This window comes from Ceratotherium simum, chromosome 31 (genome assembly GCF_057802395.1).
Source record: "Ceratotherium simum simum isolate JZ-2026a chromosome 31, ASM5780239v1, whole genome shotgun sequence".
Classification (NCBI taxonomy): domain Eukaryota; kingdom Metazoa; phylum Chordata; class Mammalia; order Perissodactyla; family Rhinocerotidae; genus Ceratotherium; species Ceratotherium simum.
The window spans coordinates 6,460,238-6,531,968 of NC_141930.1; the positions used below are offsets into that span (position 1 = coordinate 6,460,238).

At 38.5% G+C, this 71,731-nt stretch overlaps 3 protein-coding genes across 4 annotated transcripts; all 3 read left to right on the top strand.

Moving 5' to 3' along the window:
• Positions 1-8,746: 8,746 nt before the first annotated feature.
• On the top strand, positions 8,747-30,282 carry ZFAND1 (zinc finger AN1-type containing 1). Its single transcript, XM_004427150.3, has 9 exons — positions 8,747-8,827; positions 11,991-12,033; positions 12,973-13,012; positions 15,644-15,771; positions 15,859-15,950; positions 16,736-16,857; positions 27,422-27,577; positions 27,674-27,882; positions 29,842-30,282. The coding sequence occupies exons 1-8, from the start codon at positions 8,773-8,775 to the stop codon at positions 27,842-27,844; spliced, it is 807 nt and encodes a 268-aa protein (XP_004427207.1). The 5' UTR covers positions 8,747-8,772; the 3' UTR covers positions 27,845-27,882; positions 29,842-30,282.
• A 125-nt stretch (positions 30,283-30,407) lies between these two features.
• SLC10A5 (solute carrier family 10 member 5) lies at positions 30,408-38,817 on the top strand. Its single transcript, XM_087420394.1, has one exon. It carries the CDS (start codon positions 31,581-31,583, stop codon positions 32,892-32,894), a length of 1,314 nt encoding a protein of 437 aa, XP_087276520.1. The 5' UTR covers positions 30,408-31,580; the 3' UTR covers positions 32,895-38,817.
• An 87-nt stretch (positions 38,818-38,904) lies between these two features.
• IMPA1 (inositol monophosphatase 1) lies at positions 38,905-58,252 on the top strand. Of its 2 annotated transcripts, none has more exons than XM_014784989.2 (9): positions 38,905-38,999; positions 41,898-42,015; positions 42,397-42,530; positions 44,327-44,431; positions 46,225-46,270; positions 48,567-48,675; positions 50,074-50,182; positions 55,401-55,552; positions 56,403-58,252. In XM_014784989.2, exons 2-9 carry the CDS (start codon positions 41,953-41,955, stop codon positions 56,516-56,518), a joined length of 834 nt encoding a protein of 277 aa, XP_014640475.2. In that variant the 5' UTR covers positions 38,905-38,999; positions 41,898-41,952; the 3' UTR covers positions 56,519-58,252. The 2 variants fall into 2 exon arrangements, with proteins under 2 accessions (XP_014640475.2, XP_087276522.1); XM_087420396.1 differs by lacking the exon at positions 38,905-38,999 and adding an exon at positions 39,213-39,484.
• Positions 58,253-71,731: the final 13,479 nt, after the last annotated feature.

Genomic DNA, 71,731 nt, shown 5'->3' on the forward strand with positions numbered 1-71,731 from the left:
AAAACCCATGCATTTTTGGAGTCTTCTTTCTAGTTAGGGGAAGACAGACAATTAGTTAATTAAGTAATGTACTATACGGTTATATGGAGAAAATAAAGCAGGTAGTTTTAGAGAATTGAAATTGTAGACAATATGTGCAAAACTCTTAAGTCTGAAGTATTCGAGTTTGAAAGAAGACCAGGGTGGCTGGAATTGGAGACAGAAGAGGAGAGAGCTGAGAGATTGCCTTTAAAGGTAGGCAGAGTCCAGATTGCACATGGTCCACATGATGTGCTAAGGATCTTGTATTTTATCCGAAGAGAGAATGAAAATCAACCAGAAATTAAAACAGAGGATTTAGCCATTAATTTATAATTCAGTGGAAGAAAATCAATTTTACCCAATTTAATGTGTAGCACTTTTGGAAGCACATGCGGCGTGCAAAGCAAGATACATTTGAATTAAAAATCATTTCCTTCCATTAATACATAACCTCAACAGGGGAAAGATAATACTTGCAAGCAAGAAAACCATCCAAATATATATCAGTGTTTAATCCAGCAATGGGATATAGAGAATAAAGTTTTAAATCAATGATGTAGAAGCTGAAAATAACACATTAATCTTCATTCAATACTCATCCTACAAATGTGGTTTCATAAAGAGTTCTCAGCATCTAGTGTATTTTTCATTTTCTAATCTCGATTGATCTCAGCTAATAAGGAGGCTGTTGTTCAAAAGAATGATCTTGTTCAGGATGATTTACCGTGGTTAAGATGGCAAAGGAAATTGGAAATTTATAGATCTGTTAAAAAGACCTAGATGTCAGCCTAATTGATACATTTTGGCCACCCCTTGAAATTACATCCATTTTCAGAATGCCAAATGAACTCTCTAAAGCAACAGAAGAAGAATTACCCTTTAAACATACTGCAGAATCATCATCGAATAGTTATTTATTAAGCAGCTCAACAAGCATGTGCACATTCTTTTCATCAGCAGTTCTTTTTGTTTCTTAGAGCCGAATACTCATTGTATATAACACTCAATCACCATAATGAGTATGAAAGTAGCCATTATGAAAAATAATAATTTGGCAAAAATAAGTTTTATTGCCCTAATTTGTAATGAAGATATATGGTGCCTGTGACTGAGTTTTGCCTGCTTAGCTCTTTATCCATGTTTTCTCATATCTCTGTCCCTCCCTAATCAGAAAGAACTTAAAGAATCTAAGGGTTATCAGATTTGGCTGTAAAATGTTTTCTACACCAATCACTTACTGGATATAAAGTGGGATGTACCTCAATATCTACCTCAATATCATTCCTACTGCATAACTTACCCAAAGTTGATTCTTACACCTTCCTTTACCTCCAGAATTTTGTTATACCTGAGTACAATCACATGAAATTTTGTACCTAAGCGAGGAACACACAAATTGTCTCCAGTCCAGCTCCCTCTCTTCTCAGTTGATGATAATTATAAAATTCCTTTTACTCAGGCCAAAAACCTGACACCTTGACACCTCTCTTTCTCACCCCACATCCAACCCATCAGCAAGCCCCATGTGCTCTGATTACACTCGCCACCACCAACACTGCTAATACCCTGCTCCAAGCCACTGTCATCTCTCATGGGTCAAAACCCACCATTGACTCCCCACATCACTCCAATAAAAAGCCAAGGTCTTCACAAATGTCTTCAAGCCCCTACATGAAGTGCTACCGACCCGCACCCTCACTTCACTGGTACTTTCCTGTCCGCATTGCCTCCATTCCCCCCGGTCCACTCTGCTCCAGCCACGCTGGCCTTCCCACTCTAGCTAGGATGCCCCAGCACACTCACCGCACAGCATTTGCACTGGCTGCTCTTCTGTCTAGAAACCTGTCCCCAGACATCCATTTTATTCACTCCTTCACCTTCTTAGGTCTTTATTTAAGTGTCACTTTCTCATCCTATTTAAAATTGCATCCCTCTCTCCTCATCCGCTTTCCCCCACAGAACTCCTATTCCCTTTCCCAGCTTTATTGTTCTTCTTAGCACTTACCGCCATCTATCATATGCTGTTTGGGTTTGTTATTCTGTTTGTTTTCCATGCCCCTTCCGCACTAGAATGCTTCCCATGAGAGCAGGGATTTTTTGTTTGTCGTGTTCACCAGTGTATTCCCAGGTCCTAGAACAGACCCTGGCACATCATAGGCACTCTGTCAATATTTGTTGAATAAACAAATGAATGAATGAAGAAATACACATAAGTGATAAAATATTCAAATGATGGTATAAAATATGAAAATACTGGGAAACAGATCCAGCAATCTGTGTCATCATTCTGACACAGAAGAGACATCTATGCTTCTAAATCTCTGAGACCAGTATGCAAATATTCTCACAAAATTTCTGGTCATCTTAACTGGGGCAAAGGATAAAACTCTGGACAAATGTTGCACCCAGCACCTGAGAAGGATGTGATCTAATCATTTTCTCATATTAAAAATGTACTCTCTAGAAACTAATTCGTATTTTAAAATACTTGATTCTTTTTCACTGGTGGGAATTTCAAGGAGTAAAGTTAATAGTATCTGTTATTGCACCATCAAAACAATCCTATAGTTAATTAATTATATATGATTCTCCAATTGGTGCCAAAACACAATTTAAGCCATCATTTCAAAATAATTTTGTGTATGCTTATCAGGACAACAAAAATTACCACTCTAAAGAATAATTACCTGTGAAAATGTTACAAAGTTTCCTTCTGTAGCAAACTGTTGCTAAAAAAGATGCTGCTTTCCAAAACACACATATGCAGTGCACACGCACACACACACATGCACACACACACTGGCTGCTATGATAATAGTGGTGATGGTAGTCTTGATGATGGGTTTTTCTTTGCTTCACACCCTTCCTCAACTCTACAGATTAAGCCCTAAACATTATAAATGCTGTGGGTTTTTCATTCTTATCCATCCTGTTGCCTTCCTTTAAATATGTCCCAATTTGCCTCTTTCACGCTTGAAGTGTGGTACTCAGAACTAAGCACGTAATTCCAGATGTTTGTGACCAGTTAAGCAGAGTGAAACAAGCTACCATGTTCATGTTCCTTGTTCTAAAGATTCCATTTGTATTAATGCCAATTAAGATTATAAAGCTGTAGGGGCAGCTGTATGTCAATGTTGACTTGTTCATTTATTGATTCAGTGGACAGATATTTTTTTAGGCCTTACCATGTGCGAAGCACTGAACAGTGAGCTGGTGATATAATGAATAAGACACAGTCTGTTTCCTCTAATGATAAAGAAGAAACATATACTAATTAATATACACAAATATAAACTTGGAAATTTTATAAATGTTACAAAGGAACAATTCTGGAAAATATGAGAATGTATACTGGGGTAGGTAAAATAATGCCCCCCCCAGCTAAGTTGTCTACATTCTAATCCCTGAAACCTGGGACTGTGTAACCTTACATGGCAAAAGGGACTTTGCTGTGATTAAGTTACAGGTCTTGAGATGGGGAGAGCGTCCTGAAATATCCAGGCAGCCAATGTAATCACAAGGGTCCTTAAAAGAGGAATGGAAAAGGCCCAGAACCAGGGGAGGAGATTGGTGGAAGGTGGAGAGGTGGAGAAGGACAGGAAAAGGCAGATGTTTGAGGACGTCACTTTGCTGGCCTTGAAGATGGAGGAAGGGGTCATAAGACAAGGAATGCAGGTAGCCTTTAGAAGGTGGAAAAGACTAGAGCCTTCAGAAGGAACACAAACACATTGGTTTTAGGACTTCTGACCTCCAGTACTGTAAGATAATAGATTTGTGTTGTTTTAAGCCACTAAATGTGTGGTAATGGTTACAGCGACAATAGGAAACCAGTACGTATAACAAAGGACCTGATCCAATCTGGGGCAGGTCCTAGAAGCCTCTTTTGAGAGTTGAAAGATGAGGAGAAAATAACCGGGCAAGTCTGAGAAAAGGAGAAAGTATTCCAGACTAAGGGACTAGTCCTTGAGGTTGGGCAGGAGGATAGCTGGTAAGTACTGTTAGTTAAGAGGTCAATGGGGTGACAAAGGGGGACAGAGGTTTTAGATGCCGGGGACAGAGAGACAGAAGTTGCGTCATTTTTGTAAATCATTTTATGAAATGGAGATAGTATCTATCTTAAAGTGTTTTGTGAAGTTTAAATGAAATGATCCATTTATGTGCCTGGTACATAATAATCAAAGAATTTTAGCTGTTATATTGTTACAGTTTGAATTTACAATGTTCAAGATTTTATTTAGAACATAGCATGCAAGATAAACCAATATCCAGAGACATAAATCTATAGAGAAGTGCATAAACATATAGAGGCAGATTAACAAAGAGTCACACGGTGAACATCTCTATAACCACAACCCAGGCCCCTGTCCTCATGAAGCTTACAGCTGAGAGGAGGAGACAGACATTGACCAAATAATCATACAAACAAATACAAAAGTGAGTCTGGGACAAATGCTTTGAAGGAGATACAAAGAGTGAATGTAACAACAAATATGCTAGTAACAAAAAAGAATTTCCTAAGGAAAAGATACTTGAGGTGATAGCTAAAGGAAATGCAGAAACGAACCAGATCAAATGGGTGAGGGGAGAGCAGTCTAAGTAGAAGGAACAGCACCTGTAAGGGGCCTGAGGCTATGGGGAGAGTGAAGAGGCCTTTGAGAGATGAGTGAGGGACAGACAAGTTGGGCCAAGATTTGAAAGACTTTCAATGAGAAGCAGAGACATTCCTCCACAGACTATGTGAGCTCCTTGAGATCTGGGATCGCATCTTATTCAATTCTGTGTCAAACCTAGAATAGTATCTGATATGTAATAGATGCTCAAAACACTTTTTGAATTGACTTGAGTGCACACTTTATTTTGTAGCTAATAGAAACCACTGCAGATTTGTTCAGTCAGGTAAATTATAATACTGCCAGGTTAGTGCTGGTAAGAAAAGATGTAGCAAGTGGTACTAGAAGCTAATGTCCCGGAGGACTGAATTATGCCTTCCCAGATGAAAGGATAACAGAATTACATTCTGAAGGTGAAGTAAGAGAGAAACTTGTTTCCTAAACTGATCTGATGATCAGAATGAATGTGAAGGCACTTGTTAAAAATATAGCTTCCTAGGACCCCACCCCAGACCCTCCAAATCAGACCCAGAGAGGAGTATAGGCGGCCCTACTTATTAACAAGCACTCTACCTGAATCTTATTCCCAAGAAAGTTTGGGAAACCCTGGAATAGAGAACATTCAAGGGAAAAGGAAAGGCATGTGCAAAACTATGAACATATGAAAGAGCCAGAAGGTATGTTCAAAAAATGGTTGGAGAGTGGGCAGCCTGAGGGGGAGTGGTTATTGTTGAGGCTGGAGATTGTGAAAAGCTTTACCAACAAAGCTTTTCCTTACTAAGCTAAGGAAACGTGTGAATAATGGAGAACCAATGCAAGATCTTAGGCAAGGAAGTGAGTTTTGGGGGATGAATTAACCAGGAAAACTGAAGAGTACAGGTTTGAGAGACATTTCTGAGGCATAATTGATAGCGTTTAATAGCTTCTTCCATGAGAGAAGTGAGAAAGGAGAGGTGGGGGATGAATCCAAGGTTCCTAATGCGGTAGACTGCCTTACTCAGGGAAGGGGTGATATGGTAAGAAAGCATTTCAGTTTGGACTTAAGTTTTACATGACAAATGACACCACGTGAATATGTCTAACCGATAGTTGGAAATAGAGACCTGCAGTTTGGGAGAAAGTTCTCAGGGCTGAGAATATGAATATGGGAGTCATTGGAACCGTTGGAATTTCCCTTGTATGAGGATGTAAATTAATAAATAGACCAAAGACAAAATTATGGGGAAACAGGCATCTTTAAGTAGCACCTAGAGGAAAAGTCAGCCAAGGAGACTAAATAGAGATGGAGGAGCTAGTGACTACAATCCTGACTACTCTAATTATCTAACACCTATACCCCCAGGCTAACGGAACTGAAAAAATAAAAACATTTCCATTATGATTGGACTGCTAAAATATATATTTGCCACCTGTCTAAAACACTCAAACACTTAGTAAAATTCTAGAAAACCTGCTATTGACTTACCCAATCAGCCAAAATAAACATACAAAATCCAGGTAAGCCACCGATTCTTAGGTTCAAGAATAAACAAGTCTTTGATATGTGGATTTTAGTCCTGGTTCTTCCACTAATTTGGGCAAATCATTTAAGTTCTGTGAACCTGTTTCCTCATCTTAAAGAAAGAAAAGCTAAGGAGGCTGGGGTAGCCAGAGGATATCTTAGGTTGCTTCCAGCTTTAGAAGTCTAAATTTTCTCCAGAGACCCAAGGGAGTCTCAGATGGAAATCTTAAATAGGGCGATCTTATTCAAGGGCAAATCCTGAAGGAATGACACCTGTTCCCCAGTCCACCCTTCCCCCTTCCTCATTGCATATCAATCTGGGGATATCCAGAGTCGTACACGAGGTGTTACTTCTCCTGTTCCTGTTGTCGCTGGCCCAGTACCCTGCCCAGGGCCCCGGGCCAGAGAAAGTGGGTCCTTGGGCACCCGCAGGAAGGAATTCAAGCAGGAGCCACAGAATAAGACAAAGACAGTTTTATTAAGCAATTAAGCAAGACTTGGGTAAGGGAAAGGGACAGGCTATGGGGAGCCTGGGCTGTCTTGGAAAGCAGAGAGAGCAGACTTGAGTTGGGTCATGGGGGATTCTTTATGGGACCTCAAAGGGAAGTGCTCACAGCAGTTGGGGCTTGGACCTCAGGACGCGTGACGAATTGGCTGATTGGTTCTGGAGCTCCATGCTCAGTTTGTGGTCCCTCTGCAAACTGTGTGGTTTGCGGCAGGCCCGGACGGGCTGCTGACTTGCTCCATGTTATAGGAGGTGTGGCCAACTTTGGATGTGGCTTCTTGTCTGTGCAGACTTGTTTTAACCTAGGGCCCCACCTAGCCCACGAAGATGCCTGTCTCACTGTCATGAGGACAGGTTTGTCATCCATCCACCCTGAGTCGTGTCTGTGTGGCATCAGTGGGGTGGCCTCCATCTGTACCCCATCTGGAAGCTCTCTCCTTCCTCAGTCCGTTTGCATCGGCTCATCCCACACATGAGCCACCCCCACACCCCACGAGACCCACTGCACGCTCTTCTCAGGTGGTCATGTTCTGTGAGCTTGATACTGGTTCAACACAAGGTTGACATGAGGGGAGCCATATTGTAGAAAAGAAACCCTGTTGTAACTTTGAATGACCTCTGATTAACTAACCCAGACATGCTCTGTAGATTTTATGGCACCTCCCAGCTGCTATAAGTTGATAACTTTGTTCTTTTGAGTTCCTTAGGAATGTGATGACCCCCAGGCAGAGAGTCTATGCAGATAGCCATCATCAATGACAACTGAAAGATCAGGGTATAACCGCGTTGCTCCAGTCCCTGATGCATATCCAGTAAAACGAAAGACTATCAGGAACTAAGACCAGATGTCTGCCCCCACCTGGATATCACATGGATGCCCCCACCCAGAGTGTAGATACCTCCCCCACCTGGAGACCAGCCCTCTATATCACTGGCCTGTAGTCTTTGTTATATAAGATGGTTCTTTCAGACATTAGTTGGCCATCATCCTTCTTGCTGGCAAGCTGTAATAACAAGTCGTTTCTCTCCTGCCTCCCTGCCTATTTGATACCGAACCTAGTGGGCTCACCTCCTGGTGAGTTAAATAAGACTCCACACCAGTGGAACTTGTCTCACAAAGTAAAGTGTATTTGCAGCAAATAGGAAGCCATGAGGACTCATTTCCAAAGTCATGGCATCCCTGAGGGAAGGGAAGCAGGAACTTTTATTTGGTTGGGGAATGAATATTCAAAAGGGATTGGCGGGTATTCGCTTGCACGGGCTCAGTTGGAAAACATGCTTCTGCATACACTGCAGATTATGGTAGAGGCTTAATCTCCTCCTGAAGAGATCTTCGTATTAAAATTAAGGCAAGGTCATGGGTGTAGCCCTTGTAGGGAGGCTTGGTTAGCTTCAGGGTGGTAGCTTGTGTCTTATAAAAACAGTTAAATGCTTCCAAACCCACCCTTGAGTTCCTCTGGGCACTAGTCAGTGACATCTTGACTATTGGCACGTCTTATGGCAGGCAGGTAACAAGTCTGGGCTCTCTAAACTGAAGGTTCCCTACACATCGGACCTCAAGAGCTAGAGACTTTTTTTCTACTGGAATTAAAAAAAAAAACAAAACAAGAAAACTTCGCATTTTAAAAAGCCTAATGACTCCCTTGCAAGGGGCATTTAAACTATATGATCAAGTAACACTGGTGTGGCATGAATCAGGAGTTAACAATCCGTGTCCATCCCCTTCCCTCGATTCTTGCCCATACTTGTGCCAGGCCCAGCGCTGGGTCCCCAAGTTAGTTAATTAAGAAAAAAAAAAAAGGCAATCCTTGTGAGACCGTCCCTGATTCCATCTGCAGCACGGAGGGAACCTCAGCACGCACTCTTCCAAAAAGGCAGTTGAGCACTTCCTTAAGGACTAGGCAGAGGCCTCTGGGCCGGGGAAAAGACAAACAGACCAACTCCCCTTTCTGTGGGACGCCTGCCTGGAAACCTGCAGCACCGCCCGGGCCTCCTGGCAGCCCCTGCCGCTTCCGGCCGGAGCCCCGCCCCCACCTGCAGGCCCCGCCCCTGGGCCCGCCCCATTCCCGGCAGGCGCCGCGCATGAGACGTCGCCCCGCCCCTCCGGCACGCCCCGCCCCTGGCGGCGCCGGGAGATGGCGGAGCTGGACGTGGGGCGGCACTGCCAGGTGGAGCACTGCCGGCAGCGAGGTGATCGAGGAGGCCCGCACCCGCTCGTCCTCCGCAGAGCGGGGCGGCGAGTGAGGGCAGGCCGCGGGGCCGGGCGGAGTGTGAGGAGGCGGGGCGGGCGCGGCCCTGGTGGAAGAGACGTGCGGTCTGCTTGGAAGGACCCGCGCGGTTCCTCAAGATGTGTCGTGCCGCGCTCGCTTGGGTTTGCGCGTGCGCCTCGCCGAGCAGAGGCGCCCTCTCCTCTCACAGGGGCGCGGGGAGCGGGACGCTGAGGTCCCGAGCGCCAGTCTCGTCCCGCCGCTGCCACGTTGGGCCAAACGTTTCTCAAACGTTTTCTTTGTTTGTCCGTTACTAGTCTGTCAGGCGAAGGAGTTGGGCGAGGCCAGTTTTTCACCTGGTTTTCCCGGGCTCCTCGGGAGAGGAGCTTCTGGTGAGAAGGCCCTGAGCTTTAATCAGAAGGGTGTTGATCCTCAGGCTGGTTCTCGGGATCATCTTTACCCTCTCCAGCTCTGTCATTCTTTGATTCTCGTCATCGTCGGTTTGACGAGTATTTAGCGAGCATCTGTTTTGGTGCCGGGACTACTTCAGGGTATAAATACGGTGTTTTCCACAGAAAAGCTGTCAGCCTAGGACGCTGCGTTTTAGAGCGTTAGTAATAAGGTGACGTTTTCTCTCCACTGAACTGAGAGGCCTTGTGGTCCACACAGCCCGATCTGACAGCCAGTGGTGGTGTGGCCCAGGCGTTAGGATGTCACAGATCTGGAACGGGCACGTTCTAAGCGGTAGAGCCGCACGGAATGCTCTGTCTTTGTTACCTGGGTTTCCCTCCAGTGTGTCCTGTTACGTCTGGCTCATACCACGTGGAGTGACAGGTTTCATCTCCCGTTGCAGCTTCAGTCACTGGGGGCAGGTCCCTGAATCACTGTGGTGAAGGAATCTGAGGTTTAGCCCCGAGACGGTGGGAGTGGCACCGTCGATTTGTGACACCCGCAGTGGGCCTGGGCAGAGGACACTAAGCTAAGCTCTTGTTCCTTCTGGCACTCTGTATATGTATCTTTTCCTGCTGGCCATAATCGCTAACCATTCAGCTAAGAACCTGTTTCCTTGACGATCTTTCATGCAGAAGCTTAGCCAGTTGGGTTTTGACTGTAAGTTATGTATATCTGGTGTGTCTATCTGATTACCCCTAATAAGTCCGCGGTATTTACCGTTTGTGACGAAGTTCATCTTCCTTTCCATTTCAAGTGTCTCTTAAAGTGTAAGTGTCTGAAAAGAGGCGAGGGTCTAGATCTTTTGGACTTCTGGAGAGGGGTTAAGCTTTAGGGTACTATGTTAGGGGAGTATCCTAAGTTTCATTTAGCTTCTGGATGGATAGAAGGATGGTGTCAGGTGTCAGGAAATTATCCTAATCTTAAATCTTTCCCCTGGGCCCTCCTGGTTTGCATCTAATATTTAGTTGGTCGCCAAAAGCCTCAAAATAGCAAGCATGTACAATTTTTCCAATTTGAAGGAGACATAAAAGGTTTGGGGGTATTATATACTTCAGTTGCCTTCTCTTGTTGACAAATATCTGCATACTTTCTTGGTGTGAAACATGCTCACAGTATCACGCTTTCAAAACAACAGTGACCATTCGTTAAGCCCACTTCTCAGGTAGAACTGTATTCGGGCCCTTGTGTCCCACAAGCAGAATTATCCAGGGGTTTCTCTGGGTAATAATAGGGCCTCTTCTTTCTGTTTCAGGTTAAGATACCCTGTAAGATGAGATATTTTGGGGACAATTTTAGCTTTCTCCAAAGTGCTGTGCGTTTTGTTTGCACCTGGTGACGGTGTGATTGGCTATATCCAGCCTCACTTGGCTATATCCTGTAATTTCATATGAGGTACCTTGAAAACCGTTCAGAGAGTGACTGACTGTATCTGATGATTAATGGTCAGTTGCCGCATCTGAGGATGGATACTGGCATGTGCTTTCCAAAATCTCAGTTCCTGACTTAGTTGTTACTTAGTCCTACCTTAGTTGTTCCCAACAACAAGGAGGGAAACAATTCAGGACTAGATTTTGCGGTATCAGTCAATGCATCTATTGAATTTCTTTGAAAACATCTCCACTTAGTGACCACAGGATTTTTCTGAGTTGAGTATATTCAAAATAAGTCAACTGTAGTTATTTTTATTATAGTCACCATCTTACTATTCTTATTTTTCACATATATCTTATTTGGTTTTTTTGTGTGTGTGTGAGGAAGGTCAGGCCTGAGCTAACATCCATGCTAATCCTCCTCTTTTTGCTGAGGAAGACTGGCTCTGAGCTAACATCTATTGCCAATCCTCCTTTTTTTTTTCCCCAAAGCCCCAGTAGATAGTTGTATGTCATAGCTGCACATCCTTCTAGTTGCTGTATGTGGGACGTGGCCTCAGCATGGCCGGAGAAGCGGTGCGTCGGTGCGCGCCCTGGGTCCGAACCCGGGCCACCAGTAGCGGAGCGCGCGCACTTAACCACTAAGCCACAGGGCCGGCCCTCTTATTTGGTTTTTAAAATTACCCTGTGAAGTAGATGTAGCATATAGCATAGCTATAGATATATATACACATACATATGCACACACATATACATACAGACATTATATGCTTGTATCTATTTATTTCTATATTACCTAATAATAGAACTTTGGTTTTGTGTGCATATAAGTGGATATATGCATTACATACTATATCAAATAAATAATAAGTAGATAAATAGATAGATAAATATACATATATATAGATAGTCTCCAAAGTTCTACCATTAAGTAACTTGCCTAGCATTGCTAGGTTAATTAGCAATGAAATCAGTATTGAAACCCAGGTTTTTCACTTCAAATGCAGGATTTTTACAATATACAGTCCTCAAAAACAATACCTAGTAAATCTGGGAAACAAACAAACAAAAAAAACAAAAAAACAAGTTTTTTTTTTTTTCTGATTTAGCATGTACATTTACTTCCTGATAATCTAGTTACTTTCTTTCAGAGTGCTGGAGGTTGCGATGGCTTTTGTATAACCACTACTTGCTGCACTAGGATATTGCACTAGGATATTCCCCTTTAGAGGTGGTTCAGTAGTTTAAGATTGTTTTTACTTAAGAAAACTAAATCAAAATCAGATACTGACCAGTGCATATAACATTTTCCCTCAATTTTAGATTTTCTTCCGTTTGTATGTGATGGTTGTTCGGGAATATTTTGGTAAGTTAAGTTTTTATGCAGGATTTGGGAGTAATTTTAGTGTTTGTAACATGAGGTTTATTTCTGGAAAGCAGAATGATTTAAAATAGTTCTTACTTGAGCCATTGATATTTGATATTATGGTAGTTACTTGGGAGAAGAAAATAGACTAGTCATAGGCTCTGTTTACTTATACATATATGTGCCTAATCTTTAAACTTCCAGAAATGGGGTTCTGTGTGTGACTTTCATGTAAAGGTTATATTTGTGTCTTTTAATCACAAGGAGAGAACATATCCACCATATAAAGAACCAGTTACGATTATTACTCTCATTTGAATTAATAAAGTGAAAAGAGCCCCACCTATACATTTCTTCAACTGGATCCATGTGTCCTCTGCAAACACATCACATGCAAAGTGAAACTTGAGAACTAATCAAGGATTTTGGAAAATGTATTTTCTTTGCAATTGAACTTTCATATATCTGCCATTTAATTTATTAAATAGAGCGCTGAAAGAACAAATTCTTTTCAGAATATAATTCAGAAAGATTTATTAGAAGTAAATAAAAGTAATGCCTATTTTTAAATCATTCAGAACTAGAGTGCTCCTTTGATGTTTTTTTACTGATGGTCTTTGAAAAATAAAAGGAATCAAAAGCTTCTTCATATTCTCTCACACCTTAAAGCACTCCAAGTAAAGGTGTTTTAGAATAGTGAATTGTTTTTACTTATATTGAAGTTGAACAGCTGTGTTTTAAAACTTTTGAGACTGTAGATGCTCCATCTTTAATTTATCTGACGTTTCAGTTTATTCTTATATGCAGAGTTCTTAATGTAGTGTGATTGTAATTAATCTTAAGGGTACTAACCTTTAAAATGTCTCAAATTACTGCACTTATCTGTAAGTTCTTTATTTGATCTCATTTAAATAAACACTTTTTTTTAAATCATTTAAGCCTTGAACACAGAAGCAGGGAGTCACATGGCTGTCCTGAGGTATGTTAATAATTCTCCTGTCTAATAAAACATGTTTGTATTTATGTACTTTCGTTCAGCATTTGATTAGATTTAAAACCAGTCAGTGTGCCATAGATTAAAATTTGGCGTACTAAACTGATTATGTAAAGAGGCTCTTACTGCATTTATATTATTTTTCTCAGTTTGTTTTAAAGCAAAATTAGTCTACTTGGTATTTATAAATTTTTATTCTTATAATTCTTATTCTTTTACATTTCACTTCTGTTTAGTTAGGTAGCCCACTTACAGCTTTAGGCTCTGTATTTGTAAATCTACAATGGAATTAACGTCCTCATCATATACTCCTCCCAGTTTTCCTTCATTGTTGTGTTCGTTTTGCCTGGTGCCTGGTGTTAGGATTCTGTGGTATTAAATTGTTCTGACTCAATCAGCCTTGGACCACCGGGAACAAACCTGTAATCCAATAAAATCCCCACCCTAAATCTGACCAAATTGAGAGATTAAAAAAGACTAGCAGGTAGAAGCCAAAATATGATATTTATTACTGATAAAGGATAAATTGAATGATAGAGCTTAATGTAGAACCAAATGGGTCTGCAAAGGAAATCCAGAATTTGGCAGATTTGCCCACCAGTCGCAGCAGTGCCGGACCAGGTTAGGCCTCCTGCTTGAGGGAGTTTCAGTTCCAAGAGGGAAAAAGAGAAAGCTGAGCCCGCCATGCCTCATGTAATTTTCTCAAATTGAACAATTAGATAAGTTGCTCCACCTCCCTTGGGTCAGAGAGAGGCGGGAAGTTAAACTGAATTTGCTCTATGTGGAAAGAAGCATTTGCCTCACACTTTTCAGTTGGTATTTATTCCTGCCCACCATTTACCAAGCGCTTTACCAAGGATTTTTACGTCTGTCTTCTCAGTTATGGAAAATTAAAGTTAAATGAGTTTCAGTCAAAATCTGGCCCCTTGAAGTTTACGGGATTTATTTGAGGAAAATAAAAATTAACTAACATGTTGGTATTTTGCAGAATTAATTAGAAGGAAATACTCATTTAGAGTTATATAGTAAACATTCTGATGTTTCTTTTTTTTTCTTTTTTTTCTTTTCTTTTTTATTTAATTTTTTGTTTATTGCAGTAACATTGGTTTAAAACATTGTAAAAATTTCAGGTGTACATCATTGTACTTCTATTTCTGCATAGATTACATCATGTTCACCACCAAAATACTAATTACAACCACCCCTCACCACACACATGTACCGAATTATCCCTTTCACCCTCCTCCCTCCCCCCTTCCCCTCTGGTAACCACCAATCCAATCTCTGTCCCTATGTGTTTGTTTATTGTTGTTATTATCTACTACTTAATGAAGGAAATCATACGGTATTTGACCTTCTCCTTCTGACTTATTTCACTTTGCATTATACCCTCAATGTCCATCCATGTTGTCACAAATGGCTGGATTTCATCGTTTCTTATGGCTGAGTAGTATTCCATTGTGTATATATACCACATCTTCTTTATCCATTCGTCCCTTGATGGGCACTTAGGTTGCTTCCAAGTCTTGGCTATTGTGAATAACGCTGCAATGAACACAGGGGTGCATGTACCTTTACAAATTGGTGTTTTCAAGTTCTTTGGATAAATATCCAACAGTGGAATAGCTGGATCATATGGTAGTTCTATCCTTGATTTTTTGAGGAATCTCCATACTGTTTTCCATAGTGGCTGCACCAGTTTGCACTCCCACCAGCAGTGTATGAGAGTTCCCTTCTCTCCACATCCTCTCCAACACTGATGTTTCTTATACAGCTTGTAAATCTGCCCTGTGCGTTCCTTTTTCTTATGATATAATTTGATTTCTATGAATGTCTCTCATGGAGTGTCTCTTAATTAAATCTTATTATTTAAATAGTGAGGTAAAAATTTTACTTTTAGAACATTGGAACAAATTTGGAAAAATTGTTAAGAAATTAATTCCAATAAGATGTAACTATCATTTATATAGATTATAGATTTGGTTATAGATTTCAAGAAATTATTTCCCTAAGTTCATTCAACTCTAGAAATCTAGTTACTTAATACTCAAAATATCCTGGTTGATTTGGATTTTTTTTTTAATCTTATAAAATTTTGTCTTTCTCTGGTGTAATATTTGCTGGTAATACAATATTAAATACAGCATAGAGACTAGTATATCATTATGAAAACTGTGTTTAACCCTCTGTATCATGGATAAACATAATTTTTAAGCATCCTCTTATATACAGGTAACCACCTAAAATTCGTGTAGAAAGTAGGTATGACTTGCTGTTTGAGGCTTGATGAGATGATTACCTCAGCATATTATTATGCGAGCATCTTTGTGTGGGACTGTTACAAAGTGGAAGACTAAAATTATAAAAAGTAAGTGAATAGTCATTTTAACTTGGCTTAGAAGATAAATATACAAGAGTAGGGAAACTGAAAAGGTAGAGCAGTCAGCACAGCAATCATTTCTCATGCAAGCATTTATTATAATCTGTTATGTGAGAGTCTGTAAGTTGCTCTTATAAGTTATGCAAAATGCAAAAATGATATGAATATCTAAAATAGATTTGTTGATTTGCTTTAAATGTGAAATATAATGCCATTTCCCCTTGTTACATTTTCAGGTGACTGTAATCAATGAGAGACTAAAGTCAGATAAGCGTACATCTCACCCATGCTCGTTCAAGGCCTGTGCTGAAAGAGAGCTTGTGCCAGTTACGTGTCCTTACTGTGAGAAGAATTTTTGCCTGAGGTGATCACTCAGAGGATTCAAACTCTGTATATCTGTTTAAGTCATATGCAAATACATGAACTAGTGTCACTCTTCTATTGCTTGTAGACATCGTCATCAGTCAGATCATGAATGTGAAAAACTGGAAATCCCTAAGCTTCGTATGGCTGCCACTCAGAAACTTGTTAAAGACATTATTGGCAAGTATCTAGAAAGCTTGTTTTGTTATTTCCTTACTGCTGTATACTCTGTTAGTTCCCGGGCTCCTGTTTCTTATGTCAGCTTGCCAGTTATGGACGGTCTTATTAACAGCCCTGATGGTTGTAACTTGCTATAGATTTTTATGACATTCTTGTGACATTGTTTCTCACATGGCCTACCTAATCAATGAAAATTTGGAAATCCTTTGGAAGTACCCTACCAGACGTCTTTTGCTGGGCCACTTATATCAGCTGGTTAACCATCATGGCTAGGAATGGTATTCATGAGGCCAAAGTAGTGGTTTGCATTCTTTAAAGACTCAACTTTAAGCCCAGTCAGCTGGCCTATGAATGCCGCTGATAATCTGAGGTCTGAGGAAAGAATGTATCTGTGACTTAGTCCAGTCTCTCTGCCAGCATGTTAGTTCATTAGAATTTTCATTCTGTATTAAGGATAGTACTTTTATTAAAATCTTCTATAACCAAATCCAAAAATTCTCTGTAGAAGTGTTAGTGACTGCTTTGGATTAAATAGGCTTAAATTGGAAAGCACACAACAGTGAGTTTTTGGATGTTTAGAGTACTTAGGTCAACTCAGTGGTATTTTTCCATGGATCATGTAAGTATAATACCTACAAAATGAATGTGGTCTCTGTATATCTCTATTATGTGTAATTCATGTATGTTTCAGGGCCATAATTAATAATAATAATAATAATAATAAAACTCTGAAAAATGTAATGTAAAAGTATGTATGCGTTTATACGCTTATACCTGTTTCTTAGATTCCAAGACAGGAGAAACAGCAAGTAAACGACGGAAAGGTGCAAAAAATAGTGAAACAGCTGCAAAGGTAGCACTGATGAAATTAAAGATGCATGCAGTTGGAGATAAATCATTGCCACAGGTGGGTCTTAGAGATTTTGCAAAACAAAAAACTTGCAAACATAGTTGGAGCCCCCATTTTACTCTTCCCTGCCATCAAATAACAACCAACCTGAACCTGATGTGTTTCATTCCTAATATTACATGGTATATGTCTGCCTAAACAATACATAGTTTTGTGAATTTTTTCACTTTATAGAAATGGCAGTGAACCATGTAGATCTTTGTTTAACTTGTTTGTTTTTTCACTTGGCATCATGTTTTAACATTTGTCCCTGCTGATATGTTCAGTCTAGTTCATTCATCTTGATAGCTGCACATTATTCCATAGTATGAATATACCAGTTTATCTGTTCTCTTAATGAACATAATTCAGATTTTTTTTCCCTGGTTTTTGCTATTATAAACTGTTTGACAGTGAACGTCCTTGTCTACATGTGGGAATATTTCTCTAGGGCAGTCCCTTTAAAACTCCATAATATCAATTACATTTTATATAACAACCCAGTACATATAAACATACGTGCACATTCATACCTACATATCTTAACAAGGTTTAGTAAGTAATACCTAGCCTAATAGCTATATGTCATTTACTCTGATATTTTTTATTCTATTTTATTTTAAAGATTGTTGATTTTATAACCCCTGAAGGATTGAGACCTCTAGGGAATATACCTGGAAATAGAAAAGCTGGGTCATGGGGTGTGCTCATCTTCAGCTTTACTAGATATTGTCAACTTTCTGTTGTCAGTGGTTGTACTGATCTATCTCCTTCCTGTAGCATCTGAGAGTTTCAGTGTTTCTTGCCAACATTGGGTATTATTCATTGTTACTGATCTGATGGATGTGAAATGATATCTCACTGAGATTTCAAGTTGAATTTCCCTTGTAACTAGTGAGGTTCAGCTACTTTGCATATGTTTATTGGGTATTTGACTTTCTTCCATGAATTATTTGTTCATATCCTTTGCCCATTTTTTCTGTTGGGTTGTTGGCACTTTTTTGTAGGTTTATAAGATTCTTTATATGTTCTGAATTCTAATCCTTTTTTGATTAAATATGTTGCACATATCTTCCCTCAGTCTGTGGCTTGTCTTCACTTTGTTTTTGATCTCTTTAGTGGTCCAGACTTCTTAAATTTTAATATACTCAAATTTATTAATGATTTTCTTAAGATTCATGCTTTTTAAAATAAGTTGTTTTAAGATATTTTCTTATATTTTCCTTTAAAATTTTAAAAGTTTTATTTTATTTTTTTGTTTAGCTCTTCATTCTATCTGGAATTTAATTATAAGTAAGTAGAGATAGAGATTTCTCCCCCTGCCCAAATGGGTTACCTGTTGTTATAAGATATTGAAGAGTTCATCCTTGTAATGCTACCTCTGTCATACACCAGACTGTTCTGTGGGACTAGTTTGAGAATCTCAGTTGGGTTCCTTTAGTCTATTTGTCTGTCTGTGCATCAGTATCAAACTGTCTTCATTATCGTAGCTTTATAATCAGTAGGACAAGTCTCTCCACCTTCTTCTTTTCTTTCAACTATGTCTGTTCTTAGCCATTGATGCTTTTATAAAAATGTTAGGGTCACATTGTCCTGTTCTGCGAAATCGTGATTTTGATAGGAATTGTGCTGAATTTTAGATTAGGAACAGTTGACATCTTTAGAATTTTGACTCTTCCCATCCATGTCTATGGTTTTATCTTTCCAACTTTATTTAGGTCTTTTTTTATGTTTTTAAGTAACATTCTATGATGCTTACCATATATATTTGTATATCTTAGGTTTATTCTTAGGCTCTTCATAATTTTTGCTGCCATTGTAAATGATAGCTTGTTTAAAAAAAGTGTGTTTTGGGGGCTGGCCTGGTGGTGTAGTGGTTGAGTTCGTGTGCTCCACTTCCGTGGCCCGGGTTCGCAGGTTTGGATCCCGGGTGTGGACCTACACACTAATCGTGAAGCCATGCTGTGGCAGTGACCTACATACAAAATAGAGGAGGATTGGCGTGGATGTAAGCTCAGGGCGAATCTTCCTCAAGCAAAAAGAGGAGAATTGGCAACAGATGTTAGGGCCAATAGCTCAGGGCCATTCTTCCTCACCAAAAGAAAGTATGTTTTCCTAATTGGTTATGGCTGGTTGTCATATGTTGTCCTTCTATCCAGCAAATAAACTCCTAATAGTTCCTGTAGTTTGTAGATTTTCTGGAATGTTTTCTGTATAGTCATATCTTCTGCAAATGACAGTTGTTTTGTGTTTTTTCAAATTTTCTTTCCTTATACTTCACCTCCTTCTTCTTCTTCTTCTTTTCTAAGAAAGCGCATTGGCTAAGATCTCCAAAACAATGCTGAATAATATGGGTGATGGCAGGCATCTTTGTTATGTTTCTGACTTTAATGCAAATGGTTCTAAAGTTTCATCATTAAATATTATGTTTGCTGTAGATTTTCGATAGTAGCCTTTATTGGGTTAACAATATTTCTTTCTCTTCCTAGTTTGCTAGAAATATATATCATGAATGGGTATTAAATTTTACTATAAGTTTTTTTCCTACATCTAGTAAGATGATCATGTTGTTTTTTTTCCTTATCAATGTGGTAAAGTACAGTGGTCTATTTTTCTGTTGTTGAATCACTTACATATTCCAGAATGAACCATTTGACTCTGTTATATAATTCTTTTAAAATGCACTGCTAAATTGACTTGCTAATGTATTATTTAATGTTATTTAGTGACATTCATAGCAAGATTATACTCGTAAAATTAGTTCCGTAGCTTTCCCTCTTCTGTTCTTTGAAGTAGTTGTAGAAGGTAGGGCTTATTTGTTCTTGAAGGTTTGTTAACGGTTGTTATAACCTTCGGATCTGTTGCCTTTTTTGAGGGGAGAATTTTAAATACTATTTCAAAGTGTTAAATAGTTCTTGTTTTATTTGGTCAATCTATTTCTTCTGAAATAAATTTTGCTAAATAATATTTTTCTTAAAAATTCCTATTCGATGTGGATTTTCCACTTTGTTGTTATAAAGTTGTTAAAGTTATTCTCTCATGTTTTAAAATCTCTATTAAGTCTTTAGTCATTCCATTTCATTCTTAATATTTTTCATCTGTACTTTTCTTTGTTTTCCCCTTGAAAGGTCTTGCCAGAGGTTTGTGTTTGTTTTATTTATTTATATTTTAGTCTTTTCAAAGAACCATATTTGGTTTTATCGACCTCTCTATTATTTCTTTGCTTTCTATTCACTAAATTCTGCTCTGATATTATTTGCTTTTCTCTACTTGGTTTATATTTTCTCTGATATCCTTTTTCTCACATTGAATGGTGAACTTATCTATTGTCAACCTACTTGTTTTGGTGTGTTTTTTGGGTAGCTTTATTTTGATGCAGTTTCAAACACAGAAAAGTTGCAAGATAGTACAAAGAATTTTTCCATATCCTTTATCCAAATGTACCAGTTACTTACATTTTGCCCTATTTGCTTTATATTTGCAGTATCTCTCTCTGCCCATGTGTATACATATGTGTGTCTGTGCTTGTGTGTGTGTGTGTGTGTATACTAATTTTTGGTCTGCTGATCTATCAGTTTCTAAGACAGATGTGTTAAAATCTCCTATTGTAGCTGCTGTTTTGTCAGGTTTTTTTCTTATAATTCTAATGGTTTTGCTGATTTGTGTATTATCAGCTGCATGAAATTCCGTCATTATATCTTCCTTAATGAATTTTGCCTTACATCCTATTTTGAATTATAATAATATTGTTTCACTAACTTTCTTTTGGTGAATGAATATTTATTATGTCTTTTTTTCCTCCCTTTTATATTCAACTTTTCTGTGTTGTTTTGTTTTAGGATGTCTCTTGTAAGCAGCGTATAGCTGGACTTTGTTTTTTTAATCCAGTTTGATAGTATCTCTATTTTATAGGTGAGTTGAATCCATTTATATTTATTATGATCACTGATACATTTGAATGTATTTCTTCCATCTTATGATTTTTGCTCATCATCCTTTTCCTTTGATTATTTCTCTTTCCTGTCATCTTTTCTGTTGGTTGCATTTTCTATATTTCCTTTTAGTCTGCTGGTTTAGAAACCATTGATTGTATCTTCTTCTTTTGGTAATTATCTTTACTATTTTCTGTTTTTGAGATCTTCTTTATTTGATGTTTTTAAATTTGCAAAGGTACTTTAACATTTGTAACTATTAAAAGATATAAACAGAAAAATCCAAACACACCCTCCTGGGCCTATTCCCTTCCTATTAAGGCAGTGGTTCTCAACTGAGGGTGATTTTGCCCCCCCGGGGACATTTGACAATGTCTTAAGACATTTTTGGTTATTACAACTGGGGATGGGGGTGCTATTGATATGTAGTGGGTAGAGGCCAGGGATGCTGCTAAACTTCCTACAATGCACAGAATAGTGCCCACAGTAAAGAATTTTCTGGTCCAAAATGTCAAGAGTGACAAAGTTGAGAGGGCCTGCCCTAAAGTATCCAATAACATTATTCACATTACAATTATGTACTGCATAACAACGTTTCAGTCAGTGAAGGATCACATATATGACAGTGGTCCCGTAGGATGAGTACCATATAGCCTAGGTGTGTAGTGGGCTATACCATCCAGGTTTGTGTCAGTAAACTCTGATGTTCGTACAATGATGAAATCGCCTGATGACACATTTCTCAGAACACATCTGCATTGTTAAGTGATGCATGACTGTACTTTGCAATTCTTTTGTTACTTAAAACATAGCAGTAAAAACTTCTATAGCACTTACTTTTGTTCCAGTCCCTCTTCTAACACCTTTAATCCTCACAACAAGCTTGTGAGATGTGTCTCTGTTTGACATATGAGAAAACTGAGGCGCAAAAAGGTTAAGTAACTTGCTAGTAACATAGCTAGTAAGTGGAGAACTATGAATTGAAACCAGGCAGGCTGGCTTCAGAGACCGCGTTCTTAACATGCTTAACACCTTGTCATGGAGCAGTCCTCAAGTCTGTAGATATAACCTTTTCCCCTGCATCGTTCATGTTTGTGTGTGTGTGTGTTTATAGTTGTATGTACTTACACATAGTATACACACACACACACCCCCATGTATATGTGTTGTATACATGTATATAACTTTACATAAATGGAAATGTGTTATATTTGTGTATGTATGCAAAGACATAAAGGAGTGGTTTTTTGTTCATTATTTTATAAAAATGGCATCATATTCGTTTAGTCAACACACTTTGAATACCTGCTATGTATCAGGCTCTGAGGTTACAACAGTAAATAAAACAAAATCCGTGCCCATATGGAGTTTATATTCCAATGAGATGATACAGATGTTATATATGTACTATGATGTTGGATAGTGATTAAGGCTATAAATAAAAATAAAGTAGATTTCAGGTAGATTATATGTATTTATCTCTGAATATCCTTTTCATTGATGTCTAGCAGAAATTCCCTCAAGTGAGCTGGTATGGCTGTAAATCATTTTCTTTCAGAGCTTGATGATATTTGTGTTGCGATATGTACTGTGAATTATTTTGCTCTTTTCCTATTGGTGAACATTCACTTCGTTTCCAGTTTCAGCTACTATGCTAACTAGCCTCAGTCTGGTACCTTTATTTCTGTGAGATAAATTCCCAAGAGTGTATTTGCTGGCTTAAAGGGTATGTGTATTTTACATTTTAATAGATGTTGCCAAGCTGCTTTACAAAGAAGTTGCAAGAATTCACATTTCTACCAGCATTTATTATAATAATCAACCTTTAGTGACTGATTACAATATGCCAAGCATTGTTTTGTGACTTTGGATTTTTTATCTCTTTTAATACTCACAACTCTTCTGTAATATATTATTATCCTCATTTCACAGATGAGTAATCTGAAGTTGCGTTAAGATCACTCAGGTGGTGAGAGCCTGCCCTCCTACCCAGTTCAATATACTGCCTCTAGTGGCCATACATGAGAGTGCTCTTCTCCTCCCATGGTTTCCAGTAGCAGTTTCATTCTTTTGAAATGTTTTCCAATCTGATGGCTGTAAAAAGATATCTCCTAATTGCTTGTATTTGTGTTTCCTTGACTACCGTTCAGTTTGAGCATCTTTTGATATGTTTGTTGGCCATTTGGAATTGCTCCTCTTTGAAATGCCCATGCATGCTTTTGATCATTTTTCTTTTGGGTTGTCTTTTTATTTTGTTTGGTCAACTTATGGAAACTCTTGGACTATAATAGACATTAATCCTTTATAATCAATTTGCTTTGCTTTTTAAATCTATCAAATATATTGGTTTGCATCTTATGTATCTCATTGACACTTATGTATCTCATTGACATATCAGTATTTTAATTTTTTCTAAGGTATGTCTTTTCTTTCATTCCTGTTGAGGTTTTCTTTAGGATTTTTGGTTTTTGCATCCGTCTTTAATCCATCTGGCATTTGTTTTTAGCATATGATATGAGCTAAGGACCCTATTTTATTTTCTTCCAATTGTGTAGACAGTTTTGCCATCACCAATTATTAAATAAATCATCTTTGCCCTATTGAATTGAAATACCAAAATATCACTTTCATGATAAGTTTAAAATTTATTTATACCAGGTCTGTTTTTGGATTTCCTATTCTATTCCACTTGTCTGTTTTTTTACTCATATGTTAATACCAAATTGATTTGATGCAGTAGCTTTATAGAATGTTCTAATATGTGATAATCCCAGTCCCATCCATAGTTTTTCCATATTTTTTCTTAGCAGTTTTTTTTGCTTTGTACATGCATATGAACCTTATGATTATTATATCCAAATTTAAAAATATATATCTCTTGGGATTTTTATGGTTGTCGTAATGGGACAAGGTTTTGAGTGACAGACTCCAGCAGATACCGTTAAAGAATATAGGCTCTTTAAAGGTAAAAGTGGAGACACTGAGAGAAATCATTATCAAAAGCAAGAGGTAACACTGCGTGGTCCTAGAAATGTGGCTTGCCATGTCCCCCAGAGTTTCCCAGGAGGAAGTAAGCTGTGAGTAATAGTGCCTACAGGAAGTGAGGATTCTACCCTTTCTGAGAAGCCCCCTTTGCCATTCTCAAGAGAATTGTAGACCTGCTTAGTTTCTTCCTCTTTGTACTGGGCATTCTGGCGCCCTCCCTGCTCACCAGGTGCAAGTAAATGAGGGAAAACCTCCTCAATATATTACTGAGTGACTTCTGTGAAGTGAGGTGAAGTAAAATTCAATGTCCCGGCAGCATCTAGTAGCATGTCCTGACTGAGGACCATTCCTGAAGGATTCTTATTAGATTTGCATTGTATGATATATATTAATTTTGAGAAAAAACACATTGTCTTCCTATCTAAGAACCTTAAATGTCTTTTCATTTATTCAGATCATATTTTATTGCCTTCTGCAGCATTTTATATTTTTTTTCATTTTAGTCTCATTCCTTATTTGTTTTCATTCCTAATTATCTTATGGGTTTTGTTTCTGTTGTGAACTGAATATTTCTCCCCACCTTTATTTCCAGGTACTTACTGCTAATATGGAGAAAAAAGGTCTTGATTTCTGTAAATTTATCTTATTTAGTCACATACTAAATTTTAAAACTAATTTTAGAAGTTTCTTTTTCCCTACTAGTGCCTTTGATTTCCTAGGTATACAGTCACACCCCATTAACAAATAAATATAGCTTTAATTTTTATTTTTCAATAATTACACTAGTTATTTCATTTTATTATACAATATTATCTAGAATCTCCAATATAACGTTTTATAATAATAGTGATAACAGGCATGTGCTTACATCTTTAATTTTTAATATATGTCATTAACTACCAGTTTTTCTCTCAAAATCTAAAATTACTTGGTATTATATCCTCTTGAATAAGACAAGGAACTTGATAGGCCTATCCAGTTGAATATCTCCCATTCCATCATCTTTGTTCACACATAAAGATTATTTTTAAGTCAATAGCTATTTAAATTTACCAACATATTTTTTGAGTTTCTCCTTTCCTTAGGACTCACTTTTATTTTTGCTAAAGTACGTTCTTTAGTAGTTCATTCATTAAGAGTCTTTGTTGCTAAACTCTTTTAGTCTTTTTTCTCTGAAAGTGCCCTTATTTTACCTGGATTTGAGCTAGATTGTCTCTTAGACTGTCTCAACTCTTGCAATATACTGTTCATTGGCCTCTGTCATCTGTTGTTGGGGAAGCATCTGCTGTCTATCTTATTCTTGTTGCTTTATGGGTAATCTATCTTTTTTAGGTAGCTTTTAAGATTTTATCTATGATATTTTCCAGTTTCAGTGCCGTGTTTCTAGATGTGGATTTATTTTAATTATCTAACTTAGCCCTTGAGGTATATTGTTAATTTTGATTTATCTCTTTACTTTTGGAAAATTATAGTCATTTTCTCTCTGTATATTGCTTCTCCACCATTCCTTTTCTTCTCTTCTGAAACTGTTTTTTTGGATTTATATTTTGGAAATATGGAAACATATATATGGGATTTATAATTTCTATTTTTATGTCTATTTGTGCTGCATGCTGCAGGCTGGATTCTCAAATCCATCTTCCAATCAAGCCTTTTTATTGAAGATTATAGAAGTTTATCCTGTTTGATTTCTCATTTCAGAAACTATATTTTTAATTTTTATATTTCTAATTGGATCTTCATAGCTTTTCTTATTTCATTTCTGCCTGTTTTGGTTTCATAACTTCTTGTTCCTTTTTTATGGATATTATTCCTTAATTTATATCATTGTGCATCCTAAAGAACTCTTTAAATGTCTTTTTATAGTTCAGTTAGTTTCACCTGCCCATAGTAAGTTAACCTTTGATTTGTTTTGAAATTTCGGTTTACGGATTCTACATGTCGGTCTTGAGTAGGAGGTTCTCTCTGTGTCTCTCTCACTGTTCTCGCTCACCTCTCCCTATTCAGCAATTTTGCGTTTTCTTCTGCTGGCCCACCTACCCAGGACCTCCATTCCAAATCTTAAGTTTGAGATTGGCAGTTTGTACTTATGCCCTACAGAAATTTTCGGATTATTACAGATCCATTTACTGAGCTGGATGACCTTGGCTTTATTTACTGTCAAGAGTTTATATCTCTGCTTTTGTGCCTCTTTAAATATCGTTCTTTGTAAGCAATAGCCTAAGTCGTCGTTCAGCACTTTGTTCAGCTGACTTCTTCAGCTCCCTTTCCGGGAGCACAGGTGCCACACTAGCCTCTGCTTCTAGCACCCAGGTGCTTCATCTCTACGCGGTGCTGTTATTCCCCATTAACCCGCGAGCCAGCCTCCTCACTCACTGCCTCTTCCTCTGCTGGAGCCCTGAACGCCTGTGGCTCAGCCTGCCTATCACTTTGGATTTCTGTTTCATTTTTGATCCTCAGACATATTTATCTTTTTTTTTAGATGAGGCTATATCTTTTTAACATTCTCTTATTTATACTCTTGGTATTTTGTTTTTGGAGCAGGGATTATTAGGTTATAGAGTTGGCCCAAAGCTTGAATTTCCAATGATTTCATATTTTTCCTCTTAATACTTGTTATCTGTAATAACACACTCCACTGGTCTTTAACAAATTTAAATTCCTTAGTGCTAAGATGAGAATTGTGTTGAATCTAATACTTCTTAAAATAATTATGATCTTTCCTCTACAACTTAGAGGTGCACCTGTTATACCAAAACTTTTATTGTAGCAAGAATTGATCTATAAAGCCAGCACTATTTTAAAGCAATTTTTAGGAACTAGGGAAGCTCAGAGGCCAAACACCTTTACTCCTATTCTTTCTTTCCTGCAGTTGTTAATTTAGCAAGAAAATGAAGTATAAGAAAGGATATAAGGTATAGAATACTAGAGGAAGCATCTCCGAATCTTTCTCTTTTGTTGATATGGTACTTGTCTTTTTTTTTTTTTCTAGTTTCTTTGTTCTCAAACCCTGCTGTCTCTAAATACGTGGTGAGGTCTTTCACATGAAAAGAAATGTTATATGTGTCATGGATCTTTCAATTGCAAGTGACAGAAGCTTGATACCAACTAGCTTAATCAAAACAATATTTGTTTTCATGTAATGGGGAGTGGCATTGATCTAGTCTCAAGGGATGACCGAATTCTAGGACTCAAATGCTGTTGAAAGAGTCTGTTTGTTTCCTTGACTTCTCTCTGTGTTGGACTCCTTCATTCCCATTTGAGGAGACTTTTTCCACATTGCTTCAGGAATGGCTGAGAGGCATGGGGGATAGCTGCAGGCAACGCCGGGTTTAATTCAACAAGACTTAAAAAACTCCAAAAAAAAAAAAAAGAGTACCCCCTCCTCCCCCCAGCTTTTGAGCATAAAATCCCGGGAAAAGACCTTAATTGGCCTAACTTAGGTCACATGCCTGTCTTTGCACGGATCACCCTGGCCAGGGTCTGGGGTCCTGTGCCCATGCGTTTGGAGAGATGCTGGGGTACTATGATTGTTATTCCCACTAAAAGCTGCATCATTAGAGGGAAATCCTTCTCTGACCAGAAGAGACGAAGAGATGTCACCAGACAAAAACAGATGTCTATTTCATATATATAATGTGTATTGTAACTTTTTATTTTTACAGACAGAAAGAATTTATTTTCAAGTTTTCTTACCTAAAGGGAGCAGAGAGAAGAGCAAACCAATGTTCTTTTGCCGCCGATGGAGCGTTGGAAAGGCCGTAGACTTTGCGGCTTCTTTAGCCAGTCTTAAAAATGACAATAACAGGTTAACAGCTAAGGTAACAACTGGTATAATAATTTTTCCCTAAAAGTTTTAGGACGCTCTATGTAAGTGTGTTTATTTTTTACAGTCTGGTGTATTTCTCTCTTAACAGAAATTAAGGTTATGTCACCTGACTTCAGGAGAAGCCTTACCCTTGGATCATACTTTGGAAACTTGGATTGCTAAGGAGGACTGTCCTTTATATAATGGTGGAAGTGTTATCTTGGAGTATCTTAATGATGAAGAACAGTTTTTAGAAAATGTTGATTCTTACTTGGAATAGTCATTCAAGGATTCAAGCCAGAAATCATGAGGAAAATTGTATGTTAAATCAATTTCTTTTACTAAAAATACTATATATTTTCTTTTCTTTTTAAAAGTTGCTTTTTAACTTATTTCCATTATGTCATAATTTACAGTATCAGTTTGTATTAAATTGAATTTGAGTTTTTGTGTTTTCAAGTTTAACTATAAACTGACCCTCAATTATTAGCAAATTCTAGGTTATGCTGTAGTGACAAGAGCAAAGGTATTTTTCTCATTTGATTAATGTCAGCTGTTGATTGGCCATGACTCTGCTCTGTGTCATCTTTACTCCAGGATCCAAGCGAAAGGAACAACTCCTTTTTAGGACATTGCCATTCTTATGGCAGAGGAAGAAAGAGGTGACTGACAGACATGTGGGTTGACTCTTAGAAGATACATGTATCACTTTTGCTTTAAGCAAGTCACATGACCAAGCCTAGCATCATGGGCCCGGGAAGTATAGCTTTCCTATCTACCTACATCATGATGTATAAATTGATGTGTGTACATGAAATCCTAGAAACTTAGAGGTCATCTCATTTACTCTTCTCAGTTTTTGGATGAAGAATCTCAGGCCTAGGAAGGAGAAATGATTTTCTTGGTGTCACCTAACTGCTTTGGGGTATATCTCTGATAAAGAACCCCCCTCCAGTGGGATTCACCTTTTTTTTTTTGTATGAATGTATTATAAGTGAGAAGATAGATGGGGTAGCTCAACTTCATTAGAGGGTCTTTATATATACCAAAGCAAAAATGTGCCAAACATAACTACATTTTACCAACACATTAAAATTAATGCTCCTGACTGATGTATTCCATCTATACTCAACGAAGAACTACTATAGAGAAGGAATAGAAACTATTTCTATTTTTTCTTTTTCCCTTTTCTATTTTAATTATGGTAGACACATATTGTGGCTTAAGGTTTAATTAAAGGGATAAACGCAGAATGTTCATTTCATCTCTAATTTTTTCTTCATATTTTCATGCAAGGAATGGAGATAACATCTCACTTTCATCAAGGCTTATACATTCATTTATTAACATAGTTATTTGAGTACCCACTAAATGTAAGGATCTGGATTCTAATTGCCATGGTGGATACAACAGAGATGTATATAGTACATATTCATAACTATAATACAAATCAATGTGGCAAGTGCCAAATGAATAGATAGTAAATAAGTGTAACTATATTCCAATAGCTTTTTTTATCAGAAACTATAAGACTAGAAGTGGAAATAATCCTTAAATATATTCTCAGATACCAGAAAGTTTTAATACAAATTAATACCTTAGCATCTGTCATAATTAATTGCACATAGTAGGTGATCAACACATGTCTCATGAATTGAAATAAAGCTAAATATATCAGAAAAAAATACCTATGGGGCTTGAGAAGGCAGGGAGGTAAGGCTGGCAAAGATTCAGTTAAACCTAGGGAGAATGAAGAAGAGGTCCTGTTAATGATTAGATGGAAAAGACACAAAGTGGCATGGAAGGAAGGACTTAGGTCAATAGTGAGCTAGGTCAGATCCCAGATAGTGGAGGAAACTACGCTGGAAGAGACCCAGGTACTAGCATATTCAGGGTCTCTAGGGACTAGGGGCTCCAGCATGAGTAGTCTCCTGAAAAGAACAAGGTTGTGGGTGAGAGAGAAAGTCCCTCTACCTTCTCATTTCCAAATTACTCTGAAATCACACAACTTTCTCAGGCTTTCTTTTAGGGCTTTCAGTTGAGTATGCTTAATGAAATTTTAGGGTTTGACTGCCACCACCCTACCCTACTATCTTTCCACCTTCTGGCAGACAACTAGAATTATAAGTAGAAAACCCACAAATAGAAAAAAAATAGTTTTAAATTCAGATAAATAGTTGTAACAATACTATGGTACAAATGAGCTTCAGTTTAAATGTAATCAGTCAGTAAATACATGTGAATGATAGATTATTAAACTTTTCCCATATCTGTCAGATTTTATTCCCTGCAGTTTTCAGAGGAGGAGGATGCTTGGAGAACCTGAAGAAGGGGAAAGGTTGCAGAAAGAGGAATCTGAGGGAAACAAAATTTACATTCCTCACATCTTTTACCTGGGTTACAAAAATTCTGAACTAAGATATTGGGTCACATAACTGTAAAGATAGCTTTGGTTTCATAAAGTTTTTGTTTTATGTTTGTTTGTTTTTTTGTCTTTTTAAACCAGGAAAGTTCCCTGGGAATTTAACTGAGATATCACACAAACATTAGTTCCATTCCCTGTGTACACTGGTATAATGTATCTTGTTTTTCTTGATGTGGTACATAGAAATACAATTTATGAAATGTAGAGTCTATTGCATTTGAAAGATTAACCTACATAAATAAAATTTTTAAAAACTTGTAAAAATGTGCAATAAAAAATTGCTTTGAAAATTTTTGAGGAGCAAATATTTTATGATCTAAAATACTTAATACAATCTGTCATTGTTGCATTTAACACAGATTGTGTCATGATTACATGAAGGATCTGCTGAAATGGTTATATGTTCAGACTACCAGATCTGTAGGCTCAGTATTAGACAGTTGTAGTGGGTTTTTTTGTTTGTTTGTTTTCTTATTCTTTTTTTTTTTTCTGCTTAGCATCAGAATGCCCCCTTATTTGGGAAATACGCAATTATGTGAGTCTGTAGGCTGAAGTCTAAAAACCCAGAGATTTCCCTCTATTCCTGGCAGCCAAGGCACAGGCATATGACCTACGTTGGGTCAACTGAATGTCCTTGCCTCTCGCTGTAAATAGGGAATAGTATTACGAGGAAGGAATAAGAGATTAGAATTGGTGCCAGTGGCCTTCCATTGCCCCATGGAGTCAGGGTCCAAGTGTCTAGCAGCAGTGGCCCCTTAACCAGGCTGTGCCTTTGGCCATGAATCCAGCCACCTGCTTTCCTTAGGTTCCCAAGCTATCTGGTAACCATCCAGGAAATTGTTTTTCCACATAAGGATACCAAAAACAGTTTCAGTTTTTGCCTAACTGTTATAGTCACTCTTTAGAGTTGTAGGAAAACTACTAGCAGCCTAAGGATATATCAAGGCCAATTTATGGGCTCTGTAGTTTTTTAAGTAATGATAAGGGGCCATGTAAGTAGTGATAAGCGGTGATGATGGTAAGACGAAGCTCCAGGAGGGCAGAGATCGCATCTGGCTTGATTACTGTGGTAATCAGCCTGGAGCTCACTGCCCCAGCAAACATGTTCAGTAGTTATTTATTTGATTTTGACTTGAATGAATAAAATAATAACACCCAACCCTAGGCCTCCTCAATATCTATTTTAGATTTTTGGATCCTGACTGCTTTTAGTGTAGATTTTCCTTAGGAAGGAAGAGAACTCAAAGTGGTGACGCTAATGTTTTAAATGCAGGTAAATAGAAGGCTGTTTTTTCATTACAGAAATGAGAAAGTCAACAGGAAAGAGATCAGATTTCTACTTTGATAAATTGAACCTATTAAATGTTTTGGCTTTTACCATTTTCATAACTACAGGTTAAACAGGTTGTGTCACTCACTACATAGCTTTGTATTTGTTTGAAAAGTACAACAGTCCCTCCTACTGGACTTTGATCCAGCAAAAACCACTGTTACCTAACAACCTCAGACTGTCACTGGAACGCCAGTACGAAGAATCTTCTCTAGTTATTTTTAAACATTTTTGCATATATAATTTATTTAAGCTTCCAAAATGATTAGAAAACTTCTTATTGTCCTGCTTTTGTCGTTTGTGACTCTGGGAGAAGCAAGGAAATCATTTCTCAGTTTTCTGAATATAGAAAAGACTGAAATACTATTTTTCACAAAGACTGAAGAAACCATCATTGTAAGATCAAGTTACAAGGATAAATGGCCAAACTCTAGTTACCTCTTCGTGCAATTAGAAGATCCTAAAATGCTGCGAGTGGTGAATGTGACCAAGATCTTATCGGATGTTACAAACTTTACCATAAACCTAGTGACAGAAGAAGATGGGGAGACAAATTTGACCGTTCAACTATGGGATTCTGAAGGTAGGCAAGAAAGACTCATTGAAGAAATAAAGGATGTCAAAGTCAAAGTGCTCAGACAAAGAAAAGACAATGTTTTCCAGGCATCAATGCTTATTGATAGAAATATCCTAATGCTTTTTCTACCAGTGATATTGTTAAATAAATGTGCATTTGGTTGCAAGATTGAATTGCAGGTGTTTCAAACAGTATGGAAGAGACCTTTGCCAATAATTCTTGGGGCAGTTACACAGTTTTTTCTTATGCCCTTTTGTGGATTTCTTTTGACTCAGATTTTGGCATTGCCTGAGGCACAGGCCTTTGGATTTGTAATGACCTGCACATGCCCAGGAGGGGGTGGGGGCTATCTCTTTGCCCTGCTTCTAGAAGGAGATATCACTTTGGCCATTTTGATGACTTGCACGTCAACGTTATTGGCCCTGATAATGATGCCTGCCAATTCTTATATATACAGTAGAATATTAGGGTTATCAGGTACATTTCATATCCCTGTTTCTAAGATTATGTCAACGCTCCTTTTCATACTTATACCTGTATCAGTAGGAATAGTCATCAAGCATAGAATACCTGAAAAAGCAAACTTCCTGGAGAGAGTAATTAGACCTTTGAGTTTTATTTTAATGTCTGTAGGGATTTATTTGAGTTTCAGAATAGGATTAATGTTTCTAAAAACAGTTAGCCTAGAGGTGCTTCTCTTGGGTGTCTTGGTTCCTACTTTGGGTTTGTTGTTTGGGTACTCCTTTGCTAAAATTTCTATGCTGCCTCTTCCTGTTTGTAAAACTGTTGCTATTGAAAGTGGGATACTAAATAGTTTCTTAGCCCTTGCCATCATTCAGCTCTCGTTTTCACAGTCCAAGGCAGACTTAGCTTCTGTGGCTCCTTTTACAGTGGCCATGTGTTCTGGATGTGAAATGTTACTGATTCTTCTGGTCTACAAGGCTAAGAAAAGATGGATCCTTATAGAAGAGACAAGAAAAAAAATTCCCCTGGTCTAACAATTAAAGCATTATTGAATTCCTACTCTGAATGAGGTACGCTGGGAGACTCAAAAGAATATCTAAAATGATACCTGCCCTCAACCCACTTATGATATGATTGAAAACTTGACATTAGGGGTGAAATATATATGTAATCATGTGTGCTAAACACCCAAAGGATAGTGCAGTCAATTAATTGTATGGGAATTCAGAAGAAGGAAACCACTGTTCAACTGTTGGTTTGGAAATGGTTTTACAGTTGGATTTGAATATGATACTTTATGATGGTCTCTTAAGTGGTAAAGGGCAATTAAAAAAACTCCCCCTGTAGTGATTATGATAATATCCCAAGTATTTACAGAACAAGTGTCCACATAATAAGCATTCAATAAATGCTCCTGCAGCGAGTGAATATGTAAATTCCTATTTGGACTCTCTTTGGTTCATGATGTCTAAAACTAAATGTAGCATCTCTGCACTTACGGCCGTGCTTCCTCTCGTCTTCCGCATCTCCCACTAAAGACATTACCGTTTACTCTGAAACACAAGGTCATCTCTTCCCCTCTTCTCCTTTTTTCCCTCTTCTTTCTTTATGGTCAACCTATTGCCTACAGAAAATTCCCCGTAATATCTTTTCCTCAGTCTCCTCTGCATTCCCAGTACTGCTACTTTCGTTCAGTCCTCTATTGCTTCTTCCCTAAACCTTTCTAAACTGGCTTTTGGCCTCTGTCCGCTCTCCAATCACTGTCAGATTAATCTTACTAAAGTCTAACTTGGATCATGTACTTTCCCTGCCACAAAGCCTTTTTTTTGCTTTTTGAATAAAGTCTGTATTCCTTAGTGAGGCATTTATTACGCTCTGCTATATGACCTCAATCTGGCTTTCCAGTTTCATCCTCTCTCCCACTTCTGTACACACAGCCCTTGCTCCAAGCAGGATGACTTGGTATCTCATGAATATATCTTTGTTCACACTGTTCCTGCAACCTGAGGGGCCCGTTTCATCTCTATCTAGATTTTAACCACTCTTACAGACCTGGCTCAAATATCACCCTTGCTGTGAAGCTTTTGTTAATCCCTCTTAGCTACCAGTAAGTTACATTTTCTCTGAATTCTCATAATTTTTTATACTCATAGTATTTAGCCAGTGTGGCTTGTTTTACAGCTGTGTTCCTGTTTTATCCTTTCTATTTTGCTGTAAATCCTTAAGCATGAGAATTATAAACATTATATATAAACAATATAATATGGTAATATGAACAATATTCATTTTGATAGTCCCCATAATATCTTTACACATTTCCTACATGCTTGTTCAAATAAAATATTGAAGCACAGACTAGGGCCCAAATGAACAGTGTGCTTGTTTTTATACCACTTTTGAAATTTCAATGGCAATTTTTAGTATTTAGTTCCAGTTTGCACTCTTCTCCAAAGAGAGTGTGGGCATCAAGAAGGAGAAGTATAAATCTAAATAATCCTGTTTCCCACATTTCCTAGCCCTGTAGTTGTAGGCTAATTACTTAATCTCTCTGTAGTCCGCTTTCTTCATCTAAAAAATGGGGATAAGGGTGTAAACGCCGTCAGACTGTCGTCGGAAGTAAATGAGATCTTACTTACAATGTACTTGGAACAGTGCCTGGCACACAGCACGTGCTCAGTGAGTGTTAGCTGCTATCAGTATTTCATCAGAGTTTAGATTTCGGACCCTGATGTATCTGCTGTTGATTCGAAATACCAGTCTGATGACTACATGTGGAACCTTTTCCTATTAGTATTATTTACCATCTTATCCATAGTATGAGGGAATTTTTGTTTACTTTGCTAGCTGATAAGACAACCAAAGTTCTTTTTCCTAATTTCACCAAATTCAGTATATGAATATGAAGATTTATAACAGACCTAGTTTGGCATGGTCGTGGATGGTTATTATCCACTTTATAAAATGATAATTACCTGCGTGGAATATTTCACTCCTGAGTCCTTAAACAGAAATCTCCACTTAGGGGCTTTAAGTATAATTAAGTTTGCCCAAATTTAACTTACATACATTTTCATGAACATATTTTACTAATTGGGAGACAAAAAGCTGCCTTTCTAGTTGCACTTTATCATTAACCTTGTGACCTCAAACAAGACACTTCTCTGTACTTCAGTTTACAAATCTTTAAAATGAAAAGATTCAACTGAGGCTTAAGATCTTGCTTACCTCCTTAAGTCTGTGGTTCTGGCATAAAACTGGGACCTAACCCCATGGGCAGGGTGATGGGGTAAAGTGAAGAAGGTTCAGGTTGAGGAGAATAACCATGCACAGCTGCTGCCTTCTAGTTAAGGCAATAACCCAAATTCAAGCTTCTTGAGTGCAGGGATCATATATTATTATTTTATTTATTTATTTATTTTTGGTGAGGAAGATTGGCCTTGAGCTAACATCTGTTGCCAATTTTCCTCTTTTTGCTTGAGTAAGATCATCCCTGAGCTAACATCTGTGCCAGTCTTCTTCTATTTTGTATGTGGGACACCGCCACAGCATGGCTTTGTGAGTGGTGTGTAGGTCCACACCCTGGATCCGAACCTGTGAATCCCGGGCTGCCAAAGTGGAGCGTGTGAATTTAACCACTAAGCCACTGGGCCGGCCCCATATTTTGTTCTTTGAATTTCCTTCAGTGTTTCTTTGAATTTCCTTCAGTGTTTAGCACAATGCCTTGAACAGAGTAGGTGCTCATTAAATGTTATTTGAATTAATCAGTAATATCTATAAACGTCAAGATGGTATACTCTGGAACCAGACTATGCCTGGGTCTGCATTCCAGTTCTGTCATTTACCAGCTGGATGACATTGGTCAAGTTACTTAATCTCTTTATGCCTAAATTCGTGTGGAAAGTGGGGATAATGATAGTACTTACTTCATGGTATTGTTGTGAGGATTAAATAAGTTAATATGAGTAAGGTCCTCAAAACAATGCCTAACACATAGTAAACTCATTACTGTCACTCTATGCATATTTGAATGACCTTCCACCTTAAAAGCAGTTGAATATGCATGGATGGAACTTGGAATATATTTTATTTCTCTTATAGATGTATCGTAGAAAACTGAGATTTTTACATAATAAAATTTGTCTAATTTGGATTGGGATGAAGTTACTAAAGTTATTCTTTTTTAAATAATGAGATGCATGAAGCATGCTGTCTAATTGGTTAAGTTCATACTAAGTCTTTTACACAGCCATGATGGGTTAGAAAAAAGATCCAGAGGTAGAGGGGTTAGGCTAGTTTGTTAAAAAGTTTGTTTACAGCCCTTAAGAGGGATGATTCTATAATACATTGCTCCTAGAATAAAAATTGTATGATATATATTTTTATATCTGGGAAAGCTGTTGGCATTACAGGGGCATGTCAGGATCTTAACCAATATCTGCAACTCCAACCTATGTTAAGTCAAAACATGAAATCTTGTTGGGGATCCTGGAGACTCTACCTTGAGAACCTGCAAGTCGTGTATGTAGATTTTATCATTTTTAATCAAAATCCACTAAACAACTAACTGTTAACTAAGGAAGTCTTGTTATGTGGAAGCTGGTTTTTTGTTTTTTTAGTGAAAGGAGGTGCCCTTTAAGAGAAGTCAGCTCCAGAGACTAAGTAGAGGTGGCAAGATACCCAAGACTGCTGGGGAAGGAATCACCTTGGTGGTCCCTCTTCATCATGCAAATACAGGACAGTTGGGCACCTTGCCCATACAGAAGGATGACCAGACCACTTTGTGGCTTGACAAAGGCCATCCTTCCCCAGAACCTTCTCCATGTATCATCAGGTGTCTGGGAAGTGTCAGGGGCATTGGATCTCACCTCTCTGCCATTTTGAGGTTTAGCCTAACTAGAACCTCTCTCATGGATGGAAGTCAGCTTGCAGGAAAGGATGTCAAACGCCCCCAAGAGAGAACTCGCCATTAGGGAAGTCTAGAACCCTGACCTGGACACCATGCCAGGGAGGAGGTTTTGTCCTGGCACAGTGTATGGCTGAGGCTGGAACCTGTCCTCTCTCTACCTCCCAACCACCTTGGCATGGCAGATGATTTTTAGGATTGGGAACAGTGAGTGCAGATGTGACTGGAGCTTTAAAAATTGCCCGTTTGGGAACCTAAGAGCAATGCATCAGGTCCTGAGGACTCTGCAGCCATCTGAACCACTCACAGCACCAGATAAAAATCTTCTGGATTGTGTAGGACCAGTTTGCAACACTGCCAGAACCGGATCGGAGCACTGGAGGATTCTCCATTTCACTCTCAGTCAGGCCTTTGGAAGTGAACGGCCTCTTTGGACTCAAAAAGCTCCGATTATTTGAGAACAATTGTGAGGTAGCAGCTGAGGCCCTTATAAAAAAGATTGGACTTCCTGTACATCTGAGGTGGGAAGTTTGAAATGGTTTTATTTGAAAGAATAAATACTTGATCTATCTTGTCTCATATTGCTTACACTGATTTTAGCAGCTTTATCAAATCAGCGGGACCACGTTCATTTAAAGGAGGTTTAAAGAGGACTCTAACGACATTTCTGCAAATGCCTAGGAAATTTTTACGAATCAACACTTTTCATCATGTAGTTGGCAAGATTTTTATTTTAAGATGACTGATAATGAAGAACCAAAAAGCTAATTTCTGAAGTTTGTGTTGTTTTTTTTTAAATCAAGAAAACAAAAGCATCATTTGCTAGACAAATCAAGGTATCCAAATCAGATACTTAAGGCATCATTCTTTAGAAGAATGAAAACAAAGTTCTTGCTGTTTGTAAGGTTTGAGAAGTGGTCCCACCGTTCAAGTCATTCATCTTGGAGAACTGTTTGATTTGTAACACGTTGGTTACAAGACCTTCGCTTTTGATCAAATTATGGGAAGCAATCACTTCACAAGCAAGGAGCTTTTAACCCGCTTTCCTGGTCCTGTTGTGGCCAGGACATCTTATATTTGTGCAGTGCTTTTTGTGTTATAAAAGTAAGACTTTATACACCATAATGCCAGACCTGTTATTTCAAGAAAAGGAAACATTTTAAGGAATAGAACAGTCCTTGTCTCTCATATAATGCAACCTCATCGTGCCATGTACTCTGTTGAGTGTGGACTTTGGAGTCAGCGTATTTCACTCTTTGCTCTTGTCATGCATTCCGATCCGAGGACAAATCACTTCTCTGAGCCTCAGGCTCCTCATCTGATGAAACTAATCACACCTTCCTCATGGAACTGTTGCAACGTTTAAGAAAATAGCGTATAAAAACACAATTGCCTGGAGCATGGTAAGTCCTCAAAAAATGATAACCAAATGAAGCATTGAGAATAGGAGCAGTTGGTTCTGGCCGTCAATTTATCTATCTGTCTATATAGCTATCATCAATTTATCTAATGTCTAATAATCTTTTTTTTAATTATAATTATTTATTTATTTATTTTTTCCCCCCAAAGCCCCAGTAGATAGTTGTATGCACATCCTTCTAGTTGCTGTATGTGGGACGCGGCCTCAGCATGGCCAGAGAAGCGGTGCATCGGTGTGCGCCCTGGATCCGAACCCAGGCCGCCAGCAGCAGAGCGCATGCACTTAACCGCTAAGCCACGGGGCCGGCCGAAATGTCTAATGATCTAATATCGCTTTATCTACCTATCATAAGTTTACTATAGTGTGTATGTATATATGTACAGTACAAGTTTACCTAGTATATGTTTAGCAAATAAAAGTTGCAAAACTGGAGTCATACCTCCAATTTGTGTTTTGTCAAGAGTAGTATGGAATAAAAGAAAGAGAAAAAGAAAGTGAAGTGGGAAAATGGGAAGGAATGGGCAAAATAAGGAGGAAAGGAATATTTAAAAATTTACAGAAGGAAGTGCAGGCAGCAGAAAGGAAGTTAGAAAAACCGGAGACCAGGTTCCGGAAGCCTGGGCGGGCCAGGATAAGGAGGGGCGAGGCCGGGCACGACTTCTCGGGGGCGGAGCTAGGGGCGGAGCCCTCGGCAGCCACGCCCTCGTGGGCGGGGCGCGGCGGGACTTCCTGTCCGGACGTGCCCAGCTCCCTGCGGAAGCGCGGAGCCGCGGGTCCCGCGGGTTGTCCAGCGAGCCGGGCGCCCTGCAGCCCGAGGTGAGACCTGCGTTTCCGGGACCCCACGCCGCCCGCGCGCGGGCTCGGCGGGCGCTGCGGGCCTGGGCGGCCCCTCCCCGCGGGCGGCCGCCGTGGGTGGGCGCGGTCGGCGGTGCGGGTGGGCGCCCGGGGGCGGAGGCCGCGGTGGGGGCGCCGTCATGCTGAGCCCCGCCGCCGGGTGACACCGGGGACAGTCCCCACGTGCTGTAGCGGTTTCGCCCACGCGACCTCCCTGAGCCCGTGCGGCAGCTTCTGGAGAGTGATCCCCCCTTTGTCATTTTGCCGATGCCGGAGAAGCTGAGAGAGACCTGGAATATTCCCAGCGTCACCTGGTCCCACTGGCAGCCCCGGATCCCTGCTGTCGCGGTCGGGCTGCCGGGGACAGGCACAGAGGAGGGTGGCACGGTCCCCACCGCAGGAAGGGCGTGACTAGGACGGACACAGTTGGAAACGTCCCAGGTGTTTGTGTTTTTAGGAAAATGAAGGTGAATAAAATATGCCCCCTTCAAACTGGTTGGGAAGATAAGGCATGCACACAGATGACCTGAATGTGAGGCGGACGTTGCGGGGGGGCCCCAAGAGTAATGTGCAGAGTTTTATGGGGTCTTCCAGGCCAGGGTGTCCTCCGAGCTTCTCACTGCGTGTTCCCTCTTAAGGAATGTCATTCAGCCTCAAGACTCACTTGCTGCCTATTCGCATGACATACATTTATGTCTGCAGGCCATACCTCTCCTCTGAGCTCAAGATCTCTATATTTACTTGCTTCATCGACATCTCCTTTTGTTTCACGAAGGCCCCTCATCCTCAACTAATTAAACTCTGGATCTCCCCACCTCCTCCCCAAATCCCAAACTTGACTCTGTTCTGTTGTTCCACTTCAGTAGATGTCACCATTATTCATTCACTTGCCCAAGTGAGAAATCTGGGCATCATTGAACTCTGCCTCTCCCTCATACCCCATACCCAGTCTGTTGCTAAGTCCCCCCAACTTGACCTCCCAAACCAAATATCTCTTCTCTTGGTTCTCTCAACGTCTCTACCTGCCACCCTCCCCCAACGGGCAAGGTTTAAGCCAACAAGTCAACCATGAGGTCTTTCCCAGACTACTGCATCCTAAATCTAAATCTCCTAAGCCATCTACCCCCCTATCTAATACCCACACCTACTCTCCCCTCTCCACTCCACCCTCCAACCCATATGACTCTCAGATCTTCTCTTTAAGCCCTGCACCAGATGATCCCCACTATCTCCCCGGTTTTGTCTCTCGCCTTTTTCCCTGGATCTCTGAGCTGTCACTCTTAGGCCCCTCAATTACTCTTCATGTTCCAGGCATCCTGCGTTGAGTGAGTTAATGCCTGTTCACTTGTCCTTCAGATCTTGGTTGATTTGTGTCCTCAGGGAAACCTCACCTGATCCCTAAGACCTCGGCAGAGCTCCCCTGTTATCTGCTTCCCGTTGCAGTTGTCCTCCTTAGCCTTTATTACATTTGTGATTTGGCTTGTAGTCTGTGAGTTTTTTGATTAATACTTGACTCCCCACTAGACAGTAAGTGAGAATGGGCCTCTTTTTCCTCATCATGATGCGTGTGCATCATGTAATAGGTATTCCACAAATAGCTATTGAGTGATTAAACAAACAATGGCTTCTGGGTGGAGAATTCCTAGAAGAAAGGGCAGCTTTTGAGATGGCCCTTGAAGAATTGGTAGGAGTTGTATCAAGTGCTGTTAGAAGGTGGAGGTAGGCGTGGCTTGAGCAAAGTCTCCGGCGAGAAAGCAGACGTGTCGTGAGAACATCTAGTCCTGTTAAGCCTAGAAGAGAGGAATGGGAGTAAGAATGAAAAAAATAGTTTGGGAACAACTCTTGAGGCACTTGAAACAGTTATTTCTGTAACTCAAAAGGCGGCTTCCTTTTTAAATGTTTTTAAATGCCGGTATCAGAAACAGCTCGCTGTATCTGTCCTTTGCCCTCCCTCCCCTCCTCTCCCCCTTCCTATACTGTGAGCACCGTGGGAGGGATTTCTGAGTAATCTTCAAGGTGGAACTCTGTGTCAGTTATTCTGTTATAAAGGTGCCAAAATGGGGTTGCTTTATAAACGATGCCATATTTTTCTGAGTCTAACAGCTTAAAAAGCTTCCCTGTCCCAGGTACATTATTAGAGTGTGGTCAAGCCAGTGGTAGGTTATTTTAGTCTCTGTTCAGAAGTCAGTGGAAAGCTGGAAAGTTCAGAAGACAAAAATGCGTTGTTTTTTTTCCCCCTCTCTGAAACTCAGGGAAATAAATTTCTTTTTTCTTTATTATTTTTTTTAATCTTGGCATTTTCTTTCCTCAGAATCTTATAATAGAAAGAGCAGTGGACTTTAAAATCAGAATTGAGTTCAAATTCTGTGTCATCTGTCTTATAACCTTGGGCACATTATGTATCATCTCTGAACTTAAGTTCTTTATCTTTACAACCTCATTTCAAAAAAAATTCGCATGTGTAAAGCATTCAACTGCTTGACATTCACCTAGTACGTGTGCCTCTCTCCTTGCCTTCAGTTTCTTTAATTCCAGTATCCCAGTGTTCTTTCTCTTATTTTTGCTTCATTCTGCACCCAAACACGCACTTATCTTTTAAAATATTTCTTGTGTCCTTTCTTCCCCATGCCCCAAACCAGTGTTGTTTTTTCAAATGTGATATGATGTGGGCCCTTTGGGAGACACTTCCGTAGAATATTTTTTGTCATGAAAATGTTTCTACAATAGAAGTGAGGAAATTTAGGTAGAAAATGTTTTTTAATAGACCTATGAGTAAATCTTGAAAAAAATTGAACTCCAGAATCAGGAAGAGGGTGAATCATGAATGACAGTATTTTGCTAATTGAGGTGTTTTTGTGAACTAACTGTTCTGTAATTAAGACTTTCAGCGATTTGTACCTGCTTTGTCCTGGTGTGTGTTAAGTCTGTTCAGAAGATGGCTGACCCTTGGCAGGAGTGCATGGACTATGCAGTGACACTAGCAAGACAAGCTGGAGAGGTATGAGCTGAAATCTTGCCCGCCGTAATGCGATGCATGTGAGCAGCGTGTGGCTGTCTTGTCCAGTGAAACATGTATTTTGATTAATCTGCATATGGTTTCATTTTACCCAACACTTTAAGTGGAGAGATTACTCTGATTTTATGTCATTAAACTTTTTGATGACAGTTGTGAATCTGAAATAGGATGTAAGATTGTATGGTTTTGTACCTAGAAAGTCATAACCACTAAAGGCTTATTTTATATACTACGTGGTAAGAAAATTTTAAGAATATCATTTACGACAGATGGAATGTTTTAAACCATTTCTACGTCTCATCTTTTGGTTTGATTTAAAATGACTAATGCTTTTTCTGTTTGCTTACCAAAAAATCTTTTTAGGTGGTTCGTGACGCCCTGAAAAATGAAATGAATGTTATGATTAAAAGTTCTCCAGCTGATTTGGTAACTGCTACTGACCAAAAAATTGAAAAAATGCTTATCTCTTCTATAAAGGAGAAGTATCCATCTCACAGGTATTTCTTATTTCTGTTTCACTTGATAAAATAAAACCTAGTTTGGAGTCAATATACTAGATGCAAATTTTGATTCTTGATGTAGAAATTGACTTCAGTTAGCTTAAGTTGAACAGGGACTTTATTTGGAGGGTATCAGGCATCTCAGGAGCCCCGAGAGCAGGGCTCGGGCAGGGACCAGGGGGGAGGGCAGAGCTAGATGCCTCAGGAGCCGTTGCTTCTGATGCGGTCAGTAGCCTCACTCTTGACTCTGCTGGCTTTGGGTATCTTTACCTCATTAGTTCAAGAGTACAGATCCAGGGCAGGCATATCTGCTTGCTGAGCTCAGGTGATTTTGCACGCTCAGGCTGCCAGGGAGCAGTGAGTAGGGGATATGTGGACTCCTTCATAGTAGGAGGAGAGTTTGGGTGCTAGGAAGCTAATGTGACCAATGTCTGCCATAGGCATGATTTAGAAGTTCAGTTTTCTTCTCTCTATTGCAGACTCGTTTATGTGGGAGAGTGGTGGTAGCTTTAGGGAGCTTGAAAGAAAATACTAGATCAGAGCCCTCTTATAGGCACAGAAATATAGCAAAAAACATTGTCATCATTTTAGAGCTTCAACACTGTCACTCCCTGCTTCTTGGTCATGCCATTGGCCTTTACTGGTGTTTTAGCCATTGAGTAGAAAAAATGTTTACGGCTGCGCCTCTCAATAAAAAGATTTATAGCCAAGGTAAAAGAAAGTCATGATAATGATTATTAGGACAGTTCAGTATTGAATAAAGGAAATGAAAAAGAAAGTAGGAAAGGAAAGAAGAAAACCAGTGAACTCAGACACCATTACTGAACTCCCCTGAGATTTACTGCACAGCGTGTGTTAGGAAGGCACGTAGACACAGTCATTTTGGTGGGTGATTTGCTTTCTCATTGACTTATATAACGTTCTCTATATTATTTATTGCTGCCTAGCAAATTACCCTAAAAATTTAGCAGCTCTAGACAACAAACACTTATTATCTCGGAGTTTTCTGGGGTCAGGAATATGGGAGTGGTTTGGCTGCATAGTTCTGGCCGGGATTTCACAGAGTTACAGTCAAACCATTGGTCAGGGCTGCGCTCGTCTCAAGGCTCAGCTGGGGCCGGCGGATCTGTTCACATATGTGATTGTTGGTGACTTCACTCCTCATGGCTTGTCTGCTGGTGGCTTCCCTTGGTTCCTTGCCAGCTGGGCCTCTCCACACAGCAGCTCATTACATGGTGGCTGGCTTCTCCGAGACCAAGAGAGGTCAGGGGAGAGAGGGAGAAATAGAGTGAATAAGATGGAAACCACAGTGCCATTTTGTGAGCGAGTCTTCAAAATTGCCCACTGTCGCTTCTGCTTTGTTTTGTTGGTTAGAAACGAGTCACTAAGTCCAAATTCACACTCAAGGTAAGGGTTGTTAGGCCCTACCTCTTGAAGAGAGGAGTATGAGCGAATTTGTGGACTTGGTCTTAAAACCACATTTCCTTAATAAGTTCTCATCTGCAACAAATGCCCTTTTCAGATGTGTGTGCACACACTTGCGTGTGCCTTCACTTCTCCTGGTATTGCATCTGAGAGTTCTGAATTCTGTTATTTTTCACATGACTTTGCTCTGGGGGAAATAAAGCTTTCTCACTTCCATCAGTCTGAAGGAAAAAGGAACGACAATAGAAAAGTGTGATGTGTAGCCTTTTGTTATGTTTTATAGTAGACGCTCTAGCTAAGGAAATGTTAAGATTTTAAAATTGTTGAAAGCAGTGTAAAGATTCGAAGTTTGTCGTTCTTGCTTTCAGTTTCATTGGTGAGGAATCTGTGGCAGCTGGGGAAAAAAGTGTCTTAACCGACAACCCTACGTGGATCATTGACCCTATTGATGGAACAACTAACTTTGTACATAGGTATGTTTTTAAAATTTTAGTATTGTAATTACTGTGTGTGTATTAAGTGAATGGACACTTAGAGTACTCTGTTCACAAACATATGTACTTTGGAGAATTGTGTAGTTTGTGGAATAAAATGTGTTGTGCAGAATTTTCGTTAGATATGGAAGAGGTGGTGAAATGCTAATGTTGTGGACTTGTCTTGTCCAGCGAAGTGCCCTGTTCGCCATTCTTTCTCTCAGTGTTGGCGCCGTGTAAACATGTAGACAGGCAACACTGCTGCCCTGAGATCAGTTGAGGAACTAATGGGGTCCATACTGGCGTGTTGTCTATATAGAATGGGTTCAATCCAGGAGAAGAACTGTTAAAAAGAGCATCGGTTTTAGGATCAGCAGACTTGGGCTTGAATCTGCGGGCTTTTTTGTAGGCTTTGTGACCTCGGGCGAGTTACTTAATCTTTCTAAACCTTAGTTTTGTTGTTCTTTTCTCATCTGTAAAATGGGCATATTAATGGTACCTGCCTCTTAGAATTGTCTGTTGTTGGGACTCAATGAGTAGTACGTTTATATAAGAACTTGTTTAGTGCCTGGCACAGAGTAAGTCTATAACTCATAAGTATATACACTAGAAGAAAGCCTGATGAAGTTGCCAGTGAGAGTTAAAATCAGCCGCCTAATTTAGTGGGATTACACCAAGGTGTTACATTTCAAGTTGCCACGTAGCTGTAGATATCTTTACTACTAGAGAATTGTTAAAGTCTATAAAGCTAAGATTTAGAATCTATATCTGATAGAATGTCAATGTGGAAAGATGCTCATGATATATTGTAACACAGAGAAGATTATAATACAGTGTGTATAGTACGATCCCATTTTTGTTAAAATAAAAACTCTTAAATATTTTTAAAAGTTTTTCTTTTCAGTAGTTACGTGAACCCATTTTGTCTGTTTTCTTCACCTTGATTCTCTTCTGAGTCAGAAATTACAACCTCTGTGTTCAAACTGTCATGCAGCGGTAGCAATAATGTGGCTAACACTTTACTTTTCAGATGCGAAGCTCCAAGTTTGATGTTAGACTCGAGACAAGTAACAATGTATTCTGTACAATTTAATACCTGTGTTTATAAGTCCTGGCTGTGGGAGAAATAACCAAAGAAAAGAGACTTTTCTTTTTAACCATGATCAATTAAAAATGTTTCTGTTTTGTTTTGTTTTGTTTTTTTGTGAGGAAGATTGGCCCTGGGCTAACATCCTTGCCCGTCTTCCTCCATTTTATATGGGACGCTGCCACAGCACGGCTTGACAAGTGGCATGTCAGTCTGCGCCCGGGATCCGAACCTGCGAACCCCGGGCTGCTGAAGCAGAGTGCGCGAACTTAACGGCTACGCCACTGGGCTGGCCCCAAAAATGTTTTTTTTTTTAATTTTTAATTTTTGAAAAAAATATTTTACATAGTTACTATGTTAGTGGTATTCGACATTCAAAAGATATAAAATGGCATGCAGTGCAAAGTGTCCTTCCCACTTCTGACCCCAGTTTCTCAGGACCCATCTCTGGAGGTGACCATGTTGTCAGTTTCTTGTGAATCCGTGCAGAGATGTTTTGTGCCTGTAGAAGCATCCTGTGTATATATGTCTATATATCCTACCTGCCCCCTATCCCCATTGTTTACACAAAGGATTGCATACTATGCACACTGGGGGAGGAGGGATGAGACTGTTTCTATGAAAAATTTTGTAAGCAATTATATTATGAATAAAACATTGAAAATAAGTTCTATCTTGGTAAATTTGTGTGTTTTTTCCTTTAAAGATTTCCTTTTGTAGCTGTTTCAATTGGATTTGTTGTAAATAAAAAGGTATGTTGTTTAAATTTATGGTTGGTAAAATGCCTTGCTCTCATTTTCTGAGAAAGAGTAAACGTGTCTCCATAATAAATTTAGGTTTGTCTCTATATTCAATTTATATAGCTGCATTATTTTGAAATAAGCTACAGGACTGTTAAAATTATCATGATACTTTTTCCAGTGAAGAAAATGTAATGTTTTCTGAGAAGCAAGAGTTATAAGGAAAAAAATACATACAAGTAACTGAAATATAATTCAGTACTTAATTACCATTATATATGTGATAGAGTCAGATGTGCTGGGAATTGACATGTGATCTAACATACTTAATGGAAGAGCTAAGATTTGAGCTAAGAACGCTTTAATAGGTGTTGGTGAAGGGGGGCATTGAAAGACCAGGAAGTGTAGTGGTGGGGCCATAGCATGGCTGGAAAATGCAGAGTATGTTCAGAAACCCAATACTGGCTGTATCTAAAACCCAAGAGAGTATAATCTCTAGCTGTTGCATTTCCTTGTTGTTTGGCTGTTTGGTCAAACAATTAATGATATTTATTAACATCTTACATACCTGTCTTCAAGGAGCTTGTCATATATTTGATCAGCATGTACACAAAAGAGTTAAGAAATCTCTGAAAATAAAAACGCAAATTAGTGCAAATGAAATCTTAGGCATAGGGTTGTGTTAATCAGTGAGAAGATCCAAAAGGAGGTAAGTGAGCATTTAGCCTGTAATCAGCCCTGGGCTCTGTGCCGTCCCTGCCATTGAGCTCCCAGTTCAGTGCAGAGGTTAGATGTGTGAACAGATAAAGATAACATGTGGTGGAACTATGGAAAAAAATACTGTGAGAACATGAAGAGGGTGGGACCAATTCTGCCAAGAGTGGGTTGGGGAAATCTTCACAACAGAGGAGGTCTTAGAATTTGGTCATATGAGTTGGGTCTTAGAAAATTAAGGGTTTGCCAAATAAAGAAGGAAAGGAAAGCATTTTAATTAAAAAGAACAGCTTGGAGAAGAGCGTGATGTGTGAGGGGACAGTGAGATGGTCGTCGTGAGTGGAGCTCTGGAAGTGGCAGGAGCAGAATCGATGAGCTAAGTTAGTTGTGGTCTTTTGTGAGAGTGTGCCTATCCATGCCGGAACGTTTAGGTTCTGTTTTGAGGTGGTGGGAAACCAGTAGAGCTTTTTAAGTGCAGAGTGACAGATAATTCCAGCAATGAAGAGCTTATACCTGAGAGGCCAGTGAATCTGACCTAAGATGGGGCAGTGAGAATAGCCGAGGAAATGCCAAAATCAGGAAGTACATTCAAGGTAAAATTTGAAGGAGGAGACTTACGGGGAAGAACTGAGGCATGGTCAGGCAGTGAGTGATTTTGGCCCTTTTGGTTGAGGTTTCGAGAGACTGGGCTCTGAAGCACACGATCTTACCTATGGTGACGGGGGTGATGGGAGCCGCAGTTAGAGGGGGTAGTTGAATTTGTGGACTGCAAAGAACAAACCTGTGAGAATATAGAGAGCTAAAAGGGAGACGGAAGAATGAGAAAACCCTGAGGTACACACCTTTTAAGTGTTAGGCAGAGAAGAAGCTCCTAAAAAAAGTGACTCCAAGACAGATTAATGAGCAAGGTCGGATGCCTGAGAGCACTGCCGTGAACATGGAGGTACTGGATTGCGTGGTGGAGAAGCACCATGGCGGCCAGCAGTCGACACTTCTTCAGAGAAGGCATCTGGCCCCTAAGAGTGCAGCAGTGATCTCTTTGCAGGAAGTTTTAGAAGAATGCTTGGTCAAGGCAGAAGCCAAATTGTAATGTATTAAGAGGAAAAGAGGAGATGCAAAGTGTAGACTGCTCTCTGGCAGTGAAGGAAGAAGGAGAAGGTAACATTCTGAAGGTTTTGTAAGGGAGGGAGAAATTTAGTGAGAAGGTACCAGAATTGATATCCAAGAGAAGAGGGGCCAGTTGACGGAGCCAGTTTTCCGAGAAGTGTGAGAGGGTAGGAATCATAACTCGGGAGGAAGGATTCGCCTTAGAAAATAGGAGGGATCTGTCCTCCTCTGAGGCGAGAGGGAGAGAGGTCAGGGTGGGTGCACTTAAGTTGAGAAGTGGTGGCATGGGAGCCGGGGATTCGAGTCTGAGGACCCCTTTCCTCTGATTAAGCTGGAAATTAGCGTTTTTAAGTATCTCACAGGTTAGCCATTTGAAAACATTATTAGTCAGTATTCGAGATTTTCCCGTTACCCTCACAGAAAAGGTATTGATTTCATGAAGAAAAGCACTCAGATTTGGTAAGGGAAACTTGCTTTCCTTCTGCAGATGGAATTTGGGGTTGTGTACAGCTGTGTGGAGGATAAGATGTACACCGGCCGGAAAGGGAAGGGGGCCTTCTGTAACGGTCAGCAGCTGCGGGTTTCACAGCAGGAAGGTAGGTTTATCCTCTGATCTTGGGTGTGATTGATGTTAGGTACTCATATTTTATTGTTTTTGAATGTTAACCTGTGGAGTTCTCCAGGTGTTGAGTGACTCATAAGTTGTGTTTATTTTCTCTGCACTTTTTATTTCCACCGCAGTCTGGGATGTGATGATGGAAGCAGGGAGGCAGGGGCACCTAGCAAACAGCACTGCAGGCCCCGCGGCTTGCTCGGTGCTGGGGAAAGGGCCGTGGCTCCCTGCCCTCGTGGAGCTCACGGTCTGTTATGGCAACCACTGCGTCTCAGATTCTTTGTAGAATTCCTCTGATCTGATGCCACTGGGACCAGTTATTAGGCAGTAAACCTGAAAAAAAAAAGTTTGTTGAAGTCGGAAATCATGAAAAATGATGCATATACGTGATTGGCATTTTAAGTCTCTCTGTGTGACAGCTGGTTGAGGTTGGAGTCCCCTTTCTTCCATACCCCGTGTCCAACATTTCCCATAGTTTGCTTTTCAGATTCTAAGTGCAGCAAGAACTTCAAGATACTTGCAAAACAACCTCAATTCAGAATCCTCCTACACTTTATAATTTTTCTCCTCAAAAACTTAGTTTGAGAACAGATTTTTATTTCACTTCCTTTTTATTGGACTGGAAGACCCCAGAGATTGGAAGTTGCATCCTAATTTTCAAGACATTAATGTGTAAAGACGTGCATTTTAGAATTGAAGGAATGTGGTAGCGTTCATAGAAACAACCCTTTCCATTTTTATAATTTTTTTCACTTTGCATAATATTTAATTAAATTGCGTGATAATTAGAAGAAGTACAGCAGTTGTAAACATGTTCAGAACCAGCTGGTAAGCATGCTTCTCAACTGGTGGGAGGAGATGAAGTGGAGAGTGTTCTAGAGAGTAGCCTGTTAGCCGAGAGAGTTGAGTGTGTCAGGAATTTAGTCAAGAGGTTTCGAAGAAGGAGTGGGCAGCATTGGATAATCTGTCAGGTTAGTAAATGGAGGTCAGATAAGAGAACTACCACTTAATTTTAACTTTTATTTCAAATCTATATATAAATTATTTATTGCATTTAATTTCTAAATTCCACTTTTAAATATTTAAGGTATTTACTTATTTCCCACTAATGATATCATGCATGCAGAGAAATTGGTTATATTCTGCACCTTTTGGGGGATTATCTAAGAAGCTAGACTTTTTTTGATGATTATAAAACAACCACTTAGGGATAATAAATTTACCAGGACTTTAATATTTAAAGGCTTAGAAGGAAACAAATGTGATACAACTAAGAAGAGGGATAAAAATGTCCTATTTTATTCTGAATTACAAGTGTCAGGTTTTTTACTGGAATTCTTATTATTAAACTGTAGTGATTATTTAAAACATTTTCTTTTAGATATTACCAAATCACTCTTGGTGACAGAGTTGGGCTCTTCCAGAACACCAGAGACTGTAAGAATTATTCTGTCTAATATGGAAAAGCTTCTTTGCATTCCCATTCATGGGTAAGCCCTTTTCATTTCCCCCTAAATTTCCAGATAATGTAAATATTTTAAGGAATGAATTTTCCTTTAGAAATGAAATTTTTTATTAATAGACATGGGATCAGTACCATAATTCTAATTTTGTAATGTTAAAAACTTTTATTTGAAAATAATTTTAAGCTTAACAAAATTTACAGAAATAAAATAATACAAAAAAACAATAATATACCCTTTACTCAGGTTCACCTATTGTTAACATTTTAGCCCATTTGCTTTATCATTTTATCATTCCTTCTGTGTGTGTGTGTGTGTATGTGTGTGTGTATGTACGTACATGCACACCTTTTCTTCCCTAAACTGTTTTAGGGTAAATTACTTATGTTAATGGAACTTTGCTCCCAAATATTTCAGTTTGTTATTTCCTAAGAAGAGGGAGATTCTCTTCCATAGCCTTAGTACATTACTGACTTCATAATATCTAATCTACCATCCATATTCAGTTTTGTCAGTTGATCTAATACTATCTTTTGTAGCATTTTCTTTCCAGTGCAAGATTCAGCCTAGGGTCAGGGCTTACATTTAGGTGTCAAGTCTCTTTAGCCACCTTTGATCTGGAATATTACCACGGCCTAAGAAATTACCCACTTCCTCTAAATTTTCAAATTATTTGTATAGAGGGATGAAAGGTAGACTCTTATAATTTATTTCTTGTTTCTCTGTATTGGTAGTTATTTCCCTCTTGTCACTTCTTGTTTTGTGTATTTGTGCTTTCTTCTTTTTTTAAATCTTGATTAAATTACTTAGTGGTTTTTCTATTTTAGTTTTTTCAGAGAACCAGGATTTTGATTTATTAATCTGATCGACTGTTTTTTTCTTCTCTCTCTTATTGTTTTCATCCTTGTGCTTTCTTCTGATTCATTTTGTTCTTTTTGTTTTGAGTAGAGAATTTATTTATTTTTATTCTTTGATTTTTATTGATATAAATATTTAGGTGATGAATTTTTTATGACTACTGCTTTAAACGTATCCCATAGATTCTGATATGTAGTGTTTGCATTATAATTATTTTTCACAAAATCTGTAATTTCCATTTGTGTTGTTTGTATTTCCCCTTTCACCCAAGGGTTGTGTTCTTAAATTTCCACAAGGAAATTTTTTTTTTAATTTAATTTTTAATTTGTAGTTTCATTACATTGTAATAAATCTACCTTACGGGACCTACTAATGTTTTCTTTGTGCCTTAGTACATGATCACTTTTTGTGAAAGTTCTATATACACTGAAAAAAAATATATTCTCTGTTATCAGGATGTAGTATTTGATATATAGCCAAAGATCTACCTTATGATGTTTATTTTTTTGTCTATTTGATCTGTCTCATACTGAGAGTGATGGTCAAGTCTTCTATTATGAGTGTGTTTCTCTGTATTGCTCCTTGTAACACTTGTAGCTGTTATTTTATGTAGGTGGAAGCTGTGTTATTTGATGCCTCTTCATAGCTGTTAGACCTTCTTGTGTAATTTTAACATCATACAGTAGCCTGTGTCTCATTTCATGCTTTTGGACTTGCAGTCTACTTTGACATCAGAATTGCAATCCCTGCTTTCTTACTGTTTCCATTTGCCTGGTGAATCTGTCCACTCTTGTTTTTAGCCCTTGTGAATCACTGCATTTTCAGTGTGTTGCTTGAATGCAGCATAATGTGCAGTTTTACTTATAATCAATTTGAAAATGTTTTTCTTTTAATAACAAAGTTAGGCCTATGCGTTTGTTGTCGTGACTGTGTGGTCTCAATTCTGTGCTGTTACCTTATGTTGTAATTACTGTGTGTGTTGTGTTGTAGTTGCTGTGTTTATTTGTGAGTGTCCTCTGCTTCTTTTCTTTGCGTATTTATGAAAGGTTAAATTTTATTCTAGTGCGTTTCTTTGCTATTAAAACTTTTTATAATGCCCCTAATACTCTCTTTTCTTGCTTAACTATTTACTGTCTCTAAAGGTTGCAGAATTGTTTGGCTTCCGCCCGTTGCCTGTATAACAGTCAGTGATTTTACTCTACTTTTCCCTTTTTCTCTCTCTTCGTCCTGTTTTCTAAGTTGCGTTATTTCTACTTTGCCAGAACATATCATTATTACATATTCTTCAACCCAGGATGCCACCTTTTCGTCTTAGTTTTCCATTTGGCTTTATAAAGTGCTTGTAGTCCTCTTCTCAGGTCTCCCCGTCTCACAGTCCAGCCTGGTTTGTGGGTGAGCTGACTGAGAGCCAGAGAGGTGAGGTGGCTGCCTGAGGTCACGCAGCTAGAGGGCAGGGTGACTGGCGCCCTGGCTTCCAGACTGTTTCTCTTTCTCCCGGATTAGACTTCTCTTTTGGGAGTCAGACGCTTAATGTATAGTTTGGCCGTTGTACAAACTACAATTCTAGGCTATAAATCTGTGATCTATGTAGTAATGACTAAGTGAAAGAGAAGAGTCGCTGTCAAGTAGCTATGGAAGCTCCCAGAATGGTGTCCTTGAGGGGAGAACAGGATGATTAAAAAAGCCAGCGGCTACAGTGTCCTCTTTTGAAGCGTGGACTTAAATTTGGGCAATAAAATGATGATGTTAGCCATAAAAGAGCTGCAAGCGCTTTACAACTTTAACCTTTTATTTTTCCGTTGACTGAAGTAAAAAGTAAACAGTAACCTTTATTTCAGGATCTTTTCGAAAGTCTAACCAGGAAAACGTTACCAAGGAGAGTACTGATTTATTGATTTGTCCTGATCTTTTGCATTGAGCTGATTCTTCAGTATTTCATTGTGAATTCAGAAGGGTTACTCATACAGAACAAAATGAAGCTAAAGAGCTTCATTCACACCTGATGTGAGTGAATGCCTTAAACAAGTAGAGACAGTCTTCTAGGTTCCTAGTTAGGAAATGACATCTATGAGGCATCATTATGGGGCCATTTCCTTTGTTTAAGTTTGGGGATTCATTTAGATGAAATGCATGCAGTGTCTGTTTACTTATATGTTTTCTGGCATCATGGTTTAGGGAATAATTTCATCATAAACAAAGCTACTCTGTATATCGAGGCCCTTTTGTATGCCCTCTGCTAGATGCTTTACATCTGTCCTCTATAATCGTTACAGCAGTGGTCCAGGGTAAATTGGAATCCCCGTTCTGATGCCAAGAGCACTAAAACTTGAAGAAGAAACTTTTCAAAATTACAGTTTTTAAGCAGCTGAGCAACCTCAAATCTTTGTGATACCGAAGATAGTCCTTTTTACTCTATACCAAACTGGCCCTCTGGGAGGATTAGACTAAGATAGGATTCACAACACATATGCAAAATCTAGACCACAGCCTCTGTTGTTGGGTAATTAAGTGCTCTCTTTGGTAACATTTGTCCATAAAGGAATATGCTGTCCTGACTGCCAGAACGCTTGCCGAGAGCCCATGATATTATTAGAAGTAGACAGAAGTCTTGCCAGTAGGTATCGTTATTTTTCTTCCAGCCTAGGATTCTATCTCTGAATAGAAAACCAAGGGATTATTTGTGAAAGATTTTCGTAATTGCTTTCTATAACCTGAGATATGAACTATCACATATCCCATCTGAAAAGGGGGAAAATAATACCATTTATAAACTAAAAAATCCACTAAAGTTAATTTGGTTTTATGTATTTGGAAAGCAGTCAAACATCGTGGAGATTTATTGCAGTTGCTAGTTCGTTCTTAAATTTGACGTGCAGTAAGAACATAGGCAGTAAAACATATTTGAAATTAAAGGCATCATGTGATTCTAATCCTTTTTTTAAAAAATTGCTTTGGCATGAAGGATGTACTCAGGTGCAATAGTTTTTTATTCTTTAGGTATAAAATCATTCGTCATTAATTTCCCATTGTTTCTTTAAAAATGAACTGTGAAGGGTCTCATTGAGCAGATCTCACTGCCTTGTTTTCGGAGGTTTAAACAATTACAAAAGTAGTTTGAGTAAAAACCATTTGCAAGTAACTTGCGGACATGATGACCCCTTTCTCTTAAACACTTCAGTGTGTGTTTCTTTCATAAAAGGGACATTTTCTAACATAACCACAGTACAATTATAAAAATCAGGAAATTAACATTGATACATTACCTAATATAGTGATCTATTCAAATTTTGAAAAAATCAGACCCAAGAACCAATCCAAGAACATTTATTGCGTTTAGTTTTCATTTCTTATCAATTTCCTTTAATCTGGAGCAGTTGCTTAGTCTTTATCTTTTATGACCTTGACATTTTTGAAAAACGTAGGCCAGTTATTTTGTAGTGTCTCTCGTTTTGGGTTTGTCTAGTTATTTCGTAGTTCGTGTCCTGTTTGGGGTTTGTCTGGTTATTTTGTAGTGTGTCTCTTGTTCTGGGTTTGTCTGGTTTCCTCATGATTAGATTTAGGGGATGTGTTTTTGGCAGGAATGCCCCAGAAGTGATGTTGTGTCTTTCTCAGTGGATTGTATCAGGAGGCACATGATACTTTTGTCCTGTCATTGGTGGTGGTATCTTTGATCACTTGGTAGCGGCAGACCATTGTGGAGATGCTGTCTTTCCCATTGTAGTTATCATGTATCTACTTCAAAGAGGGGAAGATACTTTGACACTGTCAATATCGATCTTTTGCTGGTTCATTTTGGCATTTATTGATGATTCCTCCCTGCATCAGTTATTACTGTAACAGCTGTCAGGTAGTGTCCAGACTTACCTTACTTGGTGTATTTCCAAGGAAGAGGTGCTGTGAGAAGGCAAACCTGAAATCTCTTATCAGGCAAGCCAGGTCTAAACAGAGCCAGGCCTGCTGCTGTCCCTTTAGTCACGGGTACTGACCGCATGCAGTGGGAGTGACCATTAGTGGATTTTACCCCTCCTAGAGACTACCTGTATTATAAGGCTGTGGTCCCTGGGTTTACACAAATATGAATATACGTGCTTGCCATTATACTAGAATTATTGCATTTTCTTCCTTTTTTTCCCCCTGAAAATATCATTGTTTTAATGTTTACCTTATTAAATGATTGCTTTGTGAGGATTAATTATGTAGTGCACCATGATAATTAGATTTTAGGTATTTTTATTTTAAAATTTTTATTTTAAAAACGGCTTGTTTTTACATTTATTGTCTGGATTGGTTCAAATTATCTCAGTCAACACCTAAACTGAAGTTAAGGAGGAATACCTTCTTTGAAAGAATGGTTTTTTCCAGTCTTATTTGTAAATGTTACTGTTAGGATCCGAGGTGTTGGGACAGCAGCTGTTAACATGTGCCTCGTTGCGGCCGGCGTTGCGGACGCGTACTACGAAATGGGCATTCACTGCTGGGACATGGCGGGAGCTGGCATTATCGTTACTGAAGCTGGTGGAGTGCTCCTGGATGTAACAGGTAAAAGGATGAGACAGGAGAGCATTTTTCTCTTAGTTGAACTTTCCTCCCTATATGGCTGTTTTCTTTTAATGTTTGATATATGTTATGCTTCAACTTTTAAGGGCAAAACAAGCCATGTAATTTTCTGAAAAATCAAAATAAACATTAGGAGATAGAGGCAAGTATAAGACACTAATGGTAGTGTGGGAGTGATGATAAGTGGCTTGGCCTCTGCAAATGTGAGTGTCGGGAGCTCTTGAGAGGCTACAGAAAAAGTCTAGAAGGTCATGAATCTGAGAGTTGTACCGAGAGCCCTTGGAATGGTGACCGTGGTGGTGGTTGACGGTGGACTTCCTCCACCATCACTTTCTGCCTTGGGCCTAGAGAGCTTAAATACTTTCTTTGTACTGATGGTGAAATTTTTAAAAGTGAAGGATGAGCCTGGGTTGAAAGAATTCATCCAGTGATCTGGGAGAAAGACAAGAAAGAAATAAGGAACTGGGAAGGAAAGTGGTATGAAAATGCATTGGAGTCAAATTTCCAGTCCACAGATTCCCAGACATTAAAGAGGTAGACGGGTAATAAAAAGAAGAAATAAAAGGAAGACATAGAAAAAGATGACAATTTTCTGATTCGTATGATTGAGACCCCACATCCATCCAAAACTGGTGTAATATTACTAAAATAAATGCTTAGGAACTCATGTATATATTGCCAAGTCTTAAACATTATGGTATGTGACAGAGTTTAAAAGATAACTGAAAGTATTAAAGTGTTATGATTGACCATAGTACATATTGCTATACTGGTTTAAAGAAATTATTTTTGTACAAGATATAATCGTTTCCCATATCTGGTTTGATTTTAGGTGGACCGTTTGATTTGATGTCACGAAGAATAATTGCTGCGAGTAGTAAAACATTAGCAGAAAGGATAGCCAAAGAAATTCAGATATTACCTTTTCAAAGAGACGATGAAGATTAATTACAGCAGACTCATATGTTCAATCACAGTTGCATCTCCCCAGGTTTTGCTGATGCACTGATGGGGTTACAAAATTTAGGACACCTGTTTCAGATGTATAATATAATTGGTTTAAATTGTCATTGATGTCCAGATTAAAAAATTGCAACTTGTTTTATATTTTACTAAACTAGATATGAAAAAATAGATGAAATGTTTGTTTTATTGCTTTAAAAAAATTTTGCACGGAAGAATGTACTTTGGGAAAAATACACAGGCAGTTCATGAGATCGGTGTCATCAACTGAGACAGTCAGTTAGCAATGTAGCGTTTCTAAGTATATATGAGCCTCTGAAGTTTTGACTTACAATTTATACACATAAGCATTCTTAATTAGAAAGTTAACTTTTTGGAAAAAATTTTCTCTGTAGTGCCAAAAGCCATATTTGATTAAATTTGTAAGAATATAACGAGTATTTCCTAGACCAAGGTTTCTTTGTTTGCAAAGAACCTGGTTGTGTTCATCAGTGGACACATAGCACTTAACACAGGACTTGTCCAACATAGACAATCCAAAAGTAAGCATTGAAAGAATGACTGTTTAGAGGGTAGCAGTTCCTAGTTATAACAGACACATAAAGTAATGAGCTCACTGTCTGTAGTTTTACTTCAGGTTTTGAAATAAAAATTATCTAGTCATCCTTTTCATCTTTCACATTACCATTCCTTCTAACATTTCATATAACCTTACCATTTCAATTACTCTACCGCCAGATATCATTCCTAATTGTGGGCATTTCTGCAGTTGATATATTTTTCAAAACACTGCGTTACAGTATTTGTTTGGATTCCTTTAAAGTCCCTATGTAAAAGCAAAGGAACTGTTTCAAAAAAGCACCCTCATCAGGTGTCTGATATAATTAGATACAGTAAAATTTTTTTTTTATTTTGAGGAAGATTGGCCCTGAGCTAACATCTGTTGCCAATCTTCCTCCTTTTTTCCTTTTTTCTCCCCAAAGCTCCAGGAGATAGTTGTATGTCCTGGTTGTACATCCTTCTCGTTGCTCTATGTGGGATGCGGCCTCAGCAGCATGGGTTGATGAGTGGTGCATAGGTCCACGCCCAGGATCCGAACCGGTGAACCCTGGGCCGCCAAAGCAGAGTGCGCAAACTTAACCACTACACCACCAGGCTGGTCCCTCAGTAAAACGTTTTACTAAATTCAGGATTTATGTTTTAAAGGTGTTCAGACTGGTCCGGTTGTGCCCAGGAAACCTAGAACCTGCAAATATACTGTACTGTTAATATTGAACTATTTGTTTCTTCCTTATTTAGCTTTGTTGCCACTGGATTCTGTTCAGCCCTTAAATATTCCTTAATAGTCTCTGGCTTATCAAACTCAAAAAGAAAATTGTTCTGGTTCATAGATATTTTTAAAAGATTAATTTATTGCTTAGCCTTGCTCCTTGGAAGTGAACAGACTATTATGTTTTGTCATAGGCTCATGTGAGCCTTGTATTTGATGAAATGAAAAGTGCATCATAAAGTCTCCAGGGTCAGGGGTTATTTTATTGTTGTGTGCATCCAATACATTAAATGCATATGATACTAAGATTTGAGTATTATAATCACTGGATTTGCACTGTTGGTCATGTGCAGTAAAAACATCTCATACTGTATTATTTCAAGACAGGTTGTTTTTGCAATTAAGTTTATTTTAATTGAGATTATCATGAATAAAATTTTAAATTAAAAGTATAATTGCTATTTATGTTATTAAAATTTGTAGTTTAAACTATTTTTAGGAGTTTTGTGTTGAGGTATAAATATTTGATACTTGCACTTGTAATTGAATGTATGTTCTTGTTTTTTGCCTATAGTTCTCCCAAGTTTTCTAAAGACTTTTAAAATAATTTTTCAGTAGGTAGCTTTTTTTCATCATTTTTATTCTAAATGCAGTTAGATGTTTTGTGGCTGAAATTTCTTTAGACATTGAAAAAGGGTGATTGACAAGTGAATTATCCAACAACAGTTTAAAAATCTTTTTTTGAGTAACAAGACTTCTTAGATGTAACGTGTAATATATGTTATAGGCAGGTTATATAGTCTTCCTGTATGTGTAAACACACACACACACACACACATGCATAAAATAGACACACTTGAACACCATTCCCCCTTTCTGTAAACAAAACGAGCTCATTCTGTCATGTACTTATTTGTGAAGCCTTCTTTGGCTTCCGTTTGACTCACTAGTGTCCCTGGATATGGTTGCAATGTCTGGGTCAGTAGTTGGCCTGTGATATATATCATTTTGACTCAGTTGTCCTTAGTTTCAAGATCTAGTCTGGAGCCTAAGAGATCATGTTTAACGAAAAGAATAATCATTTCAAACTGTTTCCTTTTGCTTCAGGTTCATAGACCCCTATCTTTGCCCTGCCTTGTTTTAGAAATGTGAATACTTTCTATTGTTATCTAGTTAATACATGTACATAGTTTAAAATTTCAAATAGTGTACAAAGCTCAGACTGAAAAGCAGCATTTCCCTGTCCCATTCCACCCCACCCCTGGGTGCATCTCCCCAGATTACTGTAGCAGTTTCTTCTGGTACTCACTTCCATCCTTTTGCAGACAGATATGTTCTGCTACCTCCTCATTTATTGACTTGATTCATCATCTGTTAACCCGCTATTATGGAAGATGAGATTTTGTACTCTTAACTCACCCTGTGAGTTACCTTTACTCCTTTCCATCCTGCTAGTATAGTAATATCTTGTTGTTGTTAAATTTATGCTCAGTGTTTAGCATACGACTTTTAGTCACTGATGAGCTAACTAGCTGTGTGTGGGGATTACATTTCTTTCCTGTGCGACTTTTGTTCTTCCTCAAATTAACAGATTTTCCACGGGATTGTAAACCTCTTTATTTTCCATTCGTTCAACCACAATCGGGTATTCGTTCTGTTAGTACTATTTTCTTTTCCTCCTGAAGATACGTCTTTGGAGCCCTTTCCTTTCCTTGCAGTCTGACTGGTTACTGGCGGGGTGTGCTGCGTCATTGGTCATTCTGAGGCTTCCCTTGGCTTCCCTTGGGTTCAATCATTTGCGTCCTGGATCTTTCGTGGCTTATTCTCTCATTTTGGTGAGCCCCTCTTCCAGTGCTTTCTGTGGAAAGGTCCTTGGGAGGTGACCTTTTGAGATCTCCCCTGTCAGAAAGTGTCTGTTCCTTTGTGCTTCCCTGGTAGTTTGGCTGGGTCTAGCATTCTGGGTTGAAAAAAGTTTTCCCCTCAGAATTCTTTTTTTTTTTTTTTTTTTTAGTGGGGAAGATCAGCCCTGACCTAACAGCCATGCTAATCCTCCTCTTTTTGCTGAGGAAGACTGGCTCTGAGCTAACATCTATTGCCAATCCTCCCTTTTTTTTTCCCCAAAGCCCCAGTAGATAGTTGTATGTCACAGTTGCACATCCTTCTAGTTGCTGTATGTGGGACGCAGCCTCAGCATGGCCGGAGAAGCGGTGCGTCTGCACGCCCAGGATCCAAACCCGGGCCGCCAGTAGCGGAGTGCGCGCACTTAACCGCTAAGCCACAGGGCCAGCCCCTCCCCTCAGAATTCTTAAAACATCGCCCCATGCTCTTAGGTTTAAGTGTGGCTGATGAGAAGTCATTTCAATTGTCAGTCCTCTGAGATGTAGTTTTTTCTCTGGAAGATTTTAGGGTTTTCTCTTTATTTCTGGAGTTTTCTAATTTCCCTCTGAAAAGGTCTGATTTGTCTTTTTTTTCATTCATTGTGCTAATTATTCCTGCCTTTTCTTGGAAAGTCCTCAAGTCCTTTAGTTGTTTCTTTCATAACTTCCTCCCTTCCTCATTCTCTGTTCTCTCTTTCTGGAATTTCTGTTATTCAGGTGTTGGGCCTCACACATTGATCCTTTGATGTTCTCTGTTTAACATCTTTTTGCTTTTGAGTCTGAAGGATTTCGTTAACTGTCTTCCAACCCTGCTATTAATTTTTTTTTTTTTTTTTTGGCTATCATTTTGCATTTATGTATTCTCTGGTCCTTTTTTTTTTTTTTTTGAAAGGACCCTATTCTTGCTTCATTGATTCAATATGTTATCTTTCTCAGGATATTCTTTTTTTGTATTATTTTAATGCTATTGTATCCCTTTATTCTATCCTCTGCATTGTCCTTTTCTTTCAAGTGTCTCAGTTTTCAGTTTTTTTGATTTGATCTCTCTCTCATTTTCAAGGATTCTCGATTATCTGATGATCCTTTGTTATGAAAACATAAGATTAAACTTTGTGGGCTGCAGGTCAAGCGTTGCTTATAGGGAAGTCTAGAGTCTTAAATGCAGAGCAAGGAAACAGTAGAAGGATTGACAGGGAAGAATAAAACTAATTCAGTCTATGTGATTGTCCACTTAGAAAATCCAAAAGGACCCACAGACAAACCAGTCCAATGAGTGTCTTTAGTGATGTCACTGGAGGTGAGGTCAATGTACAAAAATCAACTGTATTCATATAAGCTAGCAACACATAAGATAGCACTTAATGAAGATACCATTTATGGTAGTATAAAAAAAAGCCATCAGATACCTAGGAATTAGTTTAATGGAAGATGTGCAAGAGCTCTACACAGAAAAGCTGCAGAACATTACTGAAATTTTAAAAAGATCTGAATAAATAGAGTAATATACCATGTTTATTGTTTAGAATACTGAGTATTGTTCAAGTGTCAATTCTTGTCAAATTGATATTGATTCAATGCAATCCTGATCAAAATGCCAATAACGTTTTGGGTGAGGGGGTAAGGTGGGAGGGTTAGCAACCTATATGGAAATGTAGAGAGCCAGTAATAGCAAAGACTATCCCAAAGCAAAAGATCAAAGTTAGAAGATTACACCACCAGTATCAAGACTAACTGTTACAGAGCTATGGTAATTAAAACAGTGATATTAGCACGAGGATAGACAAATAGACTGATGGAATAGTGTCCAGAAGTAGACCCGAACACATAGAGCTGTCTAGTTCATGATAAAGGTGTCACAGCAATGTGGTAAAGAAAGGATGGTCTTGTCAATGAGTGGTGTGGAATCAATTGGATATTCATATTAAAGGGGAGAAAAAAGAATCTTGATCCCATCACACTATGCACAAAAATTAATCCAGATGGATATTTAGATTTCTAAATATGAAAGGTAAAACAAAGCTTCAGGAAGATAGCATGGGAGGTTGTCTTCCTGACCTTAGCAAACAGGACTTGGTAAATAGGGCAGAAAAAAGCACTGTCTGTAAAGGAAGATGATTAATTGGGCTACGTTAATATTAGCCTATCATCAAAATACACCAGTAAAATAGAGGGCAATCCACAGAGCTTGCAGTGCATACGTCTGACAAAGTATGTCCAACTCCTACATATCAAGAAAAAAGATAATCCGCTTACAAAATAGGCAAACAACTTGAACACATACTCCACAAAAGAATATATTCAAACCATAAGCACGTATAAAAGTGCCCAGTATCATAAATTATCCAAGAAATGCAAATTAAACAATGACGAGTTACCCCTACATACACCAGAATGGCTAAAACAGAACAAAAATCCAGCAACAACAAAAACAAACCAAGTAACCCCCCGATGATACCCAGGGTTGATACGGATGTGGAGCACCTGGCCCCCTTTATCACTCCAACGGTTCCGCGCTCTTCGAAGTCGGCAGCGATGTCCTCATTTACAGAAGCCAACTCTTTTGTGCCTTTAACTTACTCTCTGCAGTTCTTTCCCCTAACCTGTTCTCTGTGTTTTTAAAATCACACTTTTAAATTTCTCCTTTTTGTCCACTTCTCGGCCTCCTTTGCTGACTTTCCTTCTGGTAATATTGTTCCCTAGGTGCTATCATTTGTCCTCTCTTCCTTCCAGTCCCTCAGGGAACTCATGCATGCCCATGACTTCACCTACCACATCCATCCTGCTGACTCCCAAATCCTGAATTGGGGCCTGTATTTCCCTTCTGAGTTCTATTGTGACTGTAAACCATCTGGGCAGAGGGCTCAGAGCCGTCCGGTAAAGAGCAAGTGTTTGGCTGGAGTATGCGATGGGAATATTAGGTGGGGCCATATTATGAAAAACTGGGTTATGACCAATTGGATATGGGGGACTAGGGGAAAGGAAACTTCAAACACAACAGGTTCTGATTTGAGAGGGCATGGGGAAGGGGTGCATACGGGAGAGAAGCAAAAAATTCTGAACAACAAATTAATGAGTTTGGTTAGAGACATGACATGGTTAGATCACAGGTCAGGGCTTCCCAGAAGTAACCGATTTCTTACAAGTAGCCGACTCACCCACCCACTTACTCCCCCGCCTCCACAAACCTCAGAGGGTTTCGTCGTATAATTTGATGTCTTAAAATTGGAATGTTGCTTTTGAGTCATCCCTTTGCCACCTGGTGAGCTTGATTTGAAAATCATTGTACCAGCCTTTTCAATTCCACAGATTAACACTAGATGGCAAACTACACATAGGAAATCATCTTATGTTAAGCATTTATATTTCTGAAACATTTTATTTTTCCTCCAAATAACCTCATTAACCAATTTTCGAGTTTAATAATATAGTATTAAGACCATGGTAATTTTTTCATAAATTGAATTACTCTACATTGTGGATCAACTCATATTGCCTTAAGTAGAGCCATAGGTACCTTGTATCTACTATGGCCTGAATTTTAGTCATCTTCCAGTTTTAGCTTTAAAAAGAAGTTCACTTGGGGCTGGCCCGGTGGCTTAGTGGTTAAGTTCCTGCACTCCACTTCGGCGGCCTGGGGTTTGTGGATTCAGATCCCAGGCACGGACCTATACACCACTCATCAGCCATGCTGTGGTGGCGTCCTATGTACAGAATAGAGGGAGATGGCCACAGATGTTAGCTCAGGGCCAATCTTCCTCACCAAAAAAAAAAAAAAAAGAGGTTCATTAATCATAAACATATAAAATGAAATATTTGTCTTTCATTATCATACTTGAGAACACTTTTCTACCAATAGATTTCAATGTCCCTGTTGAATAATTGACCCACTAATAAAAACGTTTGCAAATGTCCTGCTTACCTTTCTTAGGGAGCTTGTCGCATCTCCAGCCTGCAAGGCAGGAGGTGCTTAGACAGTATTATATGCCCACTTTTCTGTTCCTTAGAAACAGTGTTTGCCTGGATGGTGGAGATACAGAGGCGGGGTGTGTGAGGAACAACATAAGAGAAGTATGTTAATGTGGTCATTGATCTAGACTCTCACAACCAGCAAGGCATCTTCACATTCCTGACCTGGAAGTGGCAGCATTGGTCCAGCCACCTCTAAGGTGAGGCACCCAGGGCAGCCAGCACAGGGTACGTCTGTGGAGCTCCTTGGGTTTTTCCAAGAAGCACTGGGGTTCTCCATTCTAGATTTCTTTCACTGCTTTAGGGTTTCAAGTGGTAAACAATTATCTGAGCTTGCACACGATGAAAGATGATTGGAGAGATTTAGAGGCTTAAGTAATCTTTCTAAATGCAAATAAATGATCACCAGCTTAATGGCTCCCCAGTGCTCTTGGGGTACAGTCTAAGTTCCTTAGTATGGGTTAGAAGACCATTCACGATCTGGCTCCCTCGCCTTCTCTGTCAACATTTTCTCCCTCAGTTTCACATACGCCATGTAGAGGTCGGATTGGATTTCCTTCAGCTTCAGCAACACACCTTCTGTCTCATGAATGTTCACAAGCTGGGAGTTTTTTTGTTCACATTCTCCCCCGCCTTCCATTTTGAACCCCATCCCAACCCATGCTTAACCTACCTTCACATGTTTAACTTTTCCCTACATATTATAATGGTTTTAACTTTCATGTACTTCCTCCAAGAAGCCTTTCCTGACCACCCAAGTATAGTTTTGTTTCCTCTCTCGTGTGTTCTGCATTTCCGCCTTCAGACTACTTACCACACTGTGTTATAGTCACCTCTTTTCTTGTGTGTGAAGATGAGACTGCAAACGCCGTGGAGGCAATCTTGATTATTCTTAAATTCTCACCGTCTGGCTCGGGGCTTGGCAAATACCAAGTCCTCTACAGATATTTACTGAATAAGTGAGTGAGGCCTCAGTATCTAATAGCACCCCTCTCATGCCATTTTGCGCCCAGATTTGAGGGCAGTAACTTTATGCACGCCTGCAAATAATAAATTGTTTAAAACCAGCACAAATTGTCCCTTTCCTAGAAAAACAAAAGACCATCTTATCTAATTCTCGATTTATTTAAAAAAACAAAACAAAATATCTATGAAGCACCCCAAAGTCTTGCAGATTCACTTCAGATTTAAGGTGACAAGATGTGAGATGTGAAAAATATAATAAAATTTGTCTCTTTTATGACAAAATTAAGTGAACAGAACTTTACTTGATCACACAAAGTTCCTGTGTATTGAGAACTTGACTACCTTGAGAACTTCAGATGATTTGGGTCCACTAAGAACAGATCTGGGTCTTCACAAACAGCAATTTCCATAAGGATGATCTCACATCCTGCCATTTCCTCTCTCTCTGCCTCCTCCCTTGAGCACAATTCAAGCCTGGAGGATAAGACAATTCCTCAAGAAAAAATTTAAAAGATAACATTGACTAGATAACATTTCTTCAAAACCACATTATAGTTTGTAGATAAACCTCAGTGCTGACATAGCTCTGAAGCTTGTATACTTTGCTGACATATTTACCAAGGGCTGCTTAATTTTTGACTCCATATAAAGATAATGGGATTGAGTAGATATAAAATCCTTTTTAGTTTCTATCTTAGGTCAAGCCAAACTGGCAAAAATCAAGTTCCTGGAGAATACTGTTATGTTTTTTGCCCCCTCTTTACCAAATCCCAACATAATTACTTTCACATAACTATGTAAATGCCTATTTTAAAGGTTATTGTAAGCAATGGCCCAAGAACCTCTGAAACTCATCTTGAATCTCGGTGAGAGTGTTTTGTATTTCACAAGGTTCTCTTTGTCATTCCCTAGAATAAATTCCTCTATAATCTTAACATCAAAAATAATTGTTCTTGTCTTGAGAATGTGGTTTGTTTTTATCTGAGAGATCAATGGGAATGTGTTAAAATTATAAACTCTAGGATTTCATGTCAGACCCACAGAATTTTAAATTCTTTCAGTGAGGCCTGAGTGATTCTAGTTTTTATAAGCTCTTCGGATGATTCAGATGCAAACAAAAGTTTGGGAATCCCTCCCATAGATGAGAATTATATAATTGACTAGGTTTCTCTTTAACATTAGCCACCGGAAATCTTAGAGGCAAATTTACGGTTCACTGGAAGCAGGTATATAAATCATTATATTATGCTTTTTAATTCTTTTCCTGTCTCCCCATGTTTTCATCTTTGGTTTGTTGTTATTTCTTCTTTCCGCTCACTTCTAATTTAAATTCTTGTCGTATTGCATATCCACATAAGCCATCTTAAATCTTTTTTGGAACATGACAAGAAACAGATAGGTAGATAGCCAGACAAAATGTAAATAATAATTACACTCAGCTTCTGTAGAGAAAAAAATATTCTTGGCAATTCGTGCAGAGTAAGCACCTTTGGAGTCAGTCCTCTCAAACCCTGCTGCTGCCTTATCAACTAAGTTTGTGTAATAATCTAAATCCTTTGTTATCATTTCCGCAGTCTTCACAGCATCTTCACCAGGAGTAGGTTCCATCTCAGGAAACCACTTTCTTTGGTCATCCATAAGAAGCAGCTCCTCATCCATCAAAGTTTTATCATGAGATTGCAGCCATTCAGTCACACCTTCAGGACCCACTTCTAATTCTAGTTCTCTTGCTATTTTCACTACATCTGTAGTTATTTCCTCCACTGGGATTTTGAACCCCTCAAAGTCATCCAGGACGGTTGGAATCAACTTCTTCCAAACTCTTGTTAATGTCGATATTTTGATGCTTCCCATGAATCACAAATGTTCTTAATGGCATCTTGAATGGTGAATCTTTCCCAGAAGGTTTTCAACTTACTTTGCGAGAGGAATCACTATCTGTGGCACCTATAGCCTTACAAAATGTACTTATTTTATTTTATTTTATTGAGGTCATATTGATTTATAAGATTGTGTAATTTCAGGTATATGTTATTATATACAAGTTTCTGTATAGACTGCGTCGTGCTCACCACCAATAGTCTAGTTTTTATCCATCACCATACGTATGTGCCCCTTTACCCCTTATGCCCTCCCTGCACACCCACTTCCCCTCTGGTAACCACTCATCTGTTCTCTTTATCTATGTGTTTGTTTATCTTCCACATATGACTGAAATCATACAATGTTTGTCTTTCTTTCTCTGGCTTAGTTTGCTTAACATAATACCCTCAAGGTCCATCCATGTTGTTGCAAATGGGACTATTTTGTCTTTTTTTATGGCTGAGTAGGATTCCATTGTATATATATATAGACCACATTTTCTCTATCCATTCATCCATTGATGGGCACTTGAGTTGCTTCCACGTCTTGGCTATTGTGAATAACGCTGCAATGAACATAGAGGTGCATAAATCTCTTTGTATTGTTGATTTCATGTTCTTTGGATAAATACCCAGTAGTGCAATAGCTGGATCATATGGTAGTTCTATCCTTGATTTTTTGAGGAATCTCCATACTGTTTTCCATAGTGGCTGCACCAGTTTGCCCTCCCACCAGCAGTGCATGAGGGTTCCCTTTTCTCCACGTCCTCTCCAACATTTGTTATTTTTTGTCTTTGTAATTATAACCATTCTAACAGGAGTAAGGTGATATCTAATTGTAGTTTTTATTTGCTTTCCCTGATGGTTGGTGATGTTGAACATCTTTTCATATGCTTGTTGGCCATCCATGTATCTTCTTTGGAAAAATGTCTATGCATATCCTCTGCTCATTTTTTGATTGGGTTGTTTGTTTTTTTGTTGTTGAGTTGTATGAGATCTTTCTATATTTTGGAAATTAACCCCTTGTCAGATGTATGATTTGCAAACATTTTTTCCCAGTTGGTAGGTTGTCTTTTTGTTTTGTTCATGATTTCTTTTGCCTTGCAGAGGCTTTTTAGTCTGATGTAGTCCCATTTGTTTATTTTTTCTTTTGTTTCCCTTGCCTGAGTAGACATGGTATTCAAAAAGATACTGCTAAGAGCATACTGCCTATATTTTTTTCTGGGGGTTTTATGGTTACAGGTCTTACATTCAAGTCTTTAATCCATTTTGAGTTAATTTTTGTGTATGGTGTAAGATAATGGTTTACTTTCACTCTTTTGCACTTGGCTGTCCAGTTTTCCCAATACTATTTATTGAAGAGACTTTCCTCTCTCCATTGTATGTTCTTGACTCCCTTGTTGAAGATTAGCTGTCCATAGATGTGTGGTTTATTTCTGGGCCTGAAATTCTTTTCCATTGATCTGTGTGTCTGGTTTTGTGTCAGTACCATGCTGTTCTGATTACTATGGCTTTGTAGCATATTTTGAAGTCAGGGGTTGTGATGCCTCCAGCTTTGTTCTTTTTTCTCAGGGTTGCTTTGGCCATTTGGGGTCTTTTGTTGTTCCATATAAATTTTAGGATTCTCTGTTCTATTTCTGTGAAGAATGTCATTGGGATTCTGATTGGGATTGCATGGAATCTGTAGATTGCGTTAGGTAGTATGGACGTTATAACTATGTTTATTTTTCCAATCCATGAGCACGGGATATCTTTCCATTTCTTTATGTCATCTTCGATTTCTTTCGATAATGTCTTATAGTTTGAGGGTATAGGTATTTCACCTCCTTTGTTAAGTTTATTCCTAGATATTTTATTCTTTTTGTTGCTATTGTAAATGGGATTGTATTCTTGACTTCTCTTTCTGCTAGTTCGTTATTATTGTATAGAAATGCAACTGATTTTTGTCAGTTGATTTTGTACCCTGAAACTTTGCTGTAGTCGTTGATTATTTCTAGTAGTTTTCTGGTGCATTCTTTAGGGCTTTCTATATATAGAATCATGTTGTCTGCAAGTAGTGAGAGTTTCACTTCTTCCTTTCTAATTTGGAGACCTTTTATTTCTTTTTCCTTCCTCATTGCTCTGGCCAAAACCTCCAGTACTATGTTGAATAAGAGTGGTGAGAGTGTGTGCTCTTATCTTTTTCCTATTCTCAGAGGGATGGTTTTCAGTTTTTCACCATTATGTATGATGTTGGTTGTGGGTTTGTCATATATGGCCTTTATTATTTTGAGCTACTTTCCTTCTATACCCATTTAATTGAGAGTTTTTATCATAAATGGATGTTGGATCTTGTAAAATTTTTCTCTGCATCTATTGAGATGATCATGTGCTATTTATTCCTCATTTTGTTAATATGGTGTATCACATTGATTGATTTGTGGATGTTGAACCATCCCTCCATCCCTGGTATAAATCCCACTTGACCATGGTGTATGATACTTTTAATGTATTGCTGTATTGATCTGCCAATATTTTATTGAGGATTTTTGCATCCATGTTCATCCGTGATATTGGCCTATAATTTTCCTTTTTTGTGTTGTCCTTGTCTGGTTTTGGTATCAGGTCGATGTTGGCCTTATAAAGGAGTTAGGAAGTTCATCTTTTTCAATTTTTTGGAAGACTTTGAGAAGGATAGGTATTAAATCTTCTTTGAATGTTTGGTAGAATTCTCCAGAGAAGCCATCTGGTCCTTTACTTTTGTTTTTTGGGAGGTTTTTTATTACTGTTTCAATCTCTTTATTTGTGATTAATCCATTCAGATTCTCTATTTCTTGATTTAGTTTTGGGAGGTTGTATGAGGCTAAGAATTTATCCATTTCCCTCTAGGTTATCCAACTTGTTGGCATATAGTTTTTCATAATTTTCTCTTATAATCCTTTGCATTTCTGTGGTATCCATTGTAATTTCTCATTTTTCATTTTTCATTTTATTTATTTGAGCCTTCTCTCTTTTTTTCTTAGCAAGTCTGGCTAAGGTTTTGTCAATTTTGTTTATCTTCTCAAAGAAACAGCAATTAGTTTCATTGATCCTTTCTATAGATTTTTAGTCTCTATTTCATTTAGTTCTGCTCTAATTTTTATTATTTCCCTCCTTTTTCTGGCTTTGGGCTTTGTTCTGTTTTTACTAGGTCTGCTGGTGTAGTTTGAGATTATTTGAGATTTTTCTTGTTTGTTGAGGTAGGCCTTTATTGCTATAAATTTCCCTCTTAGTACCACTTTTACTGCATCCCATAAGAGTTAGTATGTCATGTTTTCATTTTCATTTGTCTCTAGGTATTTTTTGATTTCTCATTTGATTTATTCATTGATACAATGGTTGTTCTGTAGCATGCTGTTTAGTCTCCACATATTTATGACTTTCCCAGCCTTTTTCTTGTAGTTGAGTTCTAGTTTCATAGCATTGTGGTTGGAAAAGATGCTTGAAATGATTTCAATCTTCTTAAATTTATTAAGGCTTTTCTTGTTTCCCAACATATGGTCTATCTTTGAGAACGTTCCATATGCATTTGAGAAGAATGTGTATTCTTCTGTTTTTGGATGGAATATTCTTTATATATCTATTAAGTCCATCTGGTCTAGTATTTCATTTAAGGCTACTATTTCCTTGTTGACTTTCTGTCTGAATGATCTATCCATTGATGTAAGTGGGGTGTTAAGGTCCCCTACTATTATTGCGTTGCTGTCACTTTCTCCCTTTAGGTCTGTTAATAGTTGCTTTATATACTTTGGTGTTCCTGTATTAGGTGCATATATATTCGTAAGTGTTATGTGCTCTTAGTGGAATGTCACTTTTACCATTATATACTGCCTCTCTTTGTCTCTCATTGTCTTTTTTATCTTGAAGTCTGCTTTGCCTGATATAAGTATGACAATACCTGCTTTCTTTTGCTTGCCATTTGCTTGGAGTATCATCTTCCATCCCTTCACTCCGAGCTTATGTTTGTCTTTAGAGCTGAGATGTATTTCCTGGAGGCAGCATATTGTTGGGTCTTGTTTTTTAGTCCATCTAGCCGCTCTGTGTCTTTTGATTGGAGAATTAAATCCATTTACATTTAAAGTGATTACTGATATATAAGAGCCTAAAGCTGCCATTTTGTCTTTTGTTTTCTGGTTGTTCTATATTTCTATTGTTTCTTTTCCCTTGTATTTCTGACTGCCATTTCATTTTAGTGGTTTTCTCAGTTTTCTCTAGGATTTGTGGCTCTGCTCTGATTTTTTGTTTAGTGGTTTCCATGAGGTTTCTATAAAAGATCTCATAGATGAGATAGTCCATTTTGTGATAGCCTCTTATCTTCATTACCCTAAGCAGTTTCCATCCCTTTCTTCTTCCCCTTCTGAGTTATTGTTGTCACAAATTATTCTTTTTTGTGTTGTGAGTTTGTGAATAAATTGAAATGTTTATAGTTATTTTTGATGCTTTCCTTCCCTTTATCTTTTATGTTATAATTAAGTGTTTACTAACCTATTCTGATATAGAGCTGCAATTTTCTGATTCTGTCTGTTTATCTCTGTGCTCAAGGTTTCATAAACATTTGCTTTTTAGTTTCAGATGGGAGGGCTCCTTTCAACATTTCTTGTAAGGCAGGCCTAGTGGCAATGAACTCCCTTAGCTTTTGTTTATCTGGGAAAGCTTTTATTTATCCATTGAATCTGAAGGATAGTTTTGCTGGATAGAGTATTCTTGGCTGAAAGTTTTTACTTTCAGTATTTTAAATATATCATTCCATTCTCTCCTCGCCTGTAAGTTTTCTGCTGAGAAATCCACTGAAAGTCCAATGGGGGTTTCTTTGTAGGTTATTTTCTTCTATCTTGCTGCCCTTAATATTTTTTCTTTGTCATTGACTTTTGCCAGCTTTAACATATGCCTTTGAGGTCTTTTTGCACTGATGTAATTAGGTGTTTCTTTGGCTTCGTGTACTTGTAAGTCCGGTTCCTTCCCCAAGTTTGAGAAGATCTCAGCTATTATTTCTTTGAGCTCTTTGCTCCTTTCTCCCAGTCTTCTCCCTCTAGAGTACCTATAATCCTTATTTTGCTTTTCCTAATTGAGTCAGATATTTCTCAAAGAATTTCTTCATTTTCTAAAAATCTTGAAGCATTTCTATATTTCTATCCTCTAATTCACTAATTCTGTCCTCCATAAAATCAGCTCTGTTTGTATGGTTTCTAGATATTTGTGTGTGTATGTATGAGGAAGATTAGCCCTGAGCCAACATCCA

What these genes read in the sequence shown, in the direction of transcription:
- ZFAND1 (XM_004427150.3), top strand. Translation starts at nt 8,773, where the DNA reads ATGGCGGAGCTGGACGTGGGGCGGCACTGCCAGGTGGAGCACTGCCGG. An exon ending in GAGAAGAATTTTTGCCTGAG is followed by an intron (nt 15,772 to 15,858) that starts GTGATCACTCAG and finishes TATTGCTTGTAG; the next exon opens with ACATCGTCATCAGTCAGATC. An exon ending in ACTTGTTAAAGACATTATTG is followed by an intron (nt 15,951 to 16,735) that starts GCAAGTATCTAG and finishes CCTGTTTCTTAG; the next exon opens with ATTCCAAGACAGGAGAAACA.
- SLC10A5 (XM_087420394.1), top strand. Translation starts at nt 31,581, where the DNA reads ATGATTAGAAAACTTCTTATTGTCCTGCTTTTGTCGTTTGTGACTCTG.
- IMPA1 (XM_014784989.2), top strand. Translation starts at nt 41,953, where the DNA reads ATGGCTGACCCTTGGCAGGAGTGCATGGACTATGCAGTGACACTAGCA. An exon ending in GAGAAGTATCCATCTCACAG is followed by an intron (nt 42,531 to 44,326) that starts GTATTTCTTATT and finishes TCTTGCTTTCAG; the next exon opens with TTTCATTGGTGAGGAATCTG. An exon ending in ACAACTAACTTTGTACATAG is followed by an intron (nt 44,432 to 46,224) that starts GTATGTTTTTAA and finishes TTTCCTTTAAAG; the next exon opens with ATTTCCTTTTGTAGCTGTTT.